Raw genomic sequence first — 72089 nt, 5'->3', positions numbered from 1 at the left:
GTCTATTAGTAAACACTGCTACATCCAGCTAGTAGTCTATATGTAAACACTGTTACATCCAGCTTGTAGTCTATATGTATACACTGCTACAGCCAGCTAGTAGTCTATATGTAAACACTGCTACAACCAGCTAGTAGTCTATATGTAAACACTGCTACAGCCAGCAAGTAGTCTATATGTAAACACTGCTAGTAGTCTATATGTAAACACTGCTACAGCCAGCTAGTAGTCTATATGTAAACACTGCTACAGCCAGCTAGTAGTCTATATGTAAACACTGCTAAAGCCAGCTAGTAGTCTATATTTAAACACTGCTAAAGCCAGCTAGAAGTCTATATTTAAACACTGTTACAGCCAGCTAGTAGTCTGTATGTAAACACTGTTACATCCAGCTTGTAGTCTATATGTATTCACTGATACAGCCAGCTAGTAGTCTATATGTAAACACTGCTGCAACCAGCTAGTAGTCTATATGTAGACACTGCTACAGCCAGCTAGTAGTCTATATGTAAACACTGCTAGTAGTCTATACGTAAACACTGCTACAGCCAGCTAGTAGTCTATATGTAAACACTGTTACATCCAGCTTGTAGTCTATATGTAAACACTGATACAGCCAGCTAGTAGTCTATATGTAAACACTGCTACAACCAGCTAGTAGTCTATATGTAAACACTGTTACAGCCAGCTAGTAGTCTATATGTAAACACTGCTACAGCCAGCTAGTAGTCTATATGTAAATACTGCTAGTAGTGTATATGTTATAACTGCTACAGCCAGCTCGTAGTCTATATGTAAACACTGTTACAGCCAGCTAGTAGTCTATATGTAAACACTGCTACAGCCAGCTAGTAGTCTATATGTAAATACTGCTAGTAGTGTATATGTTATAACTGCTACAGCCAGCTCGTAGTCTATATGTAAACACTGTTACAGCCAGCAAGTAGTCTAAATGTAAACACTGCTACAGCCAGCTACTAGTCTATATGTAAACACTGCTACAGCCAGCTACAAGTCTATATGTAGACACTGCTACAGCCAGCTGGTAGTCTATATGTAAACACTTTTAGTCAAGTATATGTAAACACTGCTAGTTGTCTATATGTAGACACTTCTACAGCCAGCTAGTAGTCTATATGTAGACACTGCTACAGCCAGCTAGTAGTCTATATGTAGACACTGCTACAGCCAGCTAGTAGTCTATATGTAAACACTGCTAGTAGTCTATATGTAGACACTGCTACAGCCAGCTAGTAGTCTATGTGTAAACACTGCTACAGCCAGCTACTAGTCAATATGTAGACACTATTACAGCCAGCTCGTAGTCTATATGTAGACACTGCTACAGTCAGCTCGTAGTCTATATGTAAACACTGCTACAGCCAGCTAATAGTCTATATGTAGACACTGCTACAGCCAGCTAGTAGTATAAATGTAGACACTGCTACAGCAAGCTAATAGTCTATATCTAAACACTGCTAGTAGTCTATATGTAAACACTGCTACAGCCAGCTGGTAGTCTATTAGTAAACACTGTTACATCCAGCTTGTAGTCTGTATGTAAACACTGTTACATCCAGCTTGTAGTCTATATGTAAACACTGCTACAGCCAGCTAGTAGTCTATATGTAAACACTGCTACAACCAGCTAGTAGTCTATATGTAAACACTGCTACAGCCAGCTAGTAGTCTATATGTAAACACTGCTACAGCCAGCTAGTAGTCTATATGTAAACACTGCTAGTAGTCTATATGTAAACACTGCTACAGCCAGCTAGTAGTCTATATGTAAACACTGCTAAAGCCAGCTAGAAGTCTATATTTAAACACTGTTACAGCCAGCTAGTAGTCTATATTTAAACACTGCTACAGCCAGCTAGTAGTCTATATGTAAACACTGTTACAGCCAGCTAGTAGTCTATATGTAAACACTGCTACAGCCAGCTAGTAGTCTATATGTAAATACTGCTAGTAGTGTATATGTTATAACTGCTACAGCCAGCTCGTAGTCTATATGTAAACACTGTTACAGCCAGCAAGTAGTCTATATGTAAACACTGCTACAGCCAGCTACTAGTCTATATGTAAACACTGCTAGAGCCAGCTACAAGTCTATATGTACACACTGCTACAGCCACCTGGTAGTCTATATGTAAACACTTTTAGTCATGTATATGTAAACACTGCTAGTTGTCTATATGTAGACTCTTCTACAGCCAGCTAGTAGTCTATATGTAGACACTGCTACAGCCAGCTAGTAGTCTATATGTAGACACTGCTACAGCCAGCTAGTAGTCTATATGTAAACACTGCTAGTAGTCTATATGTAGACACTGCTACAGCCAGCTAGTAGTCTATATGTAAACACTGCTACAGCCAGCTAGTAGTCTATATGTAGACACTACTACAGCCAGCTCGTAGTCTATATGTAGACACTGCTACAGCCAGCTCGTAGTCTATATGTAGACACTGCTACAGCCAGCTCGTAGTCTATATGTAAACACTGCTACAGCCAGCTAGTAGTCTATATGTAAACACTGCTACAGCCAGCTAGTAGTCTATATGTAAACACTGCTACAACCAGCTAGTAGTCTATATGTAAACACTGCTACAGCCAGCTAGTAGTCTATATGTAAACACTGCTAGTAGTCTATATGTAAACACTGCTACAGCCAGCTAGTAGTCTATATGTAGACACTGCTACAGCCAGCTAGTAGTCTAAATGTAGACACTGCTACAGCCAGCTAATAGTCTATATCTAAACACTGCTAGTAGTCTATATGTAAACACTGCTACAGCCAGCTAGTAGTCTATAAGTAAACACTGTTACATCCAGCTTGTAGTCTGTATGTAAACACTGCTACATCCAGCTTGTAGTCTTTATGTAAACACTGATACAGCCAGCTAGTAGTCTATATGTAAACACTGCTACAACCAGCTCGTAGTCTATATGTAAACACTGCTATAGCCAGCTTCTAGTCTACATGTAAACACTGCTACAACCAGCTAGTAGTCAATATGTAAACACTGCTACAACCAGCTAGTAGTCGATATGTAAACACTGCTAGTGGTTTATATGTAAACACTGCTACAGCCAGCTAGTAGTCTATATGTAAACACTGCTACAGCCAGCTAGTAGTCTAAATGTAGACACTGCTACAGCCAGCTAATAGTCTATATCTAAACACTGCTAGTAGTCTATATGTAAACACTGCTACAGCCAGCTAGTAGTCTATTAGTAAACACTGTTACATCCAGCTTGTAGTCTGTATGTAAACACTGCTACATCCAGCTTGTAGTCTATATGTAAACACTGCTACAGCCAGCTAGTAGTCTATATGTAAACACTGCTACAACCAGCTAGTAGTCTATATGTAAACACTGCTACAGCCAGCTAGTAGTCTATATGTAAACACTGCTAAGCTAGTAGTCTATATGTAAACACTGCTAGTAGTCTATATGTAAACACTGCTACAGCCAGCTAGTAGTCTATATGTAAACACTGCTACAGCCAGCTAGAAGTCTATATTTAAACACTGTTACAGCCAGCTAGTAGTCTATATGTAAACACTGCTACAGCCAGCTAGTAGTCTATATGTAAACACTGCTACAGCCAGCTAGTAGTCTATATGTAAACACTGCTACAGCCAGCTAGTAGTCTATATGTAAACACAAATACAGCCAGCTAGTTGTCTATATGTAAACACTGCTAGTAGTCTATATGTAGACACTGCTACAGCCAGCTAGTAGTCTATATGTAAACACTGCTACAGCCAGCTAGTAGTCTATATGTAAACACTGCTACAGCCAGCTAGTAGTCTATATGTAAACACTGCTACAGCCAGCTAGTAGTCTATATGTAAACACTGCTACAGCCAGCTTGTAGTCTATATGTAAACACTGCTACAACCAGCTAGTAGTCTATATGTAAACGCTGCTACAGCCAGCTAGTAGTCTATATGTAAACACTGCTACAGCCAGCTACTAGTCTATATGTAAACACTGCTACAGCCAGCTACAAGTCTATATGTAGACACTGCTACAGCCAGCTGGTAGTCTATATGTAAACACTTTTAGTCATGTATATGTAAACACTGCTAGTTGTCTATATGTAGACACTTCTACAGCCAGCTAGTAGTCTATATGTAGACACTGCTACAGCCAGCTAGTAGTCTATATGTAGACACTGCTACAGCCAGCTAGTAGTCTATATGTAAACACTGCTACAGCCAGCTAGTAGTCAATATGTAGACACTACTACAGCCAGCTCGTAGTCTATATGTAGACACTGCTACAGCCAGCTCGTAGTCTATATGTAGACACTGCTACAGCCAGCTCGTAGTCTATATGTAAACACTGCTATAGCCAGCTTGTAGTCTACATGTAAACACTGCTACAACCAGCTAGTAGTCAATATGTAAACACTGCTACAACCAGCTAGTAGTCGATATGTAAACACTGCTAGTGGTTTATATGTAAACACTGCTACAGCCAGCTAGTAGTCTATATGTAGACACTACTACAGCCAGCTAGTAGTCTATATGTAGACACTGCTACAGCCAGCTAGTAGTCTATATGAAAACACTGCTAGTAGTCTATATGTAGACACTGCTACAGCCAGCTAGTAGTCTATATGTAAACACTGTTACATCCAGCTTGTAGTCTGTATGTAAACACTGTTACATCCAGCTTGTAGTCTTTATGTAAACACTGATACAGCCAGCTAGTAGTCTATATGTAAACACTGCTACAACCAGCTCGTAGTCTATATGTAAACACTGCTATAGCCAGCTACTAGTCTACATGTAAACACTGCTACAACCAGCTAGTAGTCAATATGTAAACACTGCTACAACCAGCTAGTAGTCGATATGTAAACACTGCTAGTGGTTTATATGTAAACACTGCTACAGCCAGCTAGTAGTCTATATGTAGACACTGCTACAGCCAGCTAGTAGTCTAAATGTAGACACTGCTACAGCCAGCTAATAGTCTATATCTAAACACTGCTAGTAGTCTATATGTAAACACTGCTACAGCCAGCTAGTAGTCTATTAGTAAACACTGTTACATCCAGCTTGTAGTCTGTATGTAAACACTGTTACATCCAGCTTGTAGTCTTTATGTAAACACTGATACAGCCAGCTAGTAGTCTATATGTAAGCACTGCTACAACCAGCTAGTAGTCTATATGTAAACACTGTTACAGCCAGCTAGTAGTCTATATGTAAACACTGCTAGTAGTCTATATGTAAACACTGCTAGTAGTCTATATGTAAACACTGCTACAGCCAGCTAGTAGTCTATATGTAAACACTGCTAAAGCCAGCTAGAAGTCTATATTTAAACACTGTTACAGCCAGCTAGTAGTCTATATGTAAACACTGCTACAGCCAGCTAGTAGTCTATATGTAAACACTGTTACAGCCAGCTAGTAGTCTATATGTAAACACTGCTACAGCCAGCTAGTAGTCTATATGTAGACACAATTACAGCCAGCTAGTTGTCTATATGTAAACACTGCTAGTAGTCTATATGTAGACACTGCTACAGCCAGCTAGTAGTCTATATGTAAACACTGCTACAGCCAGCTAGTAGTCTATATGTAAACACTGCTACAGCCATCTAGTAGTCTATATGTAAACACTGCTACAGCCAGCTAGTAGTCTATATGTAAACACTGCTACAGCCAGCTTGTAGTCTATATGTAAACACTGCTACAACCAGCTAGTAGTCTATATGTAAACACTGCTACAGCCAGCTAGTAGTCTATATGTAAACACTGCTACAGCCAGCTACTAGTCTATATGTAAACACTGCTACAGCCAGCTACAAGTCTATATGTAGACACTGCTACAGCCAGCTGGTAGTCTATATGTAAACACTTTTAGTCATGTATATGTAAACACTGCTAGTTGTCTATATGTAGACACTTCTACAGCCAGCTAGTAGTCTATATGTAGACACTGCTACAGCCAGCTAGTAGTCTATATGTAGACACTGCTACAGCCAGCTAGTAGTCTATATGTAAACACTGCTAGTAGTCTATATGTAGACACTGCTACAGCCAGCTAGTAGTCTATATGTAAACACTGCTACAGCCAGCTAGTAGTCAATATGTAGACACTACTACAGCCAGCTCGTAGTCTATATGTAAACACTGCTAGTGGTTTATATGTAAACACTGCTACAGCCAGCTAGTAGTCTATATGTAGACACTGCTACAGCCAGCTAGTAGTCTAAATGTAGGCACTGCTACAGCCAGCTAATAGTCTATATCTAAACACTGCTAGTAGTCTATATGTAAACACTGCTACAGCCAGCTAGTAGTCTATTAGTAAACACTGTTACATCCAGCTTGTAGTCTGTATGTAAACACTGTTACATCCAGCTTGTAGTCTTTATGTAAACACTGATACAGCCAGCTAGTAGTCTATATGTAAACACTGCTACAACCAGCTCGTAGTCTATATGTAAACACTGCTATAGCCAGCTTCTAGTCTACATGTAAACACTGCTACAACCAGCTAGTAGTCAATATGTAAACACTGCTACAACCAGCTAGTAGTCGATATGTAAACACTGCTAGTGGTTTATATGTAAACACTGCTACAGCCAGCTAGTAGTCTATATGTAGACACTGCTACAGCCAGCTAGTAGTCTAAATGTAGACACTGCTACAGCCAGCTAATAGTCTATATCTAAACACTGCTAGTAGTCTATATGTAAACACTGCTACAGCCAGCTAGTAGTCTATTAGTAAACACTGTTACATCCAGCTTGTAGTCTGTATGTAAACACTGTTACATCCAGCTTGTAGTCTTTATGTAAACACTGATACAGCCAGCTAGTAGTCTATATGTAAACACTGCTACAACCAGCTAGTAGTCTATATGTAAACACTGTTACAGCCAGCTAGTAGTCTATATGTAAACACTGCTAGTAGTCTATATGTAAACACTGCTAGTAGTCTATATGTAAACACTGCTACAGCCAGCTAGTAGTCTATATGTAAACACTGCTAAAGCCAGCTAGAAGTCTATATTTAAACACTGTTACAGCCAGCTAGTAGTCTATATGTAAACACTGCTACAGCCAGCTAGTAGTCTATATGTAAACACTGTTACAGCCAGCTAGTAGTCTATATGTAAACACTGCTACAGCCAGCTAGTAGTCTATATGTAGACACAATTACAGCCAGCTAGTTGTCTATATGTATACACTGCTAGTAGTCTATATGTAGACACTGCTACAGCCAGCTAGTAGTCTATATGTAAGCACTGCTACAGCCAGCTAGTAGTCTATATGTAAACACTGCTACAGCCAGCTAGTAGTCTATATGTAAACACTGCTACAGCCAGCTAGTAGTCTATATGTAAACACTGCTACAGCCAGCTTGTAGTCTATATGTAAACACTGCTACAACCAGCTACTAGTCTATATGTAAACGCTGCTACAGCCAGCTAGTAGTCTATATGTAAACACTGCTACAGCCAGCTACTAGTCTATATGTAAACACTGCTACAGCCAGCTACAAGTCTATATGTAGACACTGCTACAGCCAGCTGGTAGTCTATATGTAAACACTTTTAGTCATGTATATGTAAACACTGCTAGTTGTCTATATGTAGACACTTCTACAGCCAGCTAGTAGTCTATATGTAGACACTGCTACAGCCAGCTAGTAGTCTATATGTAGACACTGCTACAGCCAGCTAGTAGTCTATATGTAAACACTGCTAGTAGTCTATATGTAGACACTGCTACAGCCAGCTAGTAGTCTATATGTAAACACTGCTACAGCCAGCTAGTAGTCAATATGTAGACACTACTACAGCCAGCTCGTAGTCTATATGTAGACACTGCTACAGCCAGCTCGTAGTCTATATGTAGACACTGCTACAGCCAGCTCGTAGTCTATATGTAAACACTGCTATAGCCAGCTTGTAGTCTACATGTAAACACTGCTACAACCAGCTAGTAGTCAATATGTAAACACTGCTACAACCAGCTAGTAGTCGATATGTAAACACTGCTAGTGGTTTATATGTAAACACTGCTACAGCCAGCTAGTAGTCTATATGTAGACACTGCTACAGCCAGCTAGTAGTCTAAATGTAGACACTGCTACAGCCAGCTAATAGTCTATATCTAAACACTGCTAGTAGTCTATATGTAAACACTGCTACAGCCAGCTAGTAGTCTATTAGTAAACACTGTTACATCCAGCTTGTAGTCTGTATGTAAACACTGTTACATCCAGCTTGTAGTCTATATGTATTCACTGATACAGCCAGCTAGTAGTCTATATGTAAACACTGCTGCAACCAGCTAGTAGTCTATATGTAAACACTGCTACAGCCAGCAAGTAGTCTATATGTAAACACTGCTAGTAGTCTATATGTAAACACTGCTACAGCCAGCTAGTAGTCTATATGTAAACACTGCTAAAGCCAGCTAGTAGTCTATATGTAAACACTGCTAAAGCCAGCTAGAAGTCTATATTTAAACACTGTTACAGCCAGCTAGTAGTCTATATGTAAACACTGCTACAGCCAGCTAGTAGTCTATATGTAAACACTGTTACAGCCAGCTAGTAGTCTATATGTAAACACTGCTACAGCCAGCTAGTTGTCTATATGTAGACACAATTACAGCCCGCTCGTTGTCTATATGTAAACACTGCTAGTAGTCTATATGTAGACACTGCTACAGCCAGCTAGTAGTCTATATGTAAACACTGCTACAGCCAGCTAGTAGTCTATATGTAAACACTGCTACAGCCAGCTAGTAGTCTATATGTAAACACTGCTACAACCAGCTAGTAGTCTATATGTAAACGCTGCTACAGCCAGCTAGTAGTCTATATGTAAACACTGCTACAGCCAGCTCATAGTCTATATGTAAACACTGCTACAGCCAGCTAGTAGTCTATATGTAGACACTGCTACAGCCAGCTAGTAGTCTATATGTAAATACTGCTAGCAGTCTAATGAACCATAAATAATTAATGAATATGCACCTGTGGAACGATCGTTAAGACACTAACAGCTTACAGACGGTAGGCAATTAAGGTCACAGTTATGAAAACTCAGGACACTAAAGAGGCCTTTCTACTGACTTTGAAAAACAGCAAAAGAAAGATGCCCAGTGTCCCTGCTCATCTGCGTGGACGTGCCTTAGGCATGCTGCAAGGAGGCATGAGGACTGCAGATGTGGCCAGGGCAATAAATTACAATGTACTGTGAGACGCCTAAGACAGTGCTACAGGGAGACAGGACGGACAGCTGATCGTCCTCGCAATGGCAGACCACATGTAACACACCTGCGGGACAGGTACAGGATGGCAACAACAACTGCCCGATTTACACCAGGAACACACAATCCCTCCATCAGTGCTCAGACTGTCCACAATTGGCTGAGAGAGGCTGGACTGAGGACTTGTAGGCCTGTTGTAAGGCAGGTCTCACCAGACATCACCCGCAACAGCGTTGCCTATGGGCACAAACCCACCGTCGCTGGACCAGACAGGACTGGCAAAAAGTGCTCTTTATTGACGAGTCGTGGTTTTGTCTCACCAGGGGTGATGGTCGAATTCGTGTTTATCGTTGAAGGAATGAGCGTTATACCGAGGCCTGTACTCTGGAGCCGGATCGATTTGGAGGTGGAGAGTCGTCATGGTCTGGGGCGGTGTGTCACAGCATCATTGGACTGAGCTTGTTGTCATTGCAGGCAATCTCAATGCTGTGCGTTACAGGGAAGACATCCTCCTCCCACATGTGGTACCCTTCCAGCAGGCTCATCCTGATATGACCCTCCAGCATGATAATGCCACCAGCCATACTGCTTGTTCTGTGCGTGATTTCCTGCAATACAGGAATGTCAGTGTTCTGCCATGGCCAGCGTAGCACCCGGATCTTAATCCCATTGAGCACGTCTGGGACCTGTTGGATCGGAGGGTGAGGGCTAGGGCCATTCCCCCCAGAAATGTCCGGGAACTTGCAGGTGACCTGGTGGAAGAGTGGGGTAACATCTCACAGCAAGAACTGGCAAATCTGGTGCAGTCCATGAGGAGGAGATGCACTGCAGTACTTAATGCAGCTGGTGGCCACACCAGATACTGACTGTTACTTTTGATTTTGACCCCCCCTTTGTTCAGGGACACATTATTCAATTTCTGTTAGTCACATGTCTGTGGAACTTCTTCAGTTTGTCTCAGTTGTTGAATACAAATATTTACACATGTTTAAGTTTGCTGAAAATAAACGCAGTTGACAGTGAGAGGACGTTTCTTTATTTGCTGAGTTTATATTATGCCCATTTAAAATCCATTCTCCACTATCTTTGTAGCAAAAATATCATCATTATGGAATAAATAGATAATAGACTATACATTTTAGAATAGCAGCAGGGACTCAAGGTGATAAGTCAGAAATGCCTAACAAAGTGAACCAATGACTTGGTTAGTCAAACACTTCATATAATTAATTAAAATACCTTTATTTGTATGGCATTTTCAATAGAAACAAAGTTTAAAAACTCCTACGCGTTTCGTCCGCATGGCCTTCCTCAAAATGCATCAGAGTTTTTAATCTTTGTTTCTATTGAACATGCCATACAAATAAAGGCATTTTGATTAATTATATGAAGAGTGCCTTGGTCCTCCTTTCTTTTTGATGACCAATTTACCCCTTTTACCAAAGAGCACCTTCTGTCTACCAAAACCTACTATTGTGTACCTTAGCAACGCTTCCCTTCCTCCTTTTTTTCTACAGCTTATTGATTTAACATGCATCATATCTGAATCGGTACTCAGAACTAAAGTCCTAAATATTTCACTAGACCACTTTAAAGTTAACACTTAACTTTTATGTATTAGGAGCAAAGACCTGGTAATCAAATAATAGTCTCAGAATGTCTTTCTTGTTTAACAATAGTTTTTGGGGTTACACTTTATTTGACACCCATGTCATATGTCATAACAGCTGACATAACCTGTCATAATATGGTCATAACACTGTCATGACCCATATATTTACATCTGTTGTGACATATGTGTTATTTTCTAGCTGGTTGTGACAGAATGTCATAACCCACATTTATTCCAATTCGTTTTGTCCCTGCCAAGAAGATTCCTTTCATTTGAAAGTTTGTTTCTTAATTATCCTTTGTTATTGTAATAAATTCTTTACAGTCATGTTTCTTTCATCATATTTTAAAGAACTTGTAGAAAACACACTTCATGACACTGTCATAAAGCATTATGACCATCCTTTGCAACTTTACTTGGACTAAGAAAATACACTTTATGACACTGTCAAGAAGCATTATGACCATCCTTTGCAACTTTACTTGGACTAAGAAAATACACTTTATGACACTGTCAAGAAGCATTATGACCATCATAATCATATAAGCCAGATAGGCCTATCACGTACATGATCTTATGTCAGTCATCAGTCAAAAAGAGGGTGTCTTGTCCTGCTCCTGAAATCTTCTCCTGCATTCATCCCAGTCATCAGTAACAGAGCATTGGGGTAGGTGCATGTCTGACATCAATGTGTGCACAATTACAATGATAATTGAATATGGTCAATATTTTTTTGTATTATATAACATAACATACTAACACCTAGGCTATGGTGTAATGGAATATTTTGCCTTGTGTGGAAGGTTTTGTGGGTTTCTACAATCTAATGTAGGTGTCATAACCAGACATAATATAACTACCGTGGCAGGTTTAGTGGGTTTTGACACTCTTATGTAGGTGTCATAACCAGCCATAAAATAACACAATATGTCACAACAGGTATTAAATATGTCATGACAGTGTTATGACCGTATAATTAACAGGTTATGACACGTTATGTTAGCTGTTACGACATATTACGACATGGTTAATGCTACTGTTTTTTGGTTTGTTTTGTTTTTTTAATCACAAGAGGTTACATACTGTGTTTTGCCCAGACAATTCCCCAAACAGGTTCATTTAGTTCATTCATCTCTAATCCAAAGAAATTATATTATGCTGACATATTGCAGTATTTCTTATTATTGAAATTAGTTGTATTTGTGCATTTAACTATTCCAAGGCAAATACAAATGACACTCAATTTTCCTAGTGTATACTAGAACCCTATGGGCTAAAAGTATTCACAAGCACTGTACTATTTAGGGAATAGGGTGTAATTTGGGACACAGGTGGTATGATATAAAATACCAATTAAACACTGCAGTGTTACCTGTGTGAACGATCCATCAGTTTGACATAAAGTGAATGACTGGGGGTACTTACCCTGTTACCCGGACTATATTATTCACCATTTTACAATTTAGACACAAAGTGAAAGACTTGTCATTCAAGTGTGCATGTGTGTGTGTGTGTGTGTGTGTGTGTGTGTGTGTGTGTGTGTGTGTGTGTGTGTGTGTGTGTGTGTGTGTGTGTGTGTGTGTGTCACACAAGGGATGGGAACCTGCCTGGCCTGGCCCACAATGGTGTATTTCTCTGTGTTGAGGGACTGTGGGAAAATCTCCTTCCCCTATTCAGGTCGACATTTTCCCCTCTTTTCATATAATGAGGGGAGAGAGACTAATGAAGGAAGGCAACAACAGAAAAAGAACAATTAACAGCAATAAGAAAGCAGTGAGTACTCAGAGCTGATCCACATAATGTCCTGGTGGAGGGGTTAATCATTTTAGGAAAGGGTTTAGAGACTAGCCTTTCACTTTAATTCATTTCTAGGGGGATTTTTCCTCTCCATGCAGCAGGAAGGGAACTGTAACACTTGACATCTTTTGACATGCTGAGCTGCGGTTGTATATTCCCACGCCGAGAGGAGCTCGAAAATTAAATGCTGCTCATTTCATTTGTCTGATTTACTGACTGACTGACTGACTGACTGACTGACTGACTGACTGAATGTGTATGATTGACTAACAACTGACTTCCCTTTAATATAAAAAATATAAAATAAGAATATGATTCTAAATTTGATTCTGTGCTCAGCAAATATCTTAGAAATTGTGCTGTAAAACAAACAATCATTGAAATAACATGAAACAATCTTTGCCCAAACCGGTTCAATTTAGGCTGCAATGTATTGTATGAAAGGTGCAAAACAAATACAAGTTTATTGTAATTATTATGAACTGGATAACTTCATGGCTATGATCAATTATTTGAGCTTTATTTAGAACAGGAATTTGGGGCATTTACAGGTCTAAAGAGTTTGTGTTGGAGTAGGGAGGAGACAGTCATGGGGTGGTGGTGGAGGGTCTGAAGAGGGATTGAGGCTGCCTCTTGCTGCTCCACCATCAGCCACCTGCAGCACAGTAAAAAGCAGCTTATTTAGCCCATCTGTCTGGTCTCCACTAGCAGATGATCTTGACAGAGAAAGAGAAGAGACAGAAGAGGGAGGGGGAGAGAGTGGCAGGAAAGGAGAGAGACAAGTGGAGTTGGTTTCTGAAATATTGTATTTTTGTTGGGGAATTTATGATATCCACTTTTTCCTGTTTCAATTTGAGAGCAATATTCAGTACACACCTATACTGGAGATGCCAGGGATATTTCTGACCTTCAGCTTCTTTCCGAAGCTCAAAAGAAGTGCTAGTTATACTTAACCAATTAAAAACTAAATAATGTAATTTCCTGTGTCTGGACTCATGTTAAACAACTACAATTTTAAAAAGACAAATGCAATACAGTAACAGTGTAAACTGTAGTATTAATACCAGGCCCTATATTTCTTGCCTACCAGATGCTCATCATCAGCGAGGTTTCTAAACATGCACTTGACTAATCAATGAGGGTGAACAAGCACTTAATGCAAACAGCTGTAAATATCCCAGAGTGAGCGTTTAATGCAAACTGCATAGCAGACAATCCCTGATAGTATACCTCATTGTCTCATGGAAAATGAAATGCATATATATAGTTTATCAAAAAATATATATTTGAAATCTTTTAATCATTTTATTTTTGCCTTTTCAAAAGAAGGACTGGACAGCACAAGTAAAATGTACACGAAATATGAACAGCAAACAACCAGACAGGCGAAGCAGGTGCAGGTAATTAGCCTTTAGCTTTTACATTATTTAAACAAAATTAAACAATTAGAATGGCAACGAAAATGACATGATTAAAATGCATTAACAAGCTACATCTGCTAAACACTTGTATGTGACCAATAAAATGTTGATTTGATTTGATTTAATCTGCTGTTAAAGTTACTTAACTGTTGAGAGCATTAATAAGTAAACACAGAGTGATGATACTCGTCAGGCTTTTAAAGCTGTCAGTTATAGTTCTGTTCTTCTCCACCACCCATCAGTCAGCAGTAGAGGATGTAGCTAACGTCAGAGCCCAGACTGTTCCGGGTTCTTAATATAATAAAGATCCGGTTTCACATGCAGGTAGACGTTCAAGAGCCTGACTGACGCTCAGACCGACTTGTCCCCCTTTTTTGTTGAGTAAAGTTTTCTTACTTAATCTACTTATTTAGCCCATCTGTCTGGTCTCCACTAGCAGATGATCTACTTAATAAAATAGCTATGGCAGAGCAGGGTTGCAATCAATTCCATTTCTATTTTGGCCATTTTGGAAGACAAACTGTCAGACCAATGAGAAAAATTGGAGTTGATATTGGTATTTTAGTGGAAAATGTTACTGTATTGACATGAAATTGACCCCAGCACTGTGACAGTGCTAGGTAAACACAAGTCCCTATGCCTATTGCCTAAACAAGGGAAGAAGAATCAGGAGGGGGGGAGAAAGAAGCCCCCTCTCACCGTCTCAGCTGTGACAGTAACCAGGGTCCTGGGGAGCCTAAAACGGGGATCAGGAGTGAAGTGCAGTGAATCGCAGGAGTGCTCCAATGACTCTGCAGAGGGAGCATGTTGATGGTTATCTGGTTATTATATCCTCACAACTAGGAGCACTCCAGTCTGTCTGCCATAGATGGATATGTGATTATAAGGATATTGGATATTATTCATATCTTAAATTATATTCAGTTGATGAAGAGATTTGCGTAGACAAAGACATGTTTTTCGTTTTGACTCTAGTGGTAGCAAATAGCAATATCAACCATAATTTTCTGACATTTGAGGTATCAATTTTAAGAAAAAAACTATGTTTTCATAGAGGAAAAAAATGCTTTTGAACTTGTTTTAGTATTGTGGAATTTCAATACAATCTGACAAATTTCTCTTTCTCACTGAGTCGTGGCCTTGCATGGCTTCTTACCAGCATACACCACCCCCCCCCCACTCTCTCTCTCTCCAACTCCCCTCCCTGCCCCCACTTTGGGACAACTGCACCTGTCACCTGGGGGCCCCTGCCTGTCTGCCTCTGCTGCCTAGCCTCCACTACACTCAGGAACCATTTACATAACCTCATTTAGCAGTTCACAAATCAGGGCCATTAAGAGCAGCTACAGGAACCAAGGGTTCTAATTTAGCCTGCCTTTCACAGTGGGGAAATTGTGCGGCTCAGGCCTACAAATAAAGAGCCAGGGTCTTGGCTTTGATTGTTGATTGTGATGGTAAATGTACCGATGATTAGAACAGATTTTCCCTTTTATTGATTTTCTGGCAAATCGCAGCGTGGGATTGGTCCTAGTCCTGTGGTGGGGTGGGAGGGACTAGTATGGGGGGGGGGGTGTGAGGTCAAGGAGCGCTAGTAAGGGGGGGTTATGTGCAGTAGGCTTTAGTATTTGAACATTTATCAATGTCTCCTTTAGGATGAACTTCTATAAAGGTATGAAGAGACAAATGCAATTATTCACATCTACCGGCTATTTATCAAGCTTAACTATATCATCATTTTTATTATTTTTTTTACATCAATGTCAATGCATAACATAAATAAAAACCCAGGATTTGTTCATTCAAAACCTTCCAAAAAATAGTTAATAGACAAAAAACACACCATATTTCAATGAAGTCATTATTCCTCAACCTTGTTCATATGCTTCACAAATGACCATGCAACCATGCATAGAAATCATGTGAAGCATTTACTTAAGCCTAAACTGCTTTTATTTTTCATTAATGTGACAGCAATAAACAAATCCAGTGTCAATGAATCGCACAAGTCAAGAGCTGTAAAATTATTTTCAATCAGCATTCAATTTGGCAAAGATGGGGGGTGGGGGGGTTCATAGAATAAGGGGCTTGAATGATTCAAATTTCCACTTGTTCACTGCCAAAACTGGAGGTGCCTGGCTACAGTGGTGGTTCGCTTTATGGGCCATTTTAAGGGGCCATCCTCAATTAGTCAACAAATCAAAACTTCTCTCAGTAGCCTATAGTGCCTAGACTTCACATATGTTTGCACTTCAAGCTGGAATATAGGGGGTGAGGTGGAGGCTCTGCATGCAAGAGATGTAACATAACATCAGCAAACCCACAGCTGGGATTATGTAAGAAAAACAACACCAGAAATGGACACACCATGTGTATAGAATATAGTATATGACAACATCGGAGGCTGGGGCATACCAATGGAGGCTGCTGAAGGGAGGATGGCTCATAAAAATGGCTAGAATGGCACAAATGGAATGGCATCAAACAAATGTCAACCATGTGTTTTATCTATTTGATACCATTCCACTAATTCCGCTCCAGCCATTACCACGAACCCATCCTCCCCAATTAAGGTGCCACTTCTGTGGGTCATACACAGTATAACGTTAAAATGTGTGTGTATGTGAGGTACGATTCACCAAAGTGTATGCCCCTGCCATGTCCAGCTTGATCAAGTTGCTCCAAATACCGATTGAGCTGTTTCACTTGAGGCTAATTTATGACAAGTGCACAGAGCAGGTTTGTGGGGGTGGGGATTTAGTAGAATGGTGCTTGAGAATGCTATAGCAACGGCATAGTCTAGGGGAGATAGGCCTCTGGTACAACCACAGTAAAGTAGCTGCAGTAAATCATGGTAACAATAATAACACACTAAAAGATAATACAAAATATATATGATGTGTGTGTCAAATTCAGCCCTGTTTGATCAAAATAAAAGCCCTTTAGTCACACCTGTTTCTTTCAAAGTTGATCAAAACATTATTTCTAAACAGAAAATCAAGAAAAACACATTCTAGTTTTGTTTTACATTTGGTTGAGTTAACAACTAACGTGAATTCAACATGAAAAAAAACATCATCACCCTGTAATTGGATTTAGATTTAAAAAGTTGGGTGAAAAAAAAGTCAATAATTCCCTCACCTTGATGACTTTCTCCAAATCCAATCAGTTTTCCACGTTGATTCACGTTGGGTTTTTTTTATATGAAGTGGAAACAACATTGATTCAACCATCTTTTGGCCAGTGGGCTGTAATTGGTGGTACGTTACAGGCCGATGTTTTTAACTTTATGATGTTGTTTAGAATCCACACATGTATAAAGAGGTGGACTATAGTTTAAAAAATACAATCTGTAAACCACATTTTGTGTCTTCAAGAGATTGTCAACGCATTGCCTACAAATCAGACTTTCCATCCTGGCATTCATGAATTCTTGTTAAAACGCTCTGTGGCTATAAACAACTGTTGTTTCTGTGTAGACCTAACGAAATTACATTTAATGAACAAGTAATTGCTAAAGATAGAATGGACGGTTTGAAAGCAAACAGCCTAATTGATTTGCATTTTCCATTTTTTTGCGCTCGGGCTCCGCCCTTCGAACCCCAACCGGCATTGTCTGTGAGCTTCTATTGATTTGTCTGTGTGTGTATCCCTCCGCATGTGTTTCCCCTCATTAACGGATAACGGGGTCCTGATTACTCCCATCCCCGTGTTTAATGTTCCTTAATGTCTACTTTGTTCCCGTGTCATGTCGGAGGGCAGCGGGGATAATGAACGGGTGGGTGGGCCAGAATGGGATTGTGTTGGATGTGGGGTATTAAGGAGGATCAGCAGTTAGGTTAGAATATCAGCACCTTTGAGACAGACTGGGTCGCAGCATGTGGCCTGAATGCCCCCCCCCAACCGTTTCCGTTTTGGCACAAAAATGACTTAAAATGATCTATAAATCAATAGAGAACATATGCCTTCACTGTGCACATCGTTGGCAGTATAATTAAAAAACAAAAACAAACAGTTATTTGAAAGAATAGCCTGATCGGAGTGCAGTCAATGTTACTTGGAACAAGTTTCTATGACCATGGGGTGTAAAGTATTAAAGGTAAGCCTATTGAACTTGTAAACTTTGTTTTATAGACATATTTAGCGCCTCCAAAAACACACAGAGCTCCAACTGTCTCCATACGCCTAGACCTAGGCTACCACCGATTTTCGTTCCTTCAGATTTGGCTTATTACTGACCATGAAACAAATGGTAGGTACAGTGTTCATTGCATTCAACTGCTGGGCGGGAAATAAAATACAAAGTAGAACTACCACGTTACATAGACCGAATTGCATGTTAGCTAATTGTTAATTTAAACTGCTCGCAGCGGCTAATTATGTCTACACAGCCAAGACTATTTATTTGCATGATGGACTAACGCCACCTGCCTCCGCGCGAGGAGGCCCGCTGCCAGGGCAAACTATATAATTACAGAACAGTGGTGGGGCAATTTTTGACTGGCGTGCCTTTTGTGTCGCATGAATTCGTCCTAATGGCATATTTCATTAGGGGGCCAATGGCACCCCTCCCGATTGGTTCTAGAACAAAACGGACGCCTTCCAACGTCTCAACAGGTTCTAATGCTATAGCCTAGCCATCTTCACACCGACCACTCCCAGTATTTTTCATTGGGCTGCAGTTATTTTGCTTATTTTGGTGTGAGTTAAATAGACGTGCTTTGCCATTCTCAGCCCCGACCATTGAATTGGTCAAACATATACTTAGGGGGATTATTTTTAGTCTGAAATCATCATGCTGTCATGTCATAGTAATTCTGAGGTTATTAGGGAATAAGGTGTCTTGATTGGATTGCTTGTTATTTTGGCTTGTTATCAATAGGCTAGTTATTTTAGTAACCTTTTTACCTCGTTTTGTTCACCCTTTTAAAACACTCCCTCCGTTGGGCACTGTGGTTTGGCTATAGCCTACTTGTGCCTGTCACTGTAAAACGTTTCCCTGTAAATTTACAGCATTATAATGGCAGCAGAGTTGCCAGCTAAATACTGTAACTCTGCTGACAGTATAATGCTGTAAATGTACAGTACAGCATGTTACCGTAATATGTTTTATGGTACCAATACTCTTACTGTAATGTTTTTTCTGCAATTGTTGTGAATGGATGAATTAATGAAATTCATTGATGGGAGGCAGGGTTTGTATTTTACAGTAATTGCATGGGATTACAGCATATCAAATATATATATGTATATTTGGTCTTTAATATCACTTGCACTTCTAGAGGCTTTAACAAAGGCTTCCAAACTTGCAGTGACTACAGGGAAAAACAGACCAAGGACATGGCAAATACTCAACCATTAAAGGTTTGCGTTTTGAGGTCACTCCAATATACACATTTAATTGTTAGGGGTACTACTACCACATATCAGTTAAATTTGTACAGCACTCCCACTCACTGGTGCCACAAATGTAGCCTCTTACAAAATATGTTAATGAGCCAGAAATAACAATACCATGCACCCACTACTGATCAAAAGATTTTTGGGCTTTCAAAATACAGTAGGGTACTGTATTATATAGGGTGGAATTACAGTGCCATTTGAAATACAGTACTTATTTAGACCAACAATTCATTGGAATTTATATGGTACATTGATGTTAGTTTTATTGTATACCTGTAATACTGTAAAAAAAAAAGAGAGAACATTTCTAACACCATCAACATCTATAGGGCTTGCAGAAAACTGCATTTAGGATATGTGGTATAAGGTTGCCATAATGCCTGCCAAATGGACAACTTATCAAGGCATAACTTATCAAGGCATTTGACATATAAAAATGACATATAAAAATGAGATATTTAGCTGATAATAATTTCATTTAATAATTTCACCATGCCAGATGAGTGTTTTTGAACACTCTGCTTTTTGCTAAATGTGTCATTGATCTCCCATGATATTTCGATATCCACGTTGGTCTAATGAGGATTTTAACGGATGTTTTCTGTTGTTGCTGTTCCATGTCAATAGGAGCAACTGTCAAAACAACTTTTCTCTAACTTCCCGTCTACTTCCGGTTGTAAATCACACAATGTTTTTGAATACGCACCAGGTTTATCATTAAATTCATGAAAACGTTGTCATTTAAGATATATGTAAAATTGATATTCTTATTCATGGGTTAATTTACTTCAACCTGATGCCTTTCGATTAAAACAAATACAAATAAAATTACTTATCGAAAATCTTTATGAAAGGCATCAGCTAGAAATAAATTGATCCACGAATAACGAATATAGTTTAACATATAATAACCAGATTTTCAATAATTTTATGATATGCTTGAATCCCATTCAAAAACAGTACGGGACTTGAAACAGGAACTAGGCGGGACTTTCATAGTGTATTGTTTAAATGAGGCGCAAAATTGCCCAGTGCATCTTGGTTGGGTCATTAATGCTGTATTAAAGCCGAATAACTCTTGTTTTCTCTGTTTGACTGTGGCAGGGGAGTGAGAGCATCCATTGCAACTCCTCTAAATACATTTATCCAGTTCACTAAACCCGTTGTGAAAGCAGACTGAAGCTCAGTAGGTGGCTTGCAATGTCCTCCAATTAAGTTCCATTATGTTAAACCTTTTGCCGTTTGAAATATAGCCGCAGCTATTTTAGTGGTGGATAGCGGGGTTCTTTTTTTCTGCGCCACGCGCGCAGGCAATCAGTCTATATTAAAAGGTGCACGAGGAAGAAAACAAAGTTTGTCAGTGAGACAGGAGAAAGAGACGATTACATGCCAAAGACCTCATGTTAACACAGTTAGTAATGGCTCGGTGGCTACGAAAGGACACCCACTGGTACAGTAGCCCACAAGGCAGCCTGGTCTCAGAGCAAAACATATTTTATGTTACATAAATCCCTGCCACTCCATTTTGTATGATATGTTAAGTTACATTACATTGGCCAACGAATGTAATAGCAGTCATACAATATAGTACGAATTGTAGGATGCATTGTAGCCTATGTTACGAAATCCAATTCGTATGATATGTTACGAATGTAAATTTGTACAAAATGTTATGAATTTGCAATATATATGATATGTTACGAATTCTAATGTGTTGTTGCTAACATTAGCTAGGTGGCTCATGCTAACGTTAGATAGGTCGTTAATGGTAGCTAGGCTAGGGGTTAGGGTTAGGGGTTATGGTTAAGGTAAAAATCGAATCAAATTTTATTGGTCGCATACACATATTTTGCTGATGTTACCCCAGGTGCAGCGAAATGCTTGCTTTGTAGCTCCAACAGTGCAGTAATACCTAACAATACACACAAATCCCCCAAATAAAAAGAAAGGATTTAAGAAATATCAGGACAAGCAATATCAGGGTCCGGAATATAAATATATACAGTATCAGTCAAAAGTTTGGACAAACCTACTCATTCCAGGGTTTTTCTTTATTTTTTGAAACTATTTTCTACATTGAAGAATAATTGTGGGGACATCAAAACTATGAAATAACACATATGGAATCAGGTAGTATCCAAAAAAGTGTTAAACAACAACAAAAATGTTATATTTGAGATTCTTCAAAGTAGCCACCCTTTGCCTTCATGACAGCTTTGGAATTCTCGCAACCAGCTTCATGAGGTAGTCACCTGGAATGCATTTGAATTAACATGTGTGCCTTGTTAAAAGTTAATTTGTGGAATTTCTTTCCTTCTTAATGCGTTTGAGCCAATCAGTTGTGTTGTGACAAGGTAGGGGTGGTATACAGAAGATAGCCCTATTTGATAAAAGACCAAGTCCATATTATGGCAAGAACAGCTCAAATATCCAAAGAGTAATGACAGTCCATCATTACTTTAAGACATGAAGGTCAGTCAATCTGGAAAATGTCAAGAACTTGAAAGTGTCTTCAATGCAGTTGCAAAAACCATCAAGCGCTATGATGAAACTGGCTCTCATGAGGACCGCCACAGGAAAGGAAAACCCAGAGTTATCTCTGCTGTAGAGGATAAGTTCATTAGAGTTACCACCCTCAGAAATTGCAGCCCAAATAAATGCTAGAGAGTTCAACTAACAGACACATCTCACCATCAACTGTTCAGGGGAGACTGCGTGAATCAGGCCTTCATGTTCAATTGCTGCAAAGAAAACACTACTAAAGGACATCAATAAGAAGAGGAGACTTGCTTGGGCTAAGAAACATGAGCAATGGTGATTACACCGGTGGAAATCTGTCCTTTGGGCTGATGAGTCCAGATTTGAGATTTTTGGTTCCAACCGCTGTGTCTTTGTGAGACGCAAAGTAGGCGAACGGATGATCTCCACGTGTGGTTCCCACCGTGAAGCATGGAGGAGGAGGTGTGATGGTGTGAGGGTGCTTTGCTGGTGACATTTTCTGTGATTTATTTAGAATTCAAGGCACACTTAATCAGCATGGCTACCACAGCATTCTGCAGCAATACGCCATCCCATCTGGTTTGCGCTTAGTGGGACTATCATTTGTTTTTCAACAGGACAATAACCCAACACACCTCCAGGCTGTGTAAGTGCTATTTGACCTGGTCTCCACAATCACCCGACCTCAACTCAAGAGATGTTTTGGGATGAGTTGGACCGCAGAGTGAAGGAAACACAATCAACAAGTGCTCAGCATATGTGGGAACTCCTTCAATACTGTTGGAAAAGCATTCCAAGTGAAGCTGGTTGAGAGAATGCCAAGAATGTGTAAAGCTGTCATCAAGGCAAAGGGTGGCTACTTTGAAGAATCTAAAATATATTTTGATTTGATTAACCTGTTGGGGATAGGGGGCAGTATTTGCACGGCCGGATAAAAAACGTACCCGATTTAATCTGGTTACTACTCCTGCCCAGTAACTAGAATATGCATATAATTGTTTGATTTGGATAGAAAACACCCTAAAGTTTCTAAAACTGTTTGAATGGTGTCCGTGAGTTTAACCTGTTGGGGATAGGGGGCAGTATTTGCACGGCCGGATAAAAAATGTACCCGATTTAATCTGGTTACTACTCCTGCCCAGTAACTAGAATATGCATATAATTATTGGCTTTGGATAGAAAACACCCTAAAGTTTCTAAAACTGTTTGAATGGTGTCTTTGAGGATAACAGAACTCATATGGCAGGCAAAAACCTGAGAAGATTCCTTACAGGAAGTGGCCTGTCTGACAAGTTCTTGTTCTTCTTGGCTCTGTTTATTGAAAACTGAGGATCTTTGCTGTAACGTGACACTTCCTACGGCTCCCATAGGCTCTCAGAACCCGGGAAAAAGCTGAATGATGTAATTCCAGCCTCTGGCTGAAAAACATTAGCGCGTTTGGATAGTGGCCGGTCAGAGTACCATCAGACTGAGGCTCGTGCACGAGGGGATCCCATGTTTTTAATTTCTCTCTCTTTGAACGTAAACACGCTTTCCCGGTCGCCTTCTGAGAGCCCATTGGAGCCGTAGGAAGTGTCACGTAACAGCAGAGATCCTTTGTTTTGGATAGAGATGACAAAGAAGGCCAAGAAATGGTCAGACAGGGTACTTCCTGTACAGAATCTTCTCAGGTTTTGACCTGCCATTTGAGTTCTGTTATACTCACAGACACCATTCAAACAGTTTTAGAAACTTTGGAGTGTTTTCTATCCAAAGCCAATAATTATATGCATATTCTAGTTACTGGGCAGGAGTAGTAACCAGATTAAATCGGGTACGTTTTTTATCCAGCCGTGTCAATACTATGCCAAAAGGATACTCCAAAATTAAACAAATGTAATAAAAATGACAAGCATACATTCCCCAAGCACCCCACCCCACTCTATACAACTTTAATGTCATTCCAATCTCAGCAGACCCCACCATGTGAGCCTCTTCAGAAGGATGATGTGGGATGGAAGAGGGGCCTAGTCCCACATGGCATGCTGCTTCTCAGCTGTCTCAGAGCAGACTTTAGGTTAGCTCAGCCGGACTGCCGGTCCACAGAGAAATGTGGCTAATTAGCGTATGTATCAATGAAAGCCTGTGATTGAGATTCTGCGCATGTCCACAGCCTCATTGACAGCCACGCCTGCCTGACCTGGACCTCGTGAAGAGCAGCAGTAGCTCGTGCCAGTTTGTAAAGCAAGTGATGTAGCTTTGCATTCGCAACGAACGAAAAATAAGTCCTATTTAACACTCTTGATGTTCACTATCAACGGAATACAACATCTTAAATGGTAATCAAAGCAAATTAAAATATTATTATTATAATAAAATAATATTAAATATAGTATATCCTAATGTCTGCTTATATAAAGGCTACTTTATTCCTGATTTATTTAGAAGAGTATGTCCATGCAGGAAATCGAGTGCTCGGTTCCAACAATGACCCATGAAATCAGGGCCATTTCCCTATACATTTTAATGGCCATTTGAAAATAAAACCATGAATTGTCAGTTGCGGGATAATGCATTTTCTAACCCATACAACCAAAAAATTTACATTTCATGTCTCTTCTCCCTCCGCTCCTCGCCCATTCAGGACGCTGACTGATTGCAGCTAGAGTAGCCTAGACTATAGCCATTAAAATTATAATGTTCACAGAAGAAACAAAATGAAAAACAAAGGTATAAAAATGCGTGTTTTTGTTCCTGTCAGAGGGGGGGGAACTCTATTCAGCCGGGCTATAAAGGCGCTCTGCGATGCATTTCATTGCTGCAACAATTATGCTGAAAAGGTCAAGTACAGCATCTTGTATTCAGCTTTGCATGACAAGCGTCTTTCCCAATGGCACCCTATTCCCTACATAGTGCAATACCTTTGACAAGAACGCCATGGGCCCTGGTGAAAAGAAGTGCACTGTATAGGAAACAGGGTGACATTTGGGACGTATTCAAGTTGTATTTCACTTCGCAATTGTCCCTCTGGTGCTTTGTTCACACAATTGCTTCAAACACCAGATAAATGCAGGACAATTAAAGATTTTTTGCTACCAGTTTGACAATAAGATTTACCAGAGAGGTGGTGATTGCAGTTACCGTGTAATTGTCCTATTTGTCATGCACGGTAAGCAAGGAATGTTTGCTTGGTGTGATGTTCATTTAGAATAACTCTTAGCGAGGAGGCTTGAATTAAGTCATTTTTACAAATCCTTCCTTATTCAGAATTACATTAAATGTATTGTGTAAAACTGTCTATCAGAATAGCAGACAAGCACAGCAGAGCAGAGCTACAAAACCGTCTTCAACAGCATTGCATTCATCAATCATCAGTCTGTCCTCACAATAACTCAGAGGCACATTAATAGGCTCATTATCTGTTTATCAGATCGGCATAAACCAGGGCTCTCCAACCCTGTTGATGGAGAGCTACGGTCCTGGTTTTCACTCCAATCCTAATGTAGCACACCTGATTCTAATAATTAGCTGTTTGGTAAACTGAATCAGGTTAGTTAGAACTGGGGTTGGAGCAAAAACCTACTGGAGGATAGCTCCAGGAACAGGGTTGGAGAGCCCTGGCCTAAACCCTGTAAGTGTCCACAAACCATTTTGCACATCGATTTCGAGCTGGTAAACAGTCAAATGTATTGACTTCAAAACACTGATTTGTCAGAAACCACATTAATCATTTGGGTCAGACCAATGTTTCCTTGCGCCATGCAGACGCCTATAGTCTACCTACAAATATAGTTTTAGTAGATTGACTTCATGATTTACTATAGCAGTTTATGTTTTCAGAACAGCGCAATTTGCAGTAGACAGGATGTGCAGAATATTAGATGCTAATGACAGTTGAGTAGATTCTTCTCTCTTTGGAGTGTAATAAAATATGCTTAGATTTTAAGTAGAATTCTGAAGTAGGATTTTGTCTTCGTGGTTTTAATTAAATGAATGTTAATCATCACTGCACAGATATAGAAATACTTTAATGAGTATATACAGTACCTGTCAAAAGTTTGGACACCTACTCATTCAAGGGTTTTTCTTTATCTTTACTATTTGCTACATTGTAGAATAATAGTAAAGTTATCAAAACTATGAAATAACACATATGGAATCATGTAGTAACCAAGAAAGTGTTAAACAAATCAAAATATATTTCATTTTTTTTTTTCTTCAAAGTAGTCACCCTTTGCCTTGATAACAGCTTTGCACATTCTTAGCATTCTCTCAACCACCTTCATGAGGAATGCTTTTCCAACAGTTGGGAAGGAGTTCCCACATATGCTGAAGTTTGGATAATATGATGTAGGCTAAAATGTTAAATTATTTGTACACTGGGCTAACAAAGAGTTCATGTAGGCTACATGAGTAAAAGGCTATACCAAAACGTATTTTTTTCGAAAAACGAGTAAGCTTCTAATTTTTGTTTACATTGTCTTCAAAACAAACATTGTTCGGTGTCTAGCAAGACTCGTCATTGATCTCACAAATGATCTCATCAAATCTTTGATCTCTAAACAATCTAGGTAGACATCACCCAAGAAGTTGGGTGGCCGGTAGGGGTACCTGCACTCATCAGGGCCTACATCAACCAACTTGTTATTTACATCCTCCTCCTGATTGATTTATGAGCCAGCTTGGATTTGGAGCTTTTAAAAGATATCTGAAGTCAAATGCGTAAAAATATCAAGCTTTTGGCCAAATAGTATATGGCACTTTCCAGAATATGAAAATTATGTTGGTTTGTTTTAAATGCCAGTTTGTTAAAGCTTTGTTTACCAAACCTCTTTCTGGTCAACTTTCCCTGATTGTAAATGCGTGTGAAAATGGTCAAAAGTTGTAACTCTTGACTTAATTATCAATTGAGGAGCAAAACTTTGATGCGTTGGGGGACAATTATGGTTTTCCACTCAGAAGTTAACCCCCCTTGATTAGCATTGGATGAATGTATCATAGGTCTACATCTTAGTCTGAAGTTAACCATTCTAACGTTCTCCCTCTTGTTACTCAACTCAAATATTCTCAACTGAGGTGGTCTTCTGGCTATAGTGCACTGACAATTTCGAAATACTGAGGTTACCACACAGGTCTTATAGGCTGGCTTAAATATAGTATTTCATTATATAGTGTTGCATTTTAAATGAGAGTAAATAAGGGAAACAAACCCTTAACTCAAGTACACTACATGGCCAAAAGTATGCAGACACCTGCTAATCAAACATCTCATTCCAAAATAATGGCCATTAATATGGAGTTGGTCCCCCCTGTGCTGCTATAACAGCCTCCACTCTTCTGGGAAGGCTTTTCACTAAATGTTGGAACATCGTTGCGGGGACTTGCTTCCATTAACCCACAAGAGCATTAGTGAGATGTTGGGAGCGATTAGGCCTGGCTCGCAGTTGGCGTTCCAATTCATCCTAAAGGTGTTCGATGGGGTTGAGGTCAGGGCTCCGTACAGGCCAGTCAAGTTCTTCCACACTGATCTCGACAAACCATTTCTGTATGGACCTTACTTCGTGCACAGGGGCATTGTCATGCTGAAACAGGAAAGGGCCTTCCCAAAACTTTTGCCATAAAGTTGGAAGCACCGAATCATCTAGAATGTCATTGTATGCTGTAGAGTTAAGATTTCCCTTCACTTGAACTAAGGGTCCTAGCCCGAACCATGAAAAACAGGCCCAGATCATTATTCCTCCACCAAACTTTACAGTTGGCACTATGCATTGGGGCAGGTAGCATCCGCCAAAACCAGATTCATCCGTCGGACTGCCAGAGGGTGAAGTATGATTCATCACTCCAGAGAATGCGTTTCCACTGCTCCAGAGTCCAATGGCGGCGAGCTTTACACCACTCCAGACGACGCTTGGTATTGCGCATGGTGATCTTAGGCTTGTGTGCGGCTGCTCTGCCAAGGAAATCCCTTTCATGAAGCTCCAGATGAACAGTTGTTGTGATGACGTTGCTTCCAGGGGCAGTTTGGTAGTGAATGTTGCAACCGAGGACAGATGATTTTTACACGGTACGCGCTTAAGCAATTGGCGGTCCCATTCTTTGAGCTTGTGTGGCCTACCACTTTGCGGCTGAGCCGTTGTTGCTCCTAGAAGTTTCCACTTCACAATAACAGTATTTGCAGTTGACTGGGGTAGCTCTAGCAAGGCATGCATTTGACAAACTGACTTGTTGGAACAGTGGAATCCTATGACGGTGCCACGTTGAAATTCACTGAGCTCTTCTGTAAGGCAATTCTACTGCCAATGTTTGGCTATGGAGATTGCATGGCTGTGTGTGCGATTTTATACAATTGTCAGCAATGGGTGTGACTGAAATAGCCGAATCTATTCATTTGAAGGCGTGTCCACATACTTTTGTATATTTAGTGTATGATTGCCTTGAAATTAGGAACTAATTGCTTTTGGGTTGATGGAGATCTGGGGACGGTAAAGCCAGGAGGACTTGCCAGAGTTGTACAATGTGACCGTCTAAAGACGAGCCTTAAAGAGAGCGATGAGAGCACACACGCTTCCAACAAATAAGTCATTCTAAACAGCTACAAGCCCAACACAAAGACCACACACCGTGCTACAGATATGGTCATGTAAGCCTGAGCCTCTCGGGGCTCTTCCTGAACAAAACAAAAGCACACAAACAAATACCTAATAGAACGCTGTTCTGTTCTATCTGATGCTGCTGAAAAGATGTCGCTTGAAAATGTCCCGAATTGTCACTAAGTTAACGTTTTAGGTAAATGGTAGGGCTTTAGGACTATAGTAACAGATCACAATAAGAGCGACAGAGGATTCAATCTCTTTGTAAATTAAAGATGTTAAAGAAATTTGGGGGTTTACCTTTTATTGGGCTATAATCATAAATCCGTTTAAGTATTTGTGAAAGATTCAGACTTCCCTTTAAATGAACAGTGCAAAATCTCAGCCAATTTAATTTCCATTGCGGGATCGGTGACAATTGTGTCAAATAATTTGTAAGAGTGTTCCAGTGTGATCACTGAATAGTAGCTCTATCAAATAATGAATTGAAATGGACAATACATTGGCATGTATTTACACAATACCATTATGACCAATCAAGTATTGATAGCCTACAATGCTAAGTAACCTATATAATCAAATTATTGGTAAATGGATGGATTGTAAAAAAGCAAACTTCATTCGTTTGCAGAAAACCACCAGTTCTCCTTTTACCCATTTCACAGGTATAGGCTAAAACGGCAGGTGTGTTGAAAATGCATCTCATGTGCTTTATATTTTCCTGGCAGGCAGCCACAGCCAGCACAAAGATGAGAGCGCTTGTAGGTAGGTAGCCTATTGGGGAAGGACAATTCTGGGGGCTAGAGGTTGCAAGATATAATATCAAACATCACATGCAGAACAAATAGGCACTGCAGAAGCTGAACAATATCGTTTATATAGAGAATAATCGACGAAAAGCTCTATTGATTGATTTAATGACTCTTATAAATGAAAAGTAGAGAGCCATTACAATCAGTGCCTCTTTAAAATCCACGCACACTGCTGTGCTATATGGAGCAAAGTCCCCACAGTAAACTGGACGTCTGGGGTACTGTTAATTGCGTTGCCCATTTCTGAATTTCGATTCGTATTTCAGTCTTAGTCTAAAACAATGCTTATTCAAAACGATATTTAGTGAGATAAAGTGAACGGTGTTGATTGGTTAAGATTTAAATGACATGCAATCACGTCTGTAACTGAGCCAATAGATAGATACCATCGACCTGTGGTTACAGACAGGGCAACGTCACTGCACCTATGCCATAATGGTACAGCTGTTGTAATGGGACGCTACAATTCACCTCCCCTCGATGAAAGCTCGCGCTCAAAAAATAAAATAAAAATGGCGCCCAAGGGCGTGCTTCCATCAATGGCTTGCCATACTAACCCCGCGCTGCAATGTAGCCAGGGTAGGGATGGCACACAACCACCTGGGCCCTTAAAGTCAAAATCAATAAGCTATATTAAAAGTCAATTCTTTTTTTCATGAACAATTGCACAAAATAATTTGAGATAACCATACACAATCTGAAAATATTAGGTTTAATATTCCCTTTAGGTCAAATGCACAGTATATGAACATGGAGCCTTGGACTAAATTTCTGTCACATATGTTTATAGCATAAATATGCGAAATATCATAACGTAAATATAATGCCTAAAGTGGGCCTAATGCATAAAATAAAAAGCACGACTCTTGTGTAGCCGTTTGCGTCATTTTCGTGCTGAAATAATGACAGTATTTAGGGGTCCGGTGCAGTTAAGACTAAAGTATTTTGAGATAGCCCTTTTGGTTGTTGTTCAATAGCTTATATTTTGCAGACTTAGGAAGGAGCACGTATGGCTATTCATAAAGACCACAAAATATTTGCAATTCCCATAATATCACAGTAACATAACAATAATAAATATTATTATAATATAATTATTAAAATAATATATAACAATATACACTGAGTATAACAAACATTAGGAACACCTTCCTAATATTAAGTTTCACCCCGTTTTGCCCTCAGAACAATTCAATTCGTCGGGGCATGGACAAGGTGTGGAAAGCGTTCCACAGGGATGCTGGTCTATGTTGACTCCAATACTTCCCACAGTTGTGTCAAGTCAGCTGGATGTCCTTTGGGTGGTGGATCATTCTTGATACACACGGGAAACTGTTGAGAGTGAAAAACTGAGCAGCGTTGCAGTTCTTGACACAAACCGGTGCGCCTGGCACCTACTACCATACCCCGTTCAAAGGCACTTAAATATTTTGTCTTGCCCATATATCCTCTGAATGGCACACATACATAATCCATGTCTCAATTGTGTCAAGGCTTAAATATCGTTCTTTAACCTGTCTCCTCCCCTTCATCTACACTGATTGAAGTGGATTTAACAAGTGACATCAATACGGGATCATAACATTCACCTGGTCAGTCTATGTCATGGAAAGAGCAGGTGTTCTTAATGTTTTGTATACTCAGTGTATAATATCAAAATAGTTGCAAGTCCTTTACATTACAACTAAATTACAAGAACACAGAGCTCGTCCCACACAATGGACCTATGGGTCCGTCCCACACAATGGGCCTATGGGTCCGTCTCACACAATGGACCTATGGGTCCGTCTCACACAATGGGCCTATGGGTCCGTCTCACACAATGGGCCTATGGGTCCGTCTCACACAATGGGCCTATGGGTCCGTCCCACACAATGGGCCTATGGGTCCGTCCCACACAATGGGCCTATGGGTCCGTCCCACACAATGGACCTATGGGTCCGTCCCACACAATGGGCCTATGGGTCCGTCTCACACAATGGGCCTATGGGTCCGTCCCACACAATGGACCTATGGGTCCGTCTCACACAATTCATTTGAAATGTACCATTTATATGTTAAAACATTCTAGAATCAATTAAAAACCACAAAATCTCTTCTCCACCGCATGCAAATGATACCTTGACGAGCCAGGGCCAACTGCTTAACATCCTCAGTCAAAATAATATCTTATTTGATAGGCCTACATTGAAGACGCCATTCCACGTGATATAAGTAAATTACATTAAACTTCTAAAATTAAAGACTGCAGGCTATGTCATAGAATTTAGATTCGTGTCACTCTTCTACAACATGTCTACGTTCAAGTTTGCAATAAAATAATATTTGTACTTAAATAGGCTGTAAAAGAAATGGTGACCAAGACGTAGCCTATAAACTATGGATTCAGAACAATGGAGTAAAAATGTTAGGGCCTATCCAAAGTTTTTGTGCAAAGATAGTTAAAATGAACTTATCAATACGTAAACAGGGGATGCTGGTGGGTAGCCTACGCTATTTTCCTTTCAATCCCAGTTGATTTATCGATTATTGATAAACGTAGGCTTAAATCAAATAAAATGTTATTTGTCACATGCGCCGAATACAACAGGTGTAGACTTTACAATGTAATGCTTACCTCTGATAAGAGAAGATGATTTGTCTTGCGAAGTTATTTGAGATGAATACTGTTGTTTGGCAAGGGATTTGGTCGGTAAGACGTTCTTTTAGTCAGCGCGTGTTTGATCTCCAGTGTTAAAAAGAACGCTTCGAGAGCTCACCTAAATGACTCACCCAAACCAGAAACAGGCAGAGAACGTAAGAACGCTAGGAACCTAAAGGACGCCGAGTGCACACAAAGACCTGGCCTGAGTTTACCCTGCATGATCCAAGTGAGATAGCGTGTACACAATACACGATTTGTGAGGCGCCGCGTTTTGTAGGAACGGCCACCGAGTACCACGAACCACATCTACTAACAACCGTTGATTGTAGCTATACTAAACGTGACCAAAGAGCCTGGAATTGGGGTTAAGCTCTTTCAGGCAAAAGTTAGCACTAGGCCAATAGCAATTTAGGCTACCTACATAGCAACACTTAGTAACAACGATTTCGATCACACCTGGTCAAAAACAGGTTTTCATTAGTCATGCATTGCTTAAAATCCATGATTGTGTGCAGTTAACATAATAAGACAGCAAAAAATAATTTCGGTCTAAATTCAGACCTACTGAATTGACAAGCTAAAGTGGACTAAAGACAATATCATGCATTATTATAATTATAATCATCATCTTCATTATTATTACTACTACAATAATAATAATTATTATTATTATAATATGAATTTTTTACAGGTAAAGGCCTACAGGCCTATTCGTTTTCTCGTAGGCCTTTCTCGTAGGCCTATGTATTCTCTGAAACAGTATACAAAACAATTTCAATAAATGGATCTGAATGAATTTTATTTCCATAATTTATTAATAGGATTGTTTTGCTGTATTTAAGTAATATCTATCTATATAAGTTACAAGTAAATAAAACGTACAAATACCGATGGAACTCAAAGAACCAACCACAAGCCATTAATAGCGCTAAAAACTTTGTACAACAGATTGCTAAAAACTATATATTCAATTCAAACCTTTTACAGAAATATACAAGCTACGTTTTACATTAAATTCTATCATAAACCAGAGCCTTCTGTGAAAAAAATCGAAAAGCACCCACAGTTTTTCTATTGAGATCTTTATCCCAATGACCTACAAACAGGAGTAGGCCTATGACCTCTTGATGTAGGACTAGCCTTGTATAGCTTCAGTATAATTTACAGAAATAAGAAATCCACCTTCAAAGCGAAGATTGAACTCGCATATCCTCATAACTTAATCTGTCGAGTTTCTTTCTTCTCCTCTTACTGTCCTCATATCCAATTACATTTTAGAAGAAGAGCATGAACTACAATTCACCAAATGGTGTTGTTCAAAATGTACACAAAGTACAGTTTGTTTGTTTGTTTGTTTGTTTGCTTGTCTGTTGAGTGACTTTGCTGAAAAAGCTTCGACAGCAGTGTTGTATGTGATCATAGTTTGTCTGGCTGTCACCATGTCCTGCCATATAACAGATCACCATGTCCTGCCGTATAACAGAGCAGAGCACTGCAGGGCCGTGCCGTACTCGGCACTGGAGGAGTTCAGGTGAGAGAGGCCGGCTACCTGGGTCTGGAGAGACGGCGGGCTGGCGGAGTGTTGTGCTAGGTCTGGAGAGTGACCTGCACTACCCACCTGTTGGCTCTGGTGCTGACCTAGGCCTGAACCGTTACTGGACATGATCATAACATTGGCCCCTTGTTGGTGGTGGGCCTGGACAGTAGTGGTGGGAGTGTGGGCACTGCCTTGGCATGGCTTGCCGTCTTTCACTAACACAGGCACAGCCACCCGCCGAGGGGACTGCTGCTGACAGGAACTACTCTCCTGTTGCATCTGCTGCTGCGACACTTTGTCCTTCGCTTGCCTCTTCATTTTATATCGGTGGTTCTGAAACCAGATTTTGACCTGGGTCGGGGTGAGGTGGATCATGCTCGCCAGGTGTTCTCTCTCAGGCGCCGATAGGTACTTCTGTTGTTTGAATCGCCGCTCGAGCTCGTAGACCTGAGCCTGAGAGAACAGCACGCGCCTCTTCCTTCTCGGGGTGCTGGAGAGCGGGCCCATGCCTTTTCCCACGTCTACTAGCGAGCCGAGGCTGCCCATACCGCCCATGTTCATGCCCGAAGAAGAGCCCATGAAGCGCGAGACTGAAAGCAGAAATAGGCCATTGAAATTATGATAATATTACAATAATTACATTGCTTCAATAATTTTAACCATAACATAATACATAATGTGAATTAATTTAATTTAAAGCGTATATGTCTATGGCGTTCCTTTAAAACAAAGCCTAACATGATCATGGAATCATAGTTCTGTCTCCTAATGGAACAATTACTTAACCATCATTTGTATTTGAACTGAATTATATAGTTTACAACATATTTGAAGTTGCATGATTGATTGACATTAATTTACCTTGCAATCTGAAGAATAATAGGCTAATAACTCATTCGATTATACACCCCCACATGACAGGTGCATGAAACCTCTGTAGCCTACTCATAATAACGGACAAATAGGCAACAGGTGTCTTTGTTATATCTTCACACACCCTCGTGACATTAAAATACATTTTTATGAATATATCACAAACTAAAAAAGTTCACAATGAATTAGCTTTCTTTGAACCCAGTCCCCTATTCACTGGTAAACATGGTAGTGTTGGGTAGACTGGCAAAAAGGCACAGCACGTTGGGTGACTAAACTCAATAAACCAAACACTCCAAGGTAAACCGAGGTATAGGCCTAATATGTATCTGTTGCCAGGTGTAACATTTATTTTAAATTGACAAATCAAATCACTCCCTCTTGGTGAAAAAAAGATCAGTGTTCATGCAAAAACAAGCTGAAAAACAACACTAAAAAGTTGTAATAATTTCCATAACTCACTTCAGTGCAGACCAGAGCGTATGGATCTAGTGTAGACTAGCTAATATGATAATGCGCTAACAAAAGCTATACGCTCACCTGTTCGGTTTCATGCAGAGTAAAACTCAAAGGTACAGCCTACTTACTCGTGGAGAATCGCGGGTCTGTGTTGGCTCCGTACCAGCCAGTGGCCGTGGCGCTGCCTCTCATGCCATCCTGGTAGGGCGTCAGGTCGCTCATGTTCCCCAGGTTGCCGTTACAGTAGCCCCCCATCGCGGTGTGTGACAGCTGGGACACCCCCGTCGCAGTCATATGGTATGCCGCGGACACCGTCCCGTTATGGCCCATGTGGTGCTGCTGCATCATCGCCTGAGACACCTGCGGCTGCCGGTACGACGCGAGAGGTGACCCCAAGTTGTTATTCTCCATACTTACTTTCTTGTAGCTCTCCTCAAGAGGACTCAAGATATCGGAAACAGAAAAAGGAGTCGTATGCCTAGGGCTCATCGACATTGTTCTTGGGCTGTTGGAGAGGGGAGAAATTAGAAGGCTAGGCAATCTCTCCTGGTTTTTTTGGACCAAAGCCCCTCTTTCTCTCTGGTTCCTGTTGTCTCGGCGTCGATCCTTGCTAGATGAACACGTAGGTAGGAGAGTCGCCTGAAGTCCGCCTTAATTGCATTGAGTGGGAGCTGAGTTGAGCTGGGCTGAGCTTGGTGCTGCTGGCTTTCGTTTGTTTTAGCAGGGTGCCAGGTTTAAGCCAGAGGCGGGGCATCACCAACCAGGGCAACAATACAACGCAGCTCTATCCTCCTCTCATTGCACCCAAGTCATAATTTGACTTACGTGTTGGGCAAGCTGCAACATGAGCTCTGCAGCTCGCCTCCCACAATACCATAACCAACGTGCATGCATATACATGCGTATCATAGGCTATTAATGCGTATTATAGGCTATTGATATCAGGCTACTGTAGTAGCATTAGGTCGGTGGGTTATATATACTGTCGTGTGTGTGTTGTCATTGACAGTATAATGGTAGCAGTGGGCACAGGCACCACAATGCATTTTATTAACTGTAGTGGTGTTTACTAGGACCTCTTGATGAAAAGGGGCCTAGACGGACTTGAGAGTCTCAGAGCTGGAGAACCCACTCTGCATGCTTACCAAATGTCATCCTATTCCCTATTTGGTGCACTACTTTTGATAATGTTTCACGGTTGCTGGTCAAAAGTAATGCACTATATAGGGAGTGTGCGTGCCATTTAGGACACAGCCTCTGTTCTCTGAGAAAAGCTTGAACTAGTGACTTTTAATGGGCGTAAGAGGCTTCTGGTTGATTGCAGACGTGTTTTTGCATTATGCTCGCATCGTACTCAGACATGTAAAAGTGCACTTGGGAGGAAAATTGACGGATAAGTAAATAAATACACATCCGCGTGTTAAGTGGCAGCGCGTGAATGATTACCCCCTTTTCTATTTTATATCATTGTTTAGGCTCGAGGAGAGAGAGCTGTGAGAGCAGCGTGTCGCCCCAAATCCAAATTCAGATGCTCCACTTGTCGTCTCAGATCAGAAACCCATGAGCCATTCAAAATAAAACGCTTTTCAGGAGAGACCCTAAGGTAAAGTTAACGTCGCTCAATTTAAGTAGCCTAGCTCTAGGCCTACTCTCCTTCTGCAACAGAAGGCAGGCAGGGAGGGAGAACCACACCAAGTAACTTCCTCAGTGAGCCTCCTCTCGCCCCGATGCTCAAGGAGACATAATATTCTAACTCAATCAGGTTTCTCTTGGCTGCGTAAAAGTCAAATGCGCTTTGTTTTCCCTTCACCTTTCCAATGAAATGTTATTATAACACAATCCTGACATGACCTAAACCTATTTGCTCGTAATTTGAATATTGGTAAAGGAGTTTTATGTCAAAGGAAGGAATATTTGCTATTTGCTGTAATTCCAGTTACACGCGCTATAATCACAGGTCAGTATTTTGCTCGCTTTATTCAAGGAGCATGACATAAATGTTATAGCAAAATTAATTCAAAGGAATACGCTAATTGTAGCTAATTTTGCATTGTTGAGGACATTGAACATGTAGGTGGAATATAACACCACGAATTCCAATAATAATTAATATAATGATAATAATAATAACAATAATAAGAATTAAAAAAACAGACTGTTTTAGCTTTTGTTGGGACTGTAAGTAATGTCTCTCTGCTTTTGGTTGCTGTTTTATTATGCTAGTAAGATGACCAAATACATGCTTTTTCATATTTATTATTTAAGTAAGGAAAAATAAATTGATAAAAAACGAAAGTAGAATAACTAAACGTATATAGCTGCAAGGAGTAGATACACTTTTATCACTTGACACTCCACAATATACACAACTCACCCACTATGAATACTTATAATAATTATAAGTTATTATTATTAACTATTATAATAATTATGAAATTATATGAACAAGTATCCTACTTTACTCTATACAACAATAACATTACTAATAGTAAAAATACGGTTATCACTATTACTAATATATTAGCTACTTTTACTATAGGCTAATAACGTCATTATCATTACTGTAACGTTTTTTAGTTGTTATCATAATCTCCTATAGGCTTTTCAACCTGAATTGGTAGACAGTCAGTCAGGGCATGCATTGCCTATAGATTTACCCGTTGACCCAGCTTAAGCCTGCATGCTGGGGAAATTCATTGGTTAGGATAAATATGAAATATGTTATGATATGATATAATGTTGGATGGATGTACACTTTGTAGGTGCACATTTCAGAGTGCAAAGGAAATCTGATATTGCTATTTAGGCCTACCTTGTAAATACAAGGAAATGACAGATGTGGGAAGTTTGATATTGCAGTCATCGTCTCGGTGTTTTGTCCTTTTATTTGACTAGGCAAGTCAATTAAGAACACATTCTACCCCGGACAAACGCTCCCCTAACCCGGACGACGCTGGGCCATTTGTGCACCGCCCTATGGGACTCCCGATCACGGCCGGTTGTGATACAGCCCGGGATCGAACCCAGGACTGTAGTGACGCCTTAGACGGCTGCGCCACGCAAAACCTTACTGCAGTGAAGTCTGGAGTTAAATCTCCGTCATTATAAAACGACAACAAAATGTTAATTGATGTAATGACGAACAGAACAGATCGATTAATGCAGGAAAACAGTCCAGTCCCTTGTTGATTAGAACGCAAGCCTATATATGTTGGATATCGTGGTCCAGAACATGCATTGGATTTAAGAAAGACAGCAAGACAGCGTCTTCTGGTGGCGATGATGCAAAATAGGCCTATGTATTGAATTAATGATTCTCATGTCAACTTTAGACAGTTTAGTCTAGTTTTTAATCACAATTTTGAAAAACATGGTCGCATCTATTTCAAAGTTTGTATTTTCTTTTTGCCTTGCATTGAGCCATCACGCGTACTGTTGAATGGAAATAATAAAATATCACAATATAGGAAACAAGGGTGAATTATTTTGATTCTCCCTCTTGGTTTGCTTACTGCAAACTCTGAGGAGAATCGTGCATAATACCACTTTTGCTCACAAATCGCTCATTGATATCAGTGCCTAAAAACCAAATTAAACACACACATATCAAGTGAGGATTCTACCCAAAGTGCACCACAGCAATTGGTTACATAACTAATCTACAGGTATACCATGCATTCTTCAAATTCATCCCAATATCAACATCTCCTCAATGGCACTGTAGGCCACAACATCCATTGTCATAGCGTGTCAATCTAATATCCCGTAGGTACTCTCAATAAATAATGTATCGTAGACAGGTGAGCGCACTTTACAGTGATACTTCAGCTGCTCCACGTAGGAGGCCTACATGCAATTACGCTAAATTAGCATCATAACGCGTTTCCTCTGGGATATATGCCCTCACTAATTGCTGAATTCCAAAAGCATTTCTTAATTATCTAAATCAGGACCTCTTTTCTGTTCTGGAACACGGCTATTATGGTCAATTAACGTTAATTAGTCCAAATGCTTGCGCTAATTCCTCTGGAATAATGAGCAGACTTTGAAGTGGGGCGTGGAGGGGGCACCAAACCTTTGTTCCTGTTTCACATTGTTGTTTTGGAACTGATCGTTCATGGGGTGTCATACTACTGAAAACAATATCAAGAAGGGAAATAGCATATAGGCCTATAGACCTACATATCAGGATTGCCGATCATTGACAACCTTTACATGCACACCAATATCCCGTTATTATTCGGGATACTCAAGTATTCTGTTTTTAAGTTGACGCATATAAACATCATATCCCATTTACAATAACCCGAAAAAGCTTGTATCCCGGTTATGAGAAACCCGATAAAATGCCTGGGATATGCTGATGTAAGATGGGATACTGTGGCATGTAAACATCTTATCCCTTTTATTGTTGTTTTTGCGGTGTGCGCAGGCTCAGTTTCACACATCATGGGTGTTGTGTGATGATGATTTCATCTGATTGTCAAGCAAATCACTTCAAAAAAGTGTCTACCTGTGCAGTTTCATCCACCATAATAATTCAGACTACTATAATGTACTACTGGCGACTTTCACCCCTAAATTAGACAAGTTTCTGCTTATAATTTCCGACATTTGGTAGGCCATATTGTAGTTTCCGACATTCGGTAGGCCATATTGTAGTTTCCGACATTCGGTAGGCCATATTGTAGTTTCTGACATTTGGTAGGCCATATTGTAGTTTCCGACATTCGGTAGGCCATATTGTAGTTTCCGACATTCGGTAGCCCATATTGTAGTTTCCGACATTCGGTAGCCCATATTGTAGTTTCCGACATTCGGTAGGCCATATTGTAGTTTCCGACATTCGGTAGCCCATATTGTAGTTTCCGACATTCGGTAGCCCATATTGTAGTTTCCGACATTCGGTAGGCCATATTGTAGTTTCCGACATTCGGTAGCCCATATTGTAGTTTCCGACATTCGGTAGCCCATATTGTAGTTTCCGACATTCGGTAGGCCATATTGTAGTTTCCGACATTCGGTAGGCCATATTGTAGTTTCCGACATTTGGTAGGCCATATTGTAGTTTCCGACATTCGGTAGGCCATATTGTAGTTTCCGACATTCGGTAGGCCATATTGTAGTTTCCGACATTTGGTAGGCCATATTGTAGTTTCCGACATTTGGTAGGCCATTTGTTTGTCAACTGTAGTTTGTTACATGTGGCTTCTCTCCTGTCATAACTTGTTGCCTTGTTGCCCAGAAGACTAAATATAGGGCTCACCAGAATTTTTTTATTTTTTTATTTAACTCATTGTAAATAAGAATTTGTTCTTAACTGACTTGCCCAGTTAAATAAAGGTTAAATAAATATGTCTCTGTTCCAGAGACAAAATTAACATTTGTTGTATATTTTCACTGCAAGAAATGCATAGCCTAATTCTGCAGGAGTAAATATGACATTAAGATATATGTGAGAGGTTATAGAAACAGTCATACCTCGGGGAAGTAGCAGCACTCTGAAAAATCGTAATAAAACAATTATATACAGTGTCTTCGGAAAGCATTCAGACCCCTTGACTTTTTCCACATTTTGTTACCTTACAGCCTTATTCTAAAATGGATGAAATAAAAAAAATCCTCAGCAATCTACGCACAATACCACAACATTTTTTTTTGCCAATTTATTACTAATAAAAAATTGAAATACCTTTTTTGGTACCCTTCCCCCAGATCTGTGCCTCTACACAATCCTGTTTCGGAGTTCCATGGACAATTCCTTCGACCTCATGGCTTGGTTTTTTTCTCTGACATGCACTGTCAACTGTGGAACATTGTATTGACAGGGGTGTGCCTTTCCAAATTATATCCAATCAATTAAATTCACCACAGGTGGACTCCAATCAGGTTGTAGAAACATCTCAAGGATGATGGAGTCCACCTGTGGTAAATTCAATTGATTGGATTTAATTTGGAAAGGCACACACCTGTCAATATAACGTCCCACAGTTGACAGTGCATGTCAGAGTAAAAACCAAGCCATGAGGTCGAAGGAATTGTCCGTAGAGCTTCGAGACAGGATTGTGTTAAGGCACAGATATTCGGAAGGGTACCAAAAAAGGCTGCAGCATTGAAGGTCCCTAAGAGTACAGTGGCCTCCATCATTCTTAAATGGAAGAAGTTTGGAATCACCAAGACTCTTCCAAGAGCTGGCTGCCCGGCCAAACTGAGCAATCGGGGGAGAAGGGCCTTGGTCAGGGAGGGGACCAGGAACCCGATGGTCACTCTGACAGAGCTCTAGAGTTCATCTGTGGAGGTAGGAGAACCTTCCAGAAGTACAACCATCTCTGCAGCACTCCACCAATCAGGCCTTTATGGTAGAGTAGCCAGAAGGAAGCCACTCCTCAGTAAAAGGCATACGACAGCCCTCTTGGAGTTTGCCAAAAGGCAGCTAAAGACTCTCAGACCATGAAAAATAAGATTCTCTGGTCTGAAGAAACCAAGATTGAACACTTTGGCCTGAATGCCAAGTGTCACGTCTGGAGGAAACCTGGCACTATTCCTACTGTGAAGCATGGTGGTGGCAGCATCATGCTGTGGGGATGTTTTTCAGTGGCAGGGACTGGGACACTACTCAGGATCGAGGGAAAGATGAACGGAGCAAAGTATGGAGAGATCCTTGATGGAAACCTGATCCAGAGCGCTCAGGACCTCAGACTGGGGTGAAGGTTCACCTTCCAAAAGGACAACGACCCTAAACACGCAGTCAAGACAACGCAGGAGTGGCTTCGGGACAAGTCTCTGAATTTACTTGAGTGGCCCACCCAGAGCCCGGACTTGAACCTAATCGAACATCTCTGGAGAGACCTGAAAATCGCTGTGCAGGAACCCTCCCCATCCAACCTGACAGAGCTTGAGAGAATCTGCAGAGAGGAATGGGAGAAACTCCCCAAATACAGATGTGCCAATTTTGTAGCATCATACCCAAGAAGACTTAAGCCTGTAAATCGCTCCCAAAGGTGCTTCAACAAAGTACTGAGTAAAGAGTCTGAATACTTATGTAAATGTGATGTTTCAGTTTTTTATTTTTAACAAATTTGCTAACCTTTAAAAAAACTGGTTTTTGCTTTGTCATTATGGGGTATTGTGTGTAGATTTATGAGGAAAAAACTATTTAATACATTTTAGAATAAGGCTATAAGGTAACAAAATGTGGAAAAAGTCAAGGGGTCTGAATACTTTACGAATGCACTGAATATATATTTTATTTTTATATAGTGAGGAAGAAAAATGCGTCACAAAAGGCCCTTTATTATTTCTGTATTAGCAGTCCAATATAACCTTCTGTAGGGCGGGCTACAGAAGGATATATCTGCGGAAAAGGCGGGCTACAGAAGGATATATCTGCGGAAAAGGCGGGCTACAGAAGGACATATCTGCGGAAAAGGCGGGCTACAGAAGGATATATCTGCGGAAAAGGCGGGCTACAGAAGGATATATCTGCGGGAAAAGGCGGGCTACAGAAGGATATATCTGCGGGAAAAGGCGGGCTACTGAATGATATATCTGCGGGAAAAGGCGGGCTACAGAATTATATATCTGCAAAAAAATCTGCAGCACCCCCACCCGGAAACATCTTCCCGCGGCTATGCCTACAGTCAGTGTCCATATTTCAGTTACTATTCCATTTAACCCATACTTAAATTAGGAAAATATGATGTTTATTCAAGGATACAGGGATACTAATGAGCGGGATACCAAAGGTGTGTGTAAACAGTTTATCCCGAGTAAGACCTTAGGCGGGATATTTACATGCGCACGGTAAACGTGGTAATTTAGGAGGATCCAATAGCGAAACGCTTCCCCCGCTAGAGCGTCTGCTAAATGACTAAAACGTAAATGTAAATGCTCAACCTAATCAACCTTTCCTTTTTCCATTTTCCAAACAATTGTAATCTGCTTTCACAGTACACATCAGTGAAGTCTACAGAGTGAATAATATGTTTTTTCAAAAGGTTTCTAGCATCAGCCTTTACACACATAATACCATATTCTTAAATGAGTGATGACGCTCCACATACATGTGATGAAGGAGAACGTCAGCTGGATGGAGAAATCTATATCAGGTGTTATCCTGCCATCTAGCGGTGGTATAGCCGTCCCACATCGACAATGTTAACGCTGTCCGGGTTCCTTGGGACATCCGTACCTTAAATCCTAACCCTAACCTTAACCCATACCCTTAACCATAACATTAACCCTGACCATAACCCTAACCTTAACCATTTTAAATGTCAACGTCAAAGGGGCAACGTCAGAGTTGGGACGTCCCAAGGATCCCGGATAGAAAGACCCATCAACAAGCCTCCAGTTGTAGTCATACCGTCAGAACAAGTGACTGTGGTACCACCAATGGCTTGAATGGTTGCATGCATTTCAGTGGGCAACGTATCTCCAGATCAGTTCACCCCTTCAAGATGGGGTCCTTGATGCGAGTAAAGACATGCTACACCAAAGCCCAGACCAAGAGCCTTTGGCAACCTCTGGGCACTAGCGGTTCGCCCCTGTGACAACAATTTTGTACCCCCTTGTGGACCCCCTAAATGTGGAGTATGAAATAATTTTTACATAACAACTTTTTGCTATCGTTCTTTTTTTTTACATCCGTCTAATGTAACTGGCCCCTCTAACAGTACAACTGGCCTCAGCTTGGTCCCCCCCCCCCAGTTGAAATGGTCTAGAACCGCCACTGCCTCTGGGGCTCCCGCATGAACTCGACGAAGGGTCATAAAATGGCAATCCTCATCCCTAATCGAATGTTAGTGTTACATTCTTGTCCTCTTAGATTGTTTTAAATAATATCATGTTTATTTCATGAACATTCTAATAGTTACATTTTGAGAATGTCAAGTGTCTTATGTGCGGCATGTAATTCGAACCCTGCATGTCCACACTAAAACACCTGACTCAGTAAACCCATCATCAAGACATCGGTTAGATGCATTCTATTTACTACCACTTTAGCTTGGCATCCCTGACTTTCTCCTCTGATTGCCTCTGTTGGGTGAGAGTTGCGTTCCAGTGTCATATGATCCTTATGACCCTCAAATGATCTCTGATGAAAGACACGGGGCTTCCCAAATAAAACACTAGAATCTTCGGAATAAGAAGCATTACTAAGATTAGAAGCTTGGGAGCTGTTGTGCAACACACGTAGGTGCAGAAACTTAGGCCTGTAATTTCTCGCACAAAATTTTGCAGATTTGTTTCTCCATAGAGAAACATTGTACAAATGTAGTTTAAATAAGAGCCAAGAAGAGCCAATGTTTTGTCAATGTTTTTATATTTTGAACTAACTTGTATTAAAAAATTGACAGTCTAGTCAAGAGGGGAAGAAGACAAGGACAGATAGATGTATGGGGAATATGTAACCAAGCATCCTATTCAAAGAAGTCGTTCTTCTACCCAATTCTAAAAACCAATGGCAACCTCATCCTAAATGCCAGTCTTTGTCATGCTTAAAACCCGCCATGTTCTAAAACACCATTGTGCGGTTAAACCTCATAAATTTGTCGCGGGCACTGATTAAACATCACGAGAATTGAAACACTAAGGATTTTGTCTAGGTCCCTTTTGGAAGACAGACAATGGTCCATTCAGCTGGAGACAACCACACAAAAAGAGTGTTTAAGGGGAGATGTATCGCGCGGAGGGGTTCGGCCAGTCCCCCCCATATGTGATGCAAGGTGGCCCGAGCGCCTGGGACAATAGACCTGGTGACAGGGACGATGCGCTACTGGGGCGGAGGACGAGAAAACAACATCATGGGGTCGTGAAAGTGTGAAAAAAGAACCCATGTTACCACAGAATAACGCATCTTCCATTCCAGTCAACCCCTCAGACATATTTCACTTCCATCAATGGAATAAGAAAATAGGGAGGGAGAATGAAGTGAAGTGTTTCATCCCTGACAAGGGTTCGGGACCTTTGACTACTTACAAATATAGATTCTAGAGTCAAGAAATTGAAATCTGATATTTCAGTGTAATGGTCCAATCCTAAAAGCATGAGATTTCTCCTCCCAAAATTATATTTTTATGGAGCAATGAAATTGTGCATCTAACTCTTAATTCCCATTGAGAAGGACCAATTAAAGTGACCATAATAATTTCATATTTATGTGAATGTCTACCAACCAATAACCAATTATGAAATAAAAGTGCAATGCCTTGAAAAAGTCTACTATATAAGTTGTTCGTATTATTACTGACACATGTTCTTTAAATACGCCCATCGCCATCCAGTCTAGACCTAGACCTTCTTCGGTTTAATTGTCTATTATTTTCTAATAACTTACATATAACATTACAAAAACGGTTTGCAAACTTCGTTATAAACTATTGTTGCAGAGTTATGGATGTGATCAATTTATGCTTCACGTTGCTTGCACGTTTGTAGGCTAGACCAAAACAACTTTCAGTTTTAGCGTTTTGTTTCAAGAGAGAGCGAGAGAGTCCTATGACTCGAACTAGAGGGAGATGAGCTAAATAGTCGAATGTTTACCAAGTATTGTTATACTCAGTGACGTCCAGTCTTTAGACAGTGATTGTGTTTTCTCAGCTTTAGGGTTTCGGGACTTTTTACATGATAAATGCTCACATTTCTTGGTGTTTGTTTCTTATTCCAATAGGTACCTCTAAGATAAGACTTTCTCTTATTTTTACTAAAATAATAAAAAAATAACATGCACTGGAAAGATGCAGGTATGTTTTAGCTATAATCCTAAATAGTGGCAGGCCTATATCAATCTTATCGGATGGTGGACCTCTCATACCCAAAATAGTTTTATTAGAATACATTTCATTGCATGAGGACATTGAAAATACTTGACAATACGTGCAAAAATTTATAAAATAAACTATTTATTCGTAATTCTATAAAACACAAAACATGTTATCAAACAACACAACGATTTTGTTCAATAGCATTTTCAGACAACAGTGAAAAACGGAATATTTAAATCAATGAAATCCTTTACTTTGCGAGTATATTTGATAAATATCATTGTGTAGATTTGAAAGTCATACAAATAACCGAACATTGAAAATACTGATAAAATATAGTCTACACACAAATCATGCTTGCACACACCACATTATCGAATTGGAGGGGACGAATCTAGGAGTAGAATGTCCATAGGCCTACCATCAGATTACAAGAAACTAATAACGACTTTAATCTTTCGAGAATATCACTCAATTCATTTAATAAAATACCAAAAATAAAATATGTGCAAAATACTTCTCATAAAAAAATACTACTGTACTTATTAGTACACTTGTAAGTACCTCGAAAAATAAGGGAATTCAGAAAACATTTAAAGTGGTTGTAAGTGTTCCTCTACGCATAGTCCTCTACTTAATATTTTATAGTCACTTAAAAGCAGTGAATTGAGCTGAGTCGTTCAGAAAGTCTCTCCAAGCAAAGGTGTGTCTGGATGCTGCCGGGCTGGCAAAGTGCTGGTATTGTTGAGGTAGAGCGAACGGCGACGGATGCTGGAAAGACTGGTACCCAAAACTGAAGGGTGTACCCAGGCGTGTGGTCGGTCCAAGACAGCCTCCATTCTCCGTGTCAATGAAACAAGTCTGATACGGCTTTCCATCCCGAACTAGGATGGGTACCACTACTCTGCGCAACATAGGCGGTTGGTTTATGTCTTGTGACACTCCGTCCGCTCGTGACCTCTTCATTTTGTACCGGTGGTTCTGGAACCAGATCTTAATCTGCGTCGGCGTCAGGCGGAGGAGATGGGCGATCTGCTCGCGCTCTGGTGCTAACAGATAGCGCTGCTGACGGAAACGCCTCTCGAGCTCGAAGGTCTGGGCCTTGGAGAAGAGCACGCGGCACTTCTTCCCGGCCTCTGAGTACAGAGAAGACTCATCTGACTTGGTAGAGTCTGGGGCAGTCTCCAGGCTGCTCTCATCTGAAGCTGAGGAATTACAAATGTTATTACACTGATCAAGACACCATATAAACAACTCACGATACACAATATCAGCAAAAATACCAGAATATAGAGATGTTTCAATAATAGAAGGATTTAATAGATTTGAATTAGACTTCACGTCTCCTTATAAAATGTATCCAATAATTACACAAGGCTTAGTTAATTGGATACCAATTGGATTTCATAAAACAGCTATGTTGGAAATCGCAGTAATGGATTATATGAAATTGTGTCAATTGAGGCAAGACCCATATTTACATTTTTACATTTTAGTCATTTAGCAAAAGCTCTTATCCACAGCGAGTTACAGTTAGTGAATTCGTCTTATTAAGATAGCTAGGTGGGACAACCACATATCACAGTCATATTAAGTACATTTTTCCTCAATAAAATAGCTATCAGCAAAGTCAGAGCTAGTATGTGTTATGTGTTTATATGGATCATATGAAGTGGTTATATGTTTCTATGCTCAGGTGTCAACCAGGGGACTTACAGAGGCAAGGGGTCCGGTCGCTGTCCATCCAGGAGGTGTAAGGGGAGCTGGAGTTACCCGGGGAGGGCTGCACTGTCTCTGGGTCATTTTCAGGCAAATCCAGGATGCTCCTCACGGAAAAACTGAACTTTGCCGCACCAGCCATTGCTTCCGGAAAAAACGGAATCCTTGTGCGTGAAAACTATCCAAAGGAGAGAGACCGTTGATATAGGAGTAAAATCGATGTATCAAAAAATGGCTAAGCGTGCGCTGTCAGAGTCACAGACGACCTAGAATATCGTCTGTGTGTGGACACGAGGTAGTGCAGTGTTTGTATAAACAGTACTTCACCCCCTTATATATCCTCCTCCAGGATGCTAAGTATCTGAATGATTCGAGTGCCGTTATCCAATGATGGTAGGTGTGAACCCGCACAGAAGAATAACACCGTTGCCTCAACAATGGCGGAAGGAAACACTCGTCATCATTACAGATTCGTCCCGTATCGTTAAAAGTGGTGACCAGATAATGGTGATTGTTGCAGCTGAATCACATCTTGGGTGGCAAGTGACAACAGAGCCCAGCCCCGTCACTCCCCCCCGTCGAAATAACATGTCCAATATTTGCATACAAAGTGAGCAATTAGTGTGAGATGTCCCTGAGTTGGTTTAAGTAATTTATTTATGGGTGTGCAGCCCATAGTCATTACATGTATTTTGAAAAGACTTGAACAATCATGTTGTAAATAACGTCCCTGAAATAAAAATACATGACAATAAAAATAAAAATCCTCTAAAGGACATTTTGTTTAGATTGTCTTCATCTTCAAATAATGCAATATTAGGTTATTTGTCTTTAACTTCCGCTATCAATCTCATCCTAATTTCCCGAGGAAAAATACGTTTTTCTGTATACACATAGAGCACCACTCTAAAATGGAGAGATGACAATTACCCATTTCTAATGACAAGACAGAGTCGTATTATGGCCATTTATCTTGTGACAGACGTGCATTCTAAGAGGCTAGCCATAAGGACAGTCTGAAATAAACTGAGACAAATGTATTAGTATTTTAGTATTAGTGTTATTGTAGAGATGACACTTGAATCACAGGAGTGCTTTTGATTCCAAGATATGGCACGCCCTTCTTGGATGGTTCAAACGCTATATCACTAAAGCGGAACAGGTTTCCTTCACCCCCAGTCAAAACACGTGTTTTCTAAAGGGATATAACTAGGAAGTAATGAGGGAGCTGATGAAGGTGATCAATAATCACCAGAAGACGCATTCATATTCTGGGGGCATCTGTAAGGGGTGCTGTAAGGGGTGCTGTAAGGGGTGCTGTAAGGAGTGCTGTAAGGGGGGCTGTAAGGGGGGCTGTAAGGGGTAAGGGGTGCTGTAAGGGGTGCTGTAAGGGTGCTGTAAGGAGTGCTGTAAGGGGTGCTGTAAGGAGTGCTGTAAGGGGGGCTGTAAGGAGTGCTGTAAGGGGTAAGGAGTGCTGTAAGGAGTGCTGTAAGGAGTGCTGTAAGGAGTGCTGTAAGGGGTGCTGTAAGGGGTAAGGGGTGCTGTAAGGGATGCTGTAAGGGTGCTGTAAGGAGTGCTGTAAGGGGGGGCTGTAAGGGATAAGGGGTGCTGTAAGGGGTGCTGTAAGGAGTGCTGTAAGGGCTGCTGTAAGGAGTGCTGTAAGGGGGGCTGTAAGGAGTGCTGTAAGGGGTAAGGGGTGCTGTAAGGGGTGCTGTAAGGGTGCTGTAAGGAGTGCTGTAAGGGGTGCTGTAAGGAGTGCTGTAAGGGGGGCTGTAAGGAGTGCTGTAAGGGAAAGGAGTGCTGTAAGGAGTGCTGTAAGGAGTGCTGTAAGGGGTGCTGTAAGGGGTAAGGGATCATGTAAGGGGTGCTGTAAGGGGTGCTGTAAGGGTGCTGTAAGGAGTGCTGTAAGGAGTGCTGTAAGGGGTGCTGTAAGGAGTGCTGTAAGGGGTGCTGTAAGGAGTGCTGTAAGGAGTGCTGTAAGGAGTGCTGTAAAGGGGCTGTAAGGGGTGCTGTAAGGAGTGCTGTAAGGCGTGCTGTAAGGGGTGCTGTAAGGGGTGCTGTAAGGAGTGCTGTAAGGAGTGCTGTAAGGAGTGCTGTAAGGAGTGCTGTAAGGAGTGCTGTAAGGGGGGCTGTAAGGAGTGCTGTAAGGAGTGCTGTAAGGGATAAGGGGTGCTGTAAGGGGTGCTGTAAGGGGTGCTGTAAGGAGTGCTGTAAGGGGTGCTGTAAGGGGTGCTGTAAGGAGTGCTGTAAGGAGTGCTGTAAGGGGTGCTGTAAGGAGTGCTGTAAGGGGTGCTGTAAGGGGGGCTGTAAGGAGTGCTGTAAGGGGTAAGGAGTGCTGTAAGGGGTGCTGTAAGGGGTGCTGTAAGGAGTGCTGTAAGGAGTGCTGTAAGGAGTGCTGTAAGGGGGGCTGTAAGGAGTGCTGTAAGGGGTAAGGGGTGCTGTAAGGGGGGCTGTAAGGAGTGCTGTAAGGGGTGCTGTAAGGAGTGCTGTAAGGGGTGCTGTAAGGGGTGCTATAAGGGGTGCTGTAAGGAGTGCTGTAAGGAGTGCTGTAAAGAGTGCTGTAAGGAGTGCTGTAAGGGGAAGATGAGGCATAAACGTATAATGCATGTTTGCTTTTTTTCCGTTAGTTTTTGGAGTGTGTGTTTAACTGTACTTCAGACTGAAGAGAGGTCTAATATTGGCTCTTGTCCCACACTTCAGATATACTTGCACGAGGCACAGGCAGGTCCGTGGAGTTCCATCTAGTTCCCATGCCAGCCCCTCTCTTCTCTGCTCTGCTCCGCGCACCTTTCCTTGGTGACAGAGCCTACCCTAGCGAGGAGAGTGGACAAGCCTCAGCCTTCCATCTCAAGTCGTCCTGGGTGGTCGGCCGAGGGGGAACACAAATACATGCCAACCAGAGGCCGAGAACAAAGGAGGGAAATGTAGCTCTGCGTCCGAGACCCGTTGGAAGCATTTGTTCCATTCGAGATTTTGCATTTGTTCAGTCCTGCAATAATACGGTGATTGACGCCCTGCAACAATGTCCTTTAACTTTCCAGAATAAATCCGAGCTTGTTCCTTGTTGTCATGGTTTTGAATGGAATGCGTGCAGTACTATCTTCTGCTGCTCTTCCTCGAACACCCGCCAAGTTTATAGTGAGCAGAAATATTACTTATGCATTTCCAAACAAATTAAAAAGGCTTTTAGTTTCCACCACACAAACGGAGTCGCTGACCTAGATGATTTGGATAATATGGCGTATCAAAATCGTGGCCTTTCATTTCGCTTTAATCTTTACGCACAACGATATTGCATCTTCATGCACTGAATACAACTCTAAAAACAAGCTTGGTAACAAAAAACAGAATGGACAACACTAAATGTAGACTCATTTAGACCTAAAACACACCGTGGAGACATCAAGAGAAAGGCTCATTTTGTTTAATCATAGTTTGATAATCCTCCAATAAAAACAGGGATAATCCTCCTAAGTAAATTCGATGCTCTCCTATAAAACCAGGGATAATCCTCCTATAAAACCAGGGATAATCCTCCTATAAAAACAGGGATAATCCTCCTATAAAACCAGGGATAATCCTTCTATAAAACCAGGGATAATCCTCCTATAAAACCAGGGATAATCCTCCTATAAAAACAGGGATATTCCTCCTATAAAACCAGGGATAATCCTCCTATAAAACCAGGGATAATCCTCCTATAAAACCAGGGATAATCCTCCTATAAAACCAGGGATAATCCTCCTATAAAAACAGGGATATTCCTCCTATAAAACCAGGTATATTCCTCTTATAAAAACAGGGATATTCCTCCTATAAATACAGGGATAATCCTCCAATAAAAACAGGGATAATCCTCCTAAGTAAATTCGATGCTCTCCTATAAAACCAGGGATAATCCTCCTATAAAACCAGGGATAATCCTCCTATAAAAACAGGGATAATCCTCCTATAAAACCAGGGATAATCCTTCTATAAAACCAGGGATAATCCTCCTATAAAACCAGGGATAATCCTCCTATAAAAACAGGGATATTCCTCCTATAAAACCAGGGATAATCCTCCTATAAAACCAGGGATAATCCTCCTATAAAACCAGGGATAATCCTCCTATAAAACCAGGGATAATCCTCCTATAAAAACAGGGATATTCCTCCTATAAAACCAGGTATATTCCTCTTATAAAAACAGGGATATTCCTCCTATAAATACAGGGATAATCCTCCTATAAAAACAGGGATAATCCTCCTATAAAAACAGGGATAAACCTCCTATAAAAACAGGGACATTCCTCCTATAAAAACAGGGATAATCCTCCTATAAAAACAGGGATAATCCTCCTATAAAAACAGGGATAAACCTCCTATAAAAACAGGGATAATCCTCCTATAAAAACAGGGATAAACCTCCTATAAAAACAGGGATAATCCTCCTATGAAAACAGGGATATCCTCCCATAAAAACAGGGATAATCCTTCAAAGTAAATTCGATGCTCTCCTATAAAAACAGGGATAATCCTCCTATAAAAAACAGGGATAATCCTCCTATAAAAACAGGGATAATCCTCCTAAGTAAATTTGATGCTCTCCTATAAAAACAGGGATAATCCTCCTATAAAAACAGGGATAATCCTCCTAAGTAAATGTGATGCTCTCCTATAAAAACAGGGATAATCCTCCTATAAAAACAGGGATATTCCTCCTAAGTAAATTTGATGCTCTCCTATAAAAACAGGGATAATCCTCCTATAAAAACAGGGATATTCCTCCTAAGTAAATGTGATGCTCTCCTATAAAAACAGGGATAATCCTCCTATAAAAACAGGGATATTCCTCCTAAGTAAATTTGATGCTCTCCTATAAAAACAGGGATAATCCTCCTATAAAAACAGGGATATTCCTCCTAAGTAAATGTGATGCTCTCCTATAAAAACAGGGATAATCCTCCTATAAAAACAGGGATATTCCTCCTAAGTAAATTTGATGCTCTCCTATAAAAACAGGGATAATCCTCCTATAAAAAACAGGGGGAAACGCAGATCTGTGCAACAAGGTACTCAGTGAACAACTGCTCAAATAATGTTGACGAACACTACAGCCAGGTCGCAAAAACTAACAGATTACTGAATGCAAGTAGGCCTACTACGGTGGCTCAAGTGGGTACGTTTGAAAAGGACTCTCCATTTAAGTGCAAAACCTCGTAAGGCAAAGATAAGTTATGTTCATGATAACGGGAATGTTTCTTTCCACAATGACCTCGCGAGCCCTCTTGATCTATTACACCCTCAGACCTCAGCTTCAGCCAGACACGAGAGGAGAGGGGAGGAGAGGAGAGGACAGGCTACTGGAGCTCTTCACGGCCAAATATTTACTTTGGTTGTTAGGCTCTCGGTTGGTTCCAAATCTTCTCAACAAAAATTGAGATTTTCTCACTTGAAGTGTATAGTCCTTTAGGCACATTTGGTAAGACAATTAAAAGAAATACTATTTCTTACTCTATCTAATTACAAACATTATGTAATATGTGTAATAATACAAGTTAAACAAATGATGTTGAGAAGATGAGGCTATTTAACCTCAATTTAGGTCTTTCTGATTTGATCTCCGCAACTGTCCTCTGGCGCTTTGCATAAATATTTTGATAATGTAAAGAAAAAAATATTGAATTCTAAGCATCTAAGAAATACCACCACAAAAACAACGATGTATCCTTTTTATTAAATGTGTGCATAAACCTTCAACGATATTCGCAAATCGAATCCCAAATATTGATGGTTGCACCTAGAGCCATATTTAGCTGGTTGCACCTGCTTCTGGCATTTTCTCATTACACTGTATATTTCTTTCGATTGCCCTCTTTGCCATAGGTCTAAAACGGGTTTAAAACACACGGCCATAGTTAAGATCGTGCCAAAAGCAAAGTAATTCGATAAATGGAACGACGCGTGTTTGATCGAACACATCCTCTATGGAATACCATGACGAAAAGTGCTCGATGGTACTGCCCGCTGCTCTGGTTAAGTACTGCGTGAAGAGTAGGGCTGTCTATCTTTGTCTAGGGATGAAAGCTGAATTGAGGGCACGCTTATTATCAACGAGGCTGCCTACATTGTTTGAATAAATTGTGATATTCCCTTTTCTTTTAGGCCTATTTCTCGATTTAAACCATATACTGCATGTTTAACAAATGTGCTAGTGTGGATAACATCGGCAGTGGTGTACCCGTTGTGTCCTTGGACAAGCTGTGGTCTGTCTAAGTCTGTACGATGTTACAGTATGTCTGATAGTTGCTATTTGTCTCAAACGTTGTTACTCCCTGCTGATGTCTTGGTTGGACCAGGTCTCTCTTGAAAAAAATAGTTGTTTTATCTCAATGAGACTAACCTGGATAAATAAAGGTTAAATAAATAAAATAAAACAATCTTATTCTTACCATTTCAAATAAAATTGCGAGAAAACGGACACCAACATTGACTTCTATAGGCCTATTTTACGGGCCCACCCATTACCTCTGCTTGTACCAATAGAGCATGAGCGTTGAACTCCCAACACGGTCAATGGACTGGAGGTCACCGTGGTAACATGCTGCCCTCTTGAGGCCACAGTCTCCACTCAATCAGACCCAGAATGCAGCGTGGAGAATTAGTTAGTATAGGCCTAATTTGATATAGGTCTAAATGAACAATTAGGCCTAATCTGAAATCCAGAAAGGGAAACATTTAAAACAGATTCAATATCCGCAATCTGGTGTGCAGTTATAAAAACATGATACAAATATCACAATATGGTCATCAGCCTATAACGAAACACCAATGCAAAACCTAATTTAGCTTATTTTTAAATGACTGCATGTATTTTCCAAAAAGGTATTAAAAGTAGAATTACTTAAAAAATATATCTAAATAACATAAGTTATGACTGTATTTATACTGTAGTTGGATTCATAGTGACCCCGTAATAACTGGGACAGTGTGGCATGTTTTCTTCTTTTGGCTCTATACTCCAAACGTTTGGATTTGAAATCAAACAATGACTGTGATCATAAAGTACAGACTGTCAGCTTTCATTTGAGGGTATTTTCATCCATATCGGGTGTGCACCGTCCTTCCATTTTAGGAGAGCAAAAGTATTGGGACAAATTCACTTAAATGTGTATTAAACTAGTCAAAAGTGAATTATTCATAGCACGCCATGACTACATCCAGCTTGTGACTGCACAACTTGTTGGATGCGTTTGCTGTTTGTTTCGCTTGTGTTTCAGATGAATTTGTGCCCAATAGAAGTGAATGGTAAATAATGTATTGTGTCATTTTGGAGTTACTGCTACATGAATGTGGATTCTACCATGATTACGGATAATCCTGAATGAATCGTGAATAATAATGAGTGAGAAAGATACAGACGCACAAATATCCCCCCCCCCCCATTTTATATCATACCCCCAAGACATGCTAACCTCTCACCATCACAATAACAGGGTAGGTTAGCATTTTATATCATACCCTCAAGACATTCTAACCTCTCACCATCACAATAACAGGGTAGATTAGCATTTTATATCATACCCCCAAGACATGCTAACCTCTCACCATCACAATAACAGGGGAGGTTAGCATTTTATATCATACCCTCAAGACATGCTAACCTCTCACCATCACAATAACAGGGGAGGTTAGCATTTTATATCATACCCCAAGACATGCTAACCTCTCACCATCACAATAACAGGGGAGGATAGCATTTTATATCATACCCCCAGGACATGCTAACCTCTCACCATCACAATAACAGGGGAGGTTAGCATTTTGGGTGGGGGGGGGGGTATTCATTCAGGATTATCCGTAATCATGGAAGCATCCACATTAATGACACAATGCATTATTTACCATTAATATATATAATAATCTGAAACACAACCAAAACAAACAGAAAATGCATTCAACAACTTTGCAGAGTCACAAGATGATTTCAAATCCAAACCTTGGAGTATAGAGCCAAAAGAAAAAAAACATGCTTCACTGTCCCAATAATCAAAGAGGACACTGTAGTTGGCCTCGTTCAAGGGTTCTCAAACTAGGGGAACCTGCCTATCCCCTGCCCATCTACAGGGGGGTAGCCCATCTCCAGGGGGGTAGCCCATCTCCAGGGGGGTAGCCCATCTCCAGGGGGGTAGCCCATCTACAGGGGGGTAGCCCATCTCCAGGGGGGTAGCCCATCTCCAGGGGGGTAGCCCATCTCCAGGGGGGTAGCCCATCTACAGGGGGGTAGCCCATCTCCAGGGGGGTAGCCCATCTCCAGGGGGGTAGCCCATCTCCAGGGGGGTAGCCCATCTACAGGGGGGTAGCCCATCTCCAGGGGGGCAGCCCATCTCCAGGGGGGTGGCCCATCTCCAGGGGGGTAGCCTATCCCCTGCCCATCTCCAGGGGGGTAGCCCATCTCCAGGGGGTAGCCCATCTACAGGGGGGTAGCCCATCTCCAGGGGGTAGCCCATCTCCAGGGGGTAGCCCATCTCCAGGGGGTAGCCCATCTACAGGGGGGTAGCCCATCTCCAGGGGGGCAGCCCATCTCCAGGGGGGTGGCCCATCTCCAGGGGGGTAGCCTATCCCCTGCCTATCTCCAGGGGGGTAGCCCATCTCCAGGGGGGTAGCCTATCTCCAGGGGGGTAGCCTATCTCCAGGGGGTAGCCTATCCCCTGCCTATCTACAGGGGGGTAGCCCATCTCCAGGGGGTAGCCCATCTCCAGGGGGGCAGCCCATCTCCAGGGGGGTAGCCCATCTCCAGGGGGGTAGCCTATCCCCTGCCTATCTCCAGGGGGGTAGCCCATCTCCAGGGGGGCAGCCCATCTCCAGGGGGGTAGCCCATCTCCAGGGGGGTAGCCTATCTCCAGCGGGTAGCCTATCCCCTGCCTATCTCCAGGGGGGTAGCCCATCTCCAGGGGGGTAGCCTATCTCCAGGGGGTAGCCTATCCCCTGCCTATCTCCAGGGGGGTAGCCCATCTCCAGGGGGGTAGCCTATCTCCAGGGGGGTAGCCTATCTCCAGGGGGTAGCCTACTTGTGAAGACTCGTAAGAACGTAGACCCAGTTATACATGAGGGGATATTTCAGGCTGAGAAAAATGTAATTGGGAGTACAGTAACCAAAATAAGGGTTGATCATGAGAACCAGTAGTTCAGCGCTTCAGATACGCTCAACTGCATATCCACCAGATGGCGCCACATAATCGTGGAATAGAATTCCGGTGTAGAATTTCAAGAATTCTCTACATTCTAAATTGGTGGCAGCAAGGTAAACCATGTGGAGGGCATGCCATGTCTCTTTAAAATCTCCTTTGTCATCTGATGGTGCAAAAAGTCATTTGATGTGGCAAGCACTTGAACAGACTAATAAACGAACCCATTTCTTTACTTCTGTATGGGGTGTAGGCTATGCAGGAGATCTGGTCAAACGAATTCGTATTCCAAAACCAACAGGAATAGAGGAAAACTAAAAAGTTACTCAGAAAACTTGGCAACCTATGGAAATCAACGTGTCAACTTACTTCATCATATTCGTCCCATAGATAGGCTACATAAGGCCTTTACTGTTTTGTCTGACCTTAACAATGCTGCTCTTTGATCCGGATGAGGGTGCATCTTGCTACACAACCTCATATATAGCCAACCTGTTCTTAGGCAGTGGTGTAAAGTACTTAAGTAAAAATACTTTAAAGTACTACTTAAGCTGTTTTTTGGGGCTAACTGTACCTTACTATTTATATTTTTAACAACTTTTACTTTACTCCACTAAATTCCCAAAGAAAATAATGTACTTTTTACTCCATTCCCTGACACCCAAAATTACTATTTACATTTTGAATGCTTAGCAGGACAGGGAAATAGTCCAATTCACACACTTATCAAGAAAACATCCCTGCCCTACTGCCTCTGATATGGCGCTTTGTTTGTAAATGATGTCTGTCGGTTAGAGTGTGCCCCTGGCTAATCATACATTTAAAAAACAATATAATTGTGCCTTCTGGTTTGCTTAATATAAGGAATTTGAAATGATTCATACTTTTACTTTTGATACTTAAGTACATTGGCAATTACATTTAATGTTGGTACTTAAGTATATTTAAAACCAAATACTTTTAGACTTTTACTCAACTAATATTTTACTGGGTGACTCAGTTTTACTTGAGTCATTTTCTATTAAGGTATCTTTACTTTTACTCAAGTAAATGTACTTTTACTTCAGGCCACTCTTCCAGATGTGTCCTGTCCTTGTGGTGTTCATCAAGAAACTAGGGAGGGAATGAAAAAAGGACACAATTGGCTTATCAGTTATCATATGCTATAATTGATGGTGTTATGTTTTAACATATATTTTGGCCTTTAGATACATGTATTGGACAAAATGTGACTTTATAGACATGTTATTCCATTTTCCATTTTCATAATGCTTATTTATTTTTAAGGATGTTTGACTTCATTTTCAGGCTTAGGGTTAACGGGTTGAGGTTATGGGTTTGGATTTACAGTAGGTTAAGTCTACATTGGGCTCCTGAGTGGCACAGCAGTGTACGGCACTGTATCTCAATGCTAGAGGCGTCACTACAGACCCTGGTTCGATTCCAGGCTGTATCACATCCGGCCGTGATTGGGAGTCCCATAGGGCTGCGCACAATTGGCCCAGCGTCGTTAGGGTTTGGCCGGGGTAATGCCGTCATTGTAAATAAGAATAGGTTCTTAACGTACTTGCCTAGTAAAAAAAAATGATGGTAATTGTTTTTTAAAGTAATTTTTATTTAACCTTCATTTAACTAGACAAGTCAGTTAAGAACAAATTCTTATTTACAATGACGGCCTATCAACAAACATAATGAATGACCATGTTCACCAACAGTGCTGAATTAAAACGAACTAATGTTTACATTAATTCGTTTTGAAGAATTACCAAACATAAACGAAGCATTCCACTGGGCAAAAACTGATTGAATTAACGTTTCAACGTCATTTCAACAAAAACATTCAACGTGATTACATTGAATCCATGTTGAAAACTGATTACATCTGTCATCAAGATAAAATATAAAAGAATTTCGTATTTTTTCATCGAACTTTTAACCTAAATCCAATGACAAAAGTCCAATGTATTGATTTCACGTTAGTTGACAACTCAACCAAATGTAAATCAATACTAGGCCTTGAACTGATGTCTGTACCTCGGGGCAGGAAGCGGTTAAAAGCGTTCCACCACTAACCGCTGGTTCGAATCCCTGAGCCGACTAGGTGAAAAAAAGAAATCTGCCAATGTTCCCTTGAGCAAGGTATGTAACCCTAATTGCTCCTGTAAGTCTCTGGAAAAGAGCGTCTGCTAAATTATGAAAATAGTATATTACCACTCATTTGACTGTTGTGGAAAATAGATTTTCCAATATTTTTGATTGGCCGAGCTCTGCTCTTAATGTTAATGAAGACCAGGTGCCAGACGTACAGATGTCAAAATGATGGATGCTTAAAAGTGTCGTAAATATTGTTTCTTTTGTCCTTCTCACGTGAAATCCAGCCCTGGCCCTCTGAAACACGACTATATGTCGTTAACCTGCAGTCGTCCTCATTACGGCCGTACTAAAGTTCCAGGGCACTCAACCTTTCCGAACCTTCCAGAAGTGTTAACCTGTAAAGGACTTTAATGGTGTCGGATGAGAGAGGTTCGAGTCATCAATGGGACACTTTAAAAAGGTCCCAAGCTGCGATTATACATTTGCTAAATCCATGCAGAGACCCCCCTCCCCAGAGATAAAAAATCTATAATAGAATACAATATAACTCATATTTAACACATCTGTGATACATGAAATGAGTTAGAGACTAATGTTAATAGCTCCAAAATGTTCCTAACAACTCAGAAACACTATCCTTCCTCAAGACTCAAGAGTCTATTTAGGGATGAAAGCTGAGTTCCCACAATGGAGTCCATACAGGTATTACAGCAAGCGGGAAACTAGCGGAGTATGCCTATAGTCATCACTAACTCATTTGCCATTTCTGCAGATTTGTCAGAATCTCAAGGACCAGGAAATATACTTCGCACCCCTAGCAACCCAAAACACAGATGACAAATGTGCTTTTGGATACTACCATCATGCACGTCCCCATCTTCACTGGGAAGGTACAATATAATATTCGCATGTAGCCAGACCAAAGTGGTTCAGACAGAGTACAACAGAGTAGGACATTTTTCATACGATATATTAGTCTAGTCGTTGGCTTCAATACATCAGTAGCCTAAGTACACTGTCTGAAGTAGGCCCACTAAATTGCAGTGTGACAATTCTTTTGGCTCTGAGACTTGTGCTACACGCAAGAAGCATGGCAAACTAGGCTAACTTCCCACTGGGCACGCACTGGTTAAATCAACCTTGTTTCCACGTCATAGCAATGAAATGACGTGGAATAGATGTAGAATTGGCTTCTGTGCCCAATTGGTTCCTTTCACCATCGCATATATTCAAATAAATACCAGCAGCAATACACAGTCACAGCGTGATAACATCAATGATAGATAGCCTGTAATAATATCCTACTGTTGTTGTTGTTGTTATTGGCAAATGTTATATTCAATTATAATGACAACCAACGAATAATAATGGTAATAACGACTATCTTAACAATTAATAAGAATCGTATAATAATCACAATAATTACAGTAGGCTATCACAATAATCATAGTGATAGTCGTAGTAGGCCTGATCACAATCATCATAACCATAATAATACATATTATAGTTGTCTTATCGCTGCAATCTTAAACATGAAATATGATACAGCTTACTTTCCCAAAACATTCTGATCATTAAGAAATATTCGATTATAGACCGACTTCATTAGCATAATTCATATTTAGACCAAATCATTGCTATTAATATTCACATTTTAAATGATCTCCTCGTTGCATCCCAACTACAATTTCAGACTAAAAGCTCAATTCACATCATGAGACTTCGGATCAACAATTTTAATCGTCAAGTACATGTTGATGTTATTTGACATGATCCATTTGATATTATAGCATTATTACTGGGGAAATTACAGTCACCACATACCTGAACGTAGTGAAGCCTAAACGGCCTGCCGTGACCAATTTTCCTTTTGGGTAAGTCTTTTGCCGTTCGACGGAAATAAACATTTCACAGTGATGGCATAAGAGTGGCCTAGTCTACATACTATATTGCATCAATGTTAAACTCTGAAAAGGAACGATAATATTTTAGCAATAGGCAAATGATTCGTTGATATCAAGTTATTTCCTTCCGTCTTAACATGTGCATTCTCTATTGAGCAGCATAGAGAACATACAAAGTTATATCTACACTGGTTGTATGTAGAACCTTTAAATTCACCCAGAGTTCTCTTCGATTCATATTGCCACTTCGTCATGCCGTCAAGATTTCACGTTAAAGGATAAGCCTTCTGTATATGTAGGTTATTTGTTGTCTTCGGTTATAAATAAGGCCTAACAATTCTAAAGGAGTCCGTTTACAACAGAACATTGTAATGTTTCTGCTTCTGTCTGTCCAATAACATGTCAAACGTCCATCTCTCTTAGTAGAATATGATGATTCCAGTTGGCCAATAGCGTCAGATAAGTTATAGGCGATTTACCACAGTTCCTTAGATCTACTGTAGTAATGATTGTCACACGATTTCGACTATGATAGTTTGATTTGGCAAAGAGACACAATTAGAGTCCGGGACTTATCCATTTAACAACGATCAGTATAGGCTATCCCGAGACAGAGAAATGAAGAGAATCCTAATTACTTTGATTATTGATACAGTACCCCAAATCATTTGGCTGTTATGAGGAAAGGCTTTTAGTACACTCCATTGACTTCTTCTCAGACGTTCTTCGGATCAGTCTCAGTGGAATTCTAAGTGAACGCCTCATCCTCTGGTTCACATTTAGTTGAGAGGTTGTTATTCTTTAAACAAGTGGTCATATACTGCATCAAATGAAGATTCCATTCACTACATCAATGTTCATTCAATGTAAACTCCCTACACCTAGTCTAGTTCATAAAATGGTCATGCTATGAATACGCACAACACGCAATTTGAAGAACATCATTATAATAACGTCAAATGGCTTTAATTTGGACAAAACGCCACTATCATGGAAAGTTGATTACTGGTCATCAAGTTATTAGGAGCGCGTTCTGTCCGTCCATAATATCCACCTACCCTGCTATAATTCTGGATGTTATAATATTATATAAGGCCATCTTAGATCTGAAATCCTTAGTTGCTACATCCATTTTGGACATATAAATTCATTTTATATGGGCTACCCATTGATATTTTAAGAATATAACTTGCTTCAATTCAACTGTCGTACCACATCAGAACCCAAAATCCAAGCTTGTTTTATACCAATGTTTGTAAACAATGTAAACAAACACTGTATAGCCTCAAAACATGGTTAAAACTATCATTGTGATGTCATGGATGGTCAGTTCTTGCATCCATAGCTCTGTATAAATTTGAGAGTGGTTACATTATTTTCTCCAGGCCCATCCCTCAGCTTTTTACCATAACAGAGGCGAGGTGTCCACGTTGTTATTGTTTCAATAAAGGATTCTATCGTTAAGATACATTATCAACAATAAATATGCAATTAAATAACCAGGAATGTATTACATTAGGCTACAAAATAGAAAATATGAAGCGACGATTTTGACGTTTGAAGAAATTGGTCGAATTATGATATGTTTTAACAATGTGAATGAGTAGCCTATAGCCTAGACAATTAGGTATGGCCTATATTGTTTTATAACGATGTACAAATAGCATTGAGGCAGTATGTGTACAGCACAACCTGTAAGACATGGTGGTAACGTTGTTTTAGTGCTATTCACCATGGACATGATGAAATAGCCTTCTGTTTGGTTCCGTGCAACCTGGACACATGTTGCTTGCTGCGCACGTCTCAAGTTAATTCAGATACACAACGACATATCAAAACAGAGGTGCCGGGCCAAGCACCGCTGGGAACACGTAGACTCTCCCCATAGCGCATTATGCAATAACATTAGGCTATATGATATAGTATATGAAACGGATTCCACTGCTTGATAGTTTATGAACTGATAGGACATGTATAGCCAGCATAAATAGGCCTACACTGAATTAGATTAGTCTGTTACATAAAAATTATATTGTCTGAGAAATATTTAATACAGGCAGGGATATAAATGATAAACTGGGCAACCCAAGGAAATCGTGTATTAGATATCATGTGATATTGCCTAGAATGGTGCAATATCATAAAACATGTACACTAAATGATATAGGCCAATGTGATATAGAGGGAGTCACTCAGAAATAGGTGAAACACAAAACAGATGAAGTGCGTAAGCGATAGTACCCTATTCCCCAAAATGCATCATCATCTATGGAGGGACTTACTGACCTCCAGTCACAGGAGTACTGGTCAAGCATAATCATTCCATTATCGATATCAACTTTATTGGCCTATTGGTATTTTGAGGATATGAATGAGGTGCACACTAGGGTAATTCAAAGATTTTAAAATGATGTAAAATTCAAGATGGGTTAAAATGTGGAGAGAATCACTTGAGATACCCAGTCAATCTGGTGGGGGGCGCTGCTGCTGCGTGACGCTCTCTCTAAAAATACTGAACCAGGCGAACCCTCGTTTTCTACAAGGGCTTTGCCGTAGACAACCACAAATTACCATGTAGAAAATTCAGTTCTAGATATTTTTCTGAAATATTTTAGAAAATAGTTGGACAATAAAATCTAAACATGTCTGTTGAGAACAGAAAAGTATTGTCTTGTCCCAGGCAACCTCAATATTGGCCTATAGTCCATGCGGCGAAGGAAATGTTGAAACTATACTGTAGTCTTGCTCTGGTGACAATGCAGTGTATAATAGAGTGGAATAACCAACATGACCTCACGCCCTGAATAAAAGCAACACACATAGGCCTATTCTCTTTTAGAATTTAGAACCGCTGAGGCTGCATTATAACCCTTTCCTCTTTGGGTATAAAAGAATGCCACGAGCCACCCCGGGAACATCATGCACGCGCTGTTTGGACTCACCGAGAGGGCTACATCAGCCTGCCTTATAATAACTTGTATCGTTTCAGAATGAAATAATGGTCGAGGGGCGCATTAATCCTTACCTTTATGGGAATGGAAGGCGATCCGCTCCTAGCCACCCTTGGTCGGGTACATCCTCCTGAAGTTACAGTAGGTCTCCCTACCGAAAGCGACATTAGTCTGCCTTATAAGGGCACATATAAATAACCCCAAGATCAGTCCAATATGCTCTGTGTTGCTTGGCTCCAGCAACCCGAATAGCACATCAGATGTCCACTGCTTGTTACGTTTTTGTCTCGTCGAAATATCGGAATAGGTCCAACAGAAAGAGAACTTGTAGGCTATTTGGACCATATTGATTGCACAGTGCAAATAAAACGAGGCGTAAGCCTATAATAAATAAATACAAATCTGGCTATCTGATGCACTCAAAAATATTATAAAAAAATACTGATCTTAGGTATAGGTATACCCCTTAATTAAATCAATATGTTGAATACTTTATTCATGTAGCCTAGGAACATAAAATAATGTTATCACCATGCAGCCAAAATAGCAGCAAGCATGCCATATGATGAGAACCCCCCTGTAAATAAATCACAGTTAGGCTACTTGTAAATTACTGTAAAACGTTGGTTTAAAAGTACATTACTGTAAACTTTAATTTACGGTAACATTCGGTACCTTTTTTTTTTACAGTAACTTACAGGTAACTGGCAGCCACTAAATTACCTTAAAAACAACTGAATTTGAAAAAAGGTATGTTTTACAGTGCATGGCTAGCTTAAAAATGCAACAGTAGATAATGTGTATGTGCAATTGGCAGCGGAATATTGATAATGTAATGGCTGCATTCTTTTAGCCTAAAAAAAATCTCGATTTGATGAGTGAAGTTGAAATGATTTTTGCACCATTTTAAGCGTAAAATTAAGGATTTCCGCATGAGTTACAAGCGAGCTCAATGGACAGAAACGAAAATATTGAAATTGGGTTATTACGTCGACTGTCCCGTTGGTCCGTATCCCCCAAAACCAGTTAGTCGTGTTTTACAGATCAGAAAGGATGCGATGCGTTGACTTGCGGTTAGGACCATTCGACACGGCTAATCCTGTTTTAGTCAACTATACGATGCATGCCTTAAATTCCTTTAGTTCAAATAAGCAGAGCACCGCTAGTATTTAACCTAGGCCTGTACCATGCGCGAGGGACATCGTCCTAGACTGAGGACATGCATGGCGAGCAGAGTTGAATTCATTGTTAGTCATGCCTTTTAGATTTCCACAAAACGTATAGGCCTAACTATTTAGTCAACTGTATAATATATTGGAAAATATCGGATTAAAATAATAGGCTACAAATCATGGCAACACAGCCATCAAAAGATCCCCTGCTAATCTGATAGATTACATGATGTGCCATGGTAATTCATGTGATCTCCATCGATTCATCGCTCCTCACCTTTAATCTCTTCAGTGGTAGGCAATGTTATACACAATTCATGGATTTACAAATTGAACTATTTTGGTGATCGCAACGCATTATGTAAAGCAAAGAGGCTGGGTTACAGGAAAATGCATAGAGATACACATAGGAGGATGTAGGTCTACTGTAGCCTAGTAGGCCTGCACATGGAATACACAACGTATTTTTTTACATGGTAAATTCCTACCATGCTTGGCTATAACAAAAATATAATAATAAATAATAATAATAATAATAGGTCTATAGGCCTACCACCTTTATACAAATAATAATATTTTTCAGGAATACATCCACAGTTATAACAATAATAATACAGCCAATAACAACAACAACAATAATACAAACATCTGCTGTAATATCGTTTCGGCTGTAATACAACCTGAGCCTAAATCTCGCTGATGAAGCACGATAATTATTCTCTCTTTAGGCAGACTTAAAGACCGTATATATCTCTTCACATTCCTCTACACACATCGTTAACACTTATCTGTCAATGCCCAATTTACCCTTCAGATTTATGTCTCACTGCGATAAAATGACGTGTTGACAGAAAGAAGAATAGAGCTAAATAGACGAGGGACCCATCACAAGACACCCGTTCGTATTAGAATGTTACGGAGGTGGAATGGATGGCAAGCGAATTCCCTCGATGCCTTGATTGGCCCCAATGCACGCGCGCCCCTGGGGAATTGAATTGGCACTTGAAGCTGGATCTGCTCTTGAACCAACCGATAGTTAAAAAAAATCATAAATAAGCAAACTTCGAATCTTGATCAACATTGCACCATGCATGGTCCGAATGAGGCGAAATAATATCAGTATAATATTAGTAAAATAAATGCTTTTTAAATACTATCACATGAATCTGAAAGTATCTACACTGCTAATTGCTGAGCGGAGACCTCTGATCCCTCAGACTTGACTCTTTGTTATTCCAGACATCCGAAGCACCTCAATGGAAACAAGTTGAGCACGTTTTCCAACCGAAAACATGATCCTTTATCCTTAAGGCATTAGTGGCTGCCATCGAGAGCGGGGGCCAGGGGAATCGGCCCGGTCCGCACAAATACGTACACCAGAAACACCCTTATGCAGCTTTTCGACTGTAACATCAGTGTTACGCATTAGACCTAGTGTCACACTAGGCTATACTAGGGACATAGTGTTTCCATAGCTAAGGCAGACAGTCCGGAATTGTGAAGAGCAGAATCAACAACCTCTGCACAATCAGAACAGTTTGTGAGACGGTGATAAGTTCACAGTTAGCCATTGTTATGTAGGCTAAATGCCAGCTGAAAAGTACCAGTGGACTGGCTTTGGCCCCAAGTGAGAGCGGTTCCGCCGGAGCCATGGCCCATAGATGGAAAGAGAAAAGTCTGAGCCTTTGGGGTAAAACACTGGGGTAAATCCTGTATGGAAATGCACCAATAGAACAGCTGGAAAACGAACGAGAAAGATTTTAGAGTTCAGTGATCACTAACCTGGAATCTATCGCTGCTATAACAGATGAGGGCCCTGGAAGACACGGACAGCAAGAAGATGGGTAGAGTCTAAGCCAATCTTGACAAAATGCAGTGCAGAATAAGCTTGAGCGACGTATGTGTGTGTATGGACGATATATGCTAGTGTTGATACCCTGAAATATGTTTCTAAGATGCCGAGCAAACTAAGCTTACTGTTGTGAAGTGACCCTTAGCAACAAGAGAAAGAGAAAACCGTGAGCACAGGTCAACCAACCACCGAGCGCTTTAAGAGCTATAGTTTCTCCTGTAAACAGGAAACAAAGCGTCCGATTACCTACGTGTGGAAGGCGTTCTATATTGCCTGTCAGATGAGTGAAATATAGGTGTAGGGTTAGTCTAGCGCATTCATGGTATGTATCTACACGTTGAATAAATAAACATGACATAACAGCAAACCTCCATATGCTTACTGGTTCATATTCCTTTTTTTTCATCAAATATTTCATAATAATTGAGAATGTATTTGAAATATGCAATTATAAGTAACTCAAATACATATATTTTTTTTAATAAATACATTCTGTTGAATATGCAAATCTAACATTTATTCAAGATATTAATAGCAAGCTATTAATATAGTCTGCTCTCTAGGCCAAGTTTTCTGAGATTACTCATTAGACCTATATTTTTTTAAACACTCAGTTGAATATCAACATACAACCTAGTCTGTATGTAGAAATATGAATTTGTTTCCTATCTCGATTATAGAAAAATGATGCAAGAGGAAAGAGATAAAGAAAAATGTGTTAAAGCATACACAAATGAACAATCAAAACAAGGCCTGAGCTACTTTGGAATATAAATGAAATGTTTTACACCAGGATAATATATATTTAAAACACATTGAAATACAAGTATATTAGTAGCCTAAAAGGAATGCGCAATATAGGCAATGACCTAACGACCAACTCCGACAGTAACTTGTTTTGTCTGTTTTTGTTTGTGTATTTATAAGTCAAAGTCATGGCCTATGAATACTACATTGGCCTTACTCTGAGCGCCACTTCATGATGTGCAAATATTCTCAATGTCTCCTGTTATTTCTTTGGTTGGTGAGTGATGACAGCCTTTACGGACGTTAGACTATCCATTTGAACTGAGGAAATGGAATATCAATATGTAAGATGTTATTTTCACTTTCATAATTTTGTGTTCATATCAGATTAATTCCTCACTGACTATATAGGCAGCAAAAGCCAAACACTTGACTATTATTATATTGGGATTATTACATTGGTGGTTTATCCTGTAGCCTAATTCATTGTTATGTATGATTCATAATCACAATATTAATATTATAATTTACCATTCCTGTGTAGTGCAACTCATAATTACAATTCGTGGTGGTATGGTAACCCTGTCTGTAGTTCCTGTGGAAGAGAGGGGGTTGCCTTGCTGCATGAGCATATGTCATGTCAAACTTTCAATCCAATAGGAAAGCTGCTCTCTACAAACTCAAACTTTCATTGGCGGACCGAGCCTCGGGGAGAAGCAAAGTTTTGGAAGTCCGGCCCATGATTGTCTGGATTGAAATGTAAACCTGTCTCCCATGCCATCAGGAAACACATCGCGGATTTGTCCTTCTCGCTACTATCGTAGTTTGGTTCTAGCAGTAGCCAACCCGTGGCGGAGGAGACCGAGGATTTGTGCTCCCCTAGACAGGTTTCCAGACACCAGTGAAACTGGACGCGGAACTGGACGGAAGGTGTAACTCCGAGATCCCAATAATAATTTGTGGACTAAACGCAATGGGTAAGTTTATATGGAAACATTGTGCCGATGATGGAGTTAGTCTGTAACAGGCGCTCGGTCCCGGGTATTCCTGCCTCAATTATGATTAGCCTATATTGCTTGTAAGGCGATTGTATGGATACACCGAATAGTTGTTTTACGCTTCAGTTGGTTTTTACGATGGGATTTTCCAATTACCATTATTAGAAGCCGATTGGTAAAACTAGCCTATAGCATAGATATGCGTAAAACACATTTGTACTGCAACTGTATCTCGAAAGTAAAACACAACGGCATTACAATGTAGCAGTATGTTATGGACAAACTGAACAAAATGTGCGGGGTTTTTATGAGCGTCTAAAGGGAGGACATGTTTTTATTTTCATCACGCGCTAAATTGGGGTTTACGCATCTGTTTTGAGTGTAGTATAAAGACATACATATTCTATATACATCCCAATACATTTAAGACAATCTCATATGCTGTAAATAAGCATTTAATTCGTCCTTAACCGGGTGGAAACAACATTGCAGACCGCATTAGCATTTAGGCATGATTAACAACACTAGTCATAATATGGCATTGTTGTGATTACAGGCTACAACAGCTACACGGTGTCTAACATAAGATGTGTGTTTCATTTAGCTGTCTCTCTATATGTTTCCATGACACCAGAGCCAGCCTTCGGAGAGGTGAACCAGCTCGGCGGTGTTTTCGTCAACGGCAGACCGCTACCCAACGCCATCCGGCTGCGGATTGTAGAGCTCGCTCAGCTGGGCATCAGGCCTTGCGACATCAGCAGACAGCTCCGGGTCTCCCACGGCTGCGTCAGCAAGATACTGGCCCGGTACAACGAGACCGGCTCTATACTCCCGGGAGCGATCGGGGGCAGCAAGCCACGGGTCACCACGCCGTCAGTGGTCAAGCACATACGGACATACAAGCAGAGGGACCCGGGTATTTTCGCATGGGAGATCCGGGACAGGCTACTGGCTGATGGCGTTTGTGACAAATTTAATCTACCATCTGTGAGCTCCATCAGTCGGATCCTCCGCAACAAGATTGGCAATCTATCCCAGCAGAGCCAGTATGAGTCCAGCAAGCAGTCGTCTCACCAACCACCTCAACCAACGCTACCATACAACCACATATACTCGTATCCGACCCCCATCGGAGCCTCTGGGACCAAAGTACCGACTCCCCCGGGCATGCACTCCCTCCCTGGACACATGGCTATGCACAGGATATGGCCCTCATCGCACTCGGTAACAGATATTCTGGGGATTCGGTCGATAACAGAGCAACAAAGTAAGCATGATTTTTACTTTGGTACATGGGCAAAGAATTTGCATTTGTTAATGGTTAAAATAAATAGGAAAACGCATGGGTCAGCAGGGGGTGCGGTGCGTGTGCGTACTTTGCGTGTCTGCGTGTGTACTTGCGTGTCGTGGGCCTTGTCGCAAAGTAGGCAGATGTGTAACTTTTTTAATTTTGAGTTCTGCATTTTTTTTTATCAGGATCATTATTCTACTAATAAAATATAAAATAGTGAACGAACTGCGAAAATAAATTGGCTTTCTAAGTTAGTGATGTGTTATTTGCCAGAACCGGTGAGTGCGTGTATTGGTAACGTTTAGTTCCTAGTTCAAACGGTTGCATTAAAACAGATGGTTGACGGAAGGCTTGGGGCGGATGTTGAATATTAGTGGGATAACGAAGGGAAGGCGCAGCGGTGCACGAGGAGATGAACTCAAATCAAAATGAGGTGTTCAAAGCTTTGCCATGCCATATCTTGCAGCCACACATTTCGTTCTTGCCTTGCTTCAAAATACACACCCTTGCGATGCCGTTTCACACCTTTTTAGCCTATCATACTGCTCCAATAGGCTAAACGGGCTATATTGAACTAGGCTACTGGCCTGTGTTGTTGCGTAAAGGCCCTATCTCAGTTTAGAGAACTTGTTTTTGTTAGTTACAGTCATGATTGGACAGTTCGTTTTCGCTATGTTACCACAAATACTATTATGTTTTGGAAACAATATAGCTTAAATAAATATGACCTTCAACAAATAATAATACATGATTTTCTTGTGAATAAGATTTTTAGGGACAACGTTTTTTGTTTTAGCAAGGAGAGTGTAAGATGTCAGTCGACGGCCTATGCGCTTGTCATAACCGTGCATCTGTCAGAAGATATAACGCTCTTGCGTCTCACCGCCTTGTAGATAGAAACATGCCACTCTCCTTAGAGCTTGTATAATACAACTCTTTAGATACCAGAGGCCGCGGCCATTCCATGTCTTAACTTAACTCCGACAATCTAAACAACAAGGCTTCGCCCCTCAAACGCAGCGCAGATCTTCAAGCCGAACAAGAAATCCCGGGGAGGAATGTGTTCTCAAAGAATGCCTTTCTAAACAATTTATGCATTTCCAAATTATTACCAGATGTTTGCGGCAGGTTTTGAAAGCCGAAATAAGTATAATGTACACTGAATGACGTGAGGCCTTTTAGCGCCACGATCACGTCGCCAGCCTCGAGACTCAGGTTTTCATTTAGAAAAACTTGACTATGATATGGCCTATTATAGATTTGCTGTTGGGTTTACACTACAACATGGAGTGAATACTCAATACAGTAGGCTTATTCTAAGACAAAGAGCCTAACAAAAATATCACTAAGACGCAAATGGCGAGTACAGGCCTCATGCGTAAAACTGTAGGCTATGCGTAAAACTATAGGCTATGGGTAAAAATGCGTAAAAAAATGATGTGTTGCATTTGGAATATGGCGATATTTTGAAAGACATTGATCATCAAATGGCACTGTCACACACACACACACACACACACACACACACACACACACACACACACACACACACACACACACACACACACACACACACACACACACACACACACACACACACACACAACAAGAACGGAAGATAACATACATCCTCCCTCGAAATAACCTAAGACAGCTTTATGTCAGCGAATGATTATTTAAGAAAAAGACCCTCAAAAAAGACCCAAATCTTTTAGACCTTCAACTAATATTTTAACAAATGTCTTTATGCACAAAATAGACAACTACAAGTAAAACTTGATTTGTTGAAAGAAAGTAAAGTGGGTCGAGAAAAAAAATAATCGATTCAGTGGTCTTCTCAAGTTACAACACTGGTGGGCTTGCTTTTCCTATTCTAAACTCTGGGAACCGTGTATAATATAATATCCATCACGTTCAAAGGGGGAACGGTTCAAGTAAATCTAATTTGTCCCCACAGGAAGACGGGCTTGGTTAAATGTTCCTGGCCATTACACGAAAGAATCGTCTTACTGCATTCCTTTTAGCAATGAGCTGCTTCGGTTTGATCAGTAGGTTAAGGCAAAACCACACACATATACGGTTTTTCCAGGGTTCTGAGGAATCACTTCAGATCATGTAAATAGAGAAATGACTAGGGCTAGGCGCCCTCTGCACAAAACGAGTCTGCCTAATTCAGATTTGTCTAAACAGATGCAGAAACGCCTTTTAAGACAACCATAGCCCTAGCCATTTCTCTATTTAAATGGTCGGATCTGAAGTAATTCCTAGCAAATGATAATCGTTACCATTTCAAGTATTCTTCGTATTTTTGCACGATAACTTTTAGTCGGGGGTTTTGCTAAAATGCTATAGTTTTGAGGTGAGATGAATGCCTACAATAGATGGGAGTGGTAGCGTGAAGTCTCTTCGGTTCATCTCCTCTGACTTCCCTCTCCTCTGTCTCTGTGTCTCTTTGTTTTGCTCCATGCAGTTAGTGACAGTTCGTCCTTTCCCAGCGCCAAACTAGAAGAATGGAGTGTTATAAACAGGACACATTTTCCGCCAT

At 40.6% G+C, this 72089-nt stretch overlaps 3 protein-coding genes across 6 annotated transcripts in view; 1 reads left to right on the top strand and 2 right to left on the bottom strand.

The window, feature by feature from the left end:
• Positions 1-13178: 13178 nt before the first annotated feature.
• On the bottom strand, positions 13179-35830 carry LOC106611304 (homeobox protein Nkx-2.1). 2 transcript variants are annotated; one of them, XR_006770994.1, is made up of 3 exons: positions 35010-35830; positions 31986-34139; positions 13179-13383 (listed from the first exon to the last, which is right to left on the bottom strand). XR_006770994.1 is itself a non-coding variant. In XM_014211350.2 (2 exons), the coding sequence occupies exons 1-2, from the start codon at positions 35374-35376 to the stop codon at positions 33472-33474; spliced, it is 1035 nt and encodes a 344-aa protein (XP_014066825.1). In that variant the 5' UTR covers positions 35377-35830; the 3' UTR covers positions 30797-33471. The 2 variants fall into 2 exon arrangements, 1 of the variants encoding a protein (XP_014066825.1); XM_014211350.2 differs by lacking the exon at positions 13179-13383 and having other exon boundaries at positions 30797-34139.
• A 9967-nt stretch (positions 35831-45797) lies between these two features.
• On the bottom strand, positions 45798-48113 carry LOC106611305 (homeobox protein Nkx-2.8). Its single transcript, XM_014211351.2, has 2 exons — positions 47364-48113; positions 45798-46852 (listed from the first exon to the last, which is right to left on the bottom strand). Exons 1-2 carry the CDS (start codon positions 47506-47508, stop codon positions 46296-46298), a joined length of 702 nt encoding a protein of 233 aa, XP_014066826.1. The 5' UTR covers positions 47509-48113; the 3' UTR covers positions 45798-46295.
• A 19893-nt stretch (positions 48114-68006) lies between these two features.
• LOC106611306 (paired box protein Pax-9) overlaps positions 68007-72089 on the top strand; it is a 17112-nt gene continuing 13029 nt past the window's right edge. Inside the window, exons 1-3 of one of the 3 annotated variants that reach the window (XM_014211354.2) lie at positions 68007-68232; positions 68888-69520; positions 72015-72089. The exon at positions 72015-72089 is cut by the window's right edge and continues 77 nt beyond it. In XM_014211354.2, coding sequence (XP_014066829.1) covers positions 68229-68232; positions 68888-69520; positions 72015-72089 — 712 coding nt within the window. In that variant the 5' untranslated portion in view covers positions 68007-68228. Of the gene's footprint in view, positions 68233-68857; positions 69521-72014 lie in introns of all 3 variants that reach the window. The other 2 variants (XM_014211353.2, XM_014211356.2) reach the window with 2 other exon arrangements.

The sequence above is a fragment of the Salmo salar genome, chromosome ssa09 (assembly GCF_905237065.1).
Source record: "Salmo salar chromosome ssa09, Ssal_v3.1, whole genome shotgun sequence".
Taxonomy (NCBI): Eukaryota; Metazoa; Chordata; class Actinopteri; order Salmoniformes; family Salmonidae; genus Salmo; species Salmo salar.
This window is presented reverse-complemented; position numbering and strand designations above follow the sequence as displayed.

What these genes read in the sequence shown, in the direction of transcription:
- LOC106611304 (XM_014211350.2), bottom strand. Translation starts at nt 35,376, where the DNA reads ATGTCGATGAGCCCTAGGCATACGACTCCTTTTTCTGTTTCCGATATC. An exon ending in AGACCCGCGATTCTCCACGA is followed by an intron (nt 34,140 to 35,009) that starts GTAAGTAGGCTG and finishes TTCTGCTTTCAG; the next exon opens with TCTCGCGCTTCATGGGCTCT.
- LOC106611305 (XM_014211351.2), bottom strand. Translation starts at nt 47,508, where the DNA reads ATGGCTGGTGCGGCAAAGTTCAGTTTTTCCGTGAGGAGCATCCTGGAT. An exon ending in CGACCGGACCCCTTGCCTCT is followed by an intron (nt 46,853 to 47,363) that starts GTAAGTCCCCTG and finishes GTAATTCCTCAG; the next exon opens with CTTCAGATGAGAGCAGCCTG.